Source organism: Taudactylus pleione, unplaced genomic scaffold, assembly GCF_031769625.1.
Source record: "Taudactylus pleione unplaced genomic scaffold, aTauple2 ptg000352l, whole genome shotgun sequence".
NCBI lineage: Eukaryota > Metazoa > Chordata > Amphibia > Anura > Myobatrachidae > Taudactylus > Taudactylus pleione.
The window spans coordinates 4113702-4185790 of NW_028284753.1; positions in this window are offsets into that span (position 1 = coordinate 4113702).

Here is a 72089-nt window from a genome sequence, read left to right on the forward strand (position 1 = left end):
ATTTTTTGGAGCACTTTGAGAGTTACACCACCCTTTAACAGACAGACGCACGCTTGTCGCTGCTGCTTTGAGGATGCAAGTGCGGCTACAGCCCACACAATTCACAAAGACAGAAAAAAGAAGAACATTTTTATTGTTTGTGTAGCACACTTTGAGGGTGTCACCACCCTTTAACAGACAGGCGCACGCTTGTCGCTGCTACTTTGAGGATGCAAGTGCGGCTACAGCCCACACAGTTCACAAAGACAGAAAAAAGAAGAATATTTTTATTGTTTGTGTAGCACACTTTGAGGGTGTCACCACCCTTTAACAGACAGACGCACGCTTGTCGCTGCTGCTTTGAGGATGCAAGTGCGGCTAGAGCCCACACAATTCACAAAGACAGAAAAAATAATAATATTTTTATTGTTTGTGTAGCACACTTTGAGGGTGTCACCACCCTTTAACAGACAGATGCACGCTTGTCGCTGCTGCTTTGAGGACAGTATCATATGCAGTGACAGTAGACTTGTCAGAAATTGTTGGCACGTCCTTCAGTCCGGACCAGATGTCCAAACCAGCCATTGACTTATGACACAGGCGCACGCTTGGCGCTGCTACTGTGTTGATGCACATGCGGCTACATCGCACACAAGTCACAAACACATTAAAAAAATATTTTTTATTTTTTGGAGCACTTTGAGAGTTACACCACCCTTTAACAGACAGACGCACGCTTGTCGCTGATGCTTTGAGGATGCAAGTGCGGCTACAGCCCACACAATTCACAAAGACAGAAAAAAGAAGAAAATTTTTATTGTTTGAGTAGCACACTTTGAGGGTGTCACCACCCTTTAACAGACAGGCACACGCTTGTCGCTGCTACTTTGAGGATGCAAGTGCGGCTACAGCCCACACAGTTCACAAAGACAGAAAAAAGAAGAATATTTTTATTGTTTGTGTAGCACACTTTGAGGGTGTCACCACCCTTTAACAGACAGGTACACGCTTGTCGCTGCTACTTTGAGGATGCAAGTGCGGCTACAGCCCACACAGTTCACAAAGACAGAAAAAAGAAGAATATTTTTATTGTTTGTGTAGCACACTTTGAGGGTGTCACCACCCTTTAACAGACAGACGCACGCTTGTCGCTGCTGCTTTGAGGATGCAAGTGCGGCTACATCGCACACAAGTCACAAACACATGAAAAAAATATTTTTTATTTTTTGGAGCACTTTGAGAGTTACACCACCCTTTAACAGACAGACGCACGCTTGTCGCTGCTGCTTTGAGGATGCAAGTGCGGCTACAGCCCACACAATTCACAAAGACAGAAAAAATAAGAATATTTTTATTGTTTGTGTAGCACACTTTGAGGGTGTCACCACCCTTTAAAAGTCAGACGCACGCTTGTCGCTGCTGCTTTGAGGATGCAAGTGCGGCTACAGCCCACACAATTCACAAAGACTGAAAAAAAAAGAACAATATTTTTATTGTTTGTGTAGCACACTTTGAGGGTGTCACCACCCTTTAACAGACAGATGCATGCTTGTCGCTGCTGCTTTGAGGATGCAAGTGCGGCTACAGCCCACACAATTCACAAAGACAGAAAAAAAAAGAACAATATTTTTATTGTTTGTGTAGCACATTTTGAGGGTGTCACCACCCTTTAACAGACAGACGCACGCTTGTCGCTGCTGCTTTAAGGATGCAGGTGCGGCTACAGCCCACACATTTCACAAAGACAGAAAAAAAAAGAACAATATTTTTATTGTTTGTGTAGCACACTTTGAGGGTGTCACCACCCTTTAACAGACAGACGCACGCTTGTCGCTGCTGCTTTAAGGATGCAGGTGCGGCTACAGCCCACACAATTCACAAAGACAGAAAAAAAAAGAACAATATTTTTATTGTTTGTGTAGCACACTTTGAGGGTGTCACCACCCTTTAACAGACAGATGCACACTTGTCGCTGCTGCTTTGAGGATGCAGGTGGAATCTAGACGGGATTTGGAACCGGGGACACACTACCTCCATCAATTGTCTAAATCCCACTGCACTAATGGCGGATACCGGACGCACGTCTAACACCAACATAGCAGTCAAGGCCTCAGTTATACGTTTTGCTTCAGGATGACTGCTGTCGTACTTCATCCTCATCGCTAGGGACTGTTGGAGGGTCAATTGTTTAGTAAAAGTAGTGGTGTTCCTACTTCCTCTCTGGGATGATGAACTACTCCCAGCAGCAGCAACAGCACTAGGAGGAAGTGGTTCTTGATCTTTCCCTATTTTATTTTTATCGGAGAAAGTTTGGTCCTCCATTTATGTTATATTGATATATACGTGCGGTTAAAGCGCACACAAACACAGAAAATATTTTTTTATTTTTGCTGGAGAGTAGTGCACTTTGTGGGTTACACCACCCTTTAAGAAATGAGCCAGCCGGCTCTTTACTTATGGGACACAGGCGCACGCTTGGCGCTGCTCCTTTGTTGATGCACGTGCAGCCACAGTGCACACAAGTCACAAACACAGAAAATATTTTTTTTTTGGTTTGGACTGGAGTGTACTTTGGGGGTTACAGCACCCTTTAACGGTCAAGCCAGCCGGCCCTTTACTTATGACACAGGCGCACGCTTGGCACTACTTTGTTGATGCACGTGCGGCTACTGCACACACAATTCACAAACACAGAAAAAATATTTTGTTATTTGGTTTGGAGTGTACTTTGGGGGTTACAGCACCCTTTAACGGTCAAGCCAGCCGGCCCTTTACTTATGACACAGGCGCACACTTGGCACTACTTTGTTGATGCACGTGCGGCTACTGCGCACACAATTCACAAACACAGAAAATATTTTTTTTGGGGGTTTGGACTGGAGTGTACTTTAGGGGTTACAGTACCCTTTAACGGTCAAGCCAGCCGGCCCTTTACTTATGACACAGGCGTTAGCTTGGCACTACTTTGTTCATGCACGTGCGGCTACTGCGCACACAATTCACAAACACAGAAAATATATTTTATTTTGGTTTGGACTGGAGTGTACTTTGGGGGTTACAGCACCCTTTAATAGTCAAGCCAGCCGGCCCTTTACTTATGACACAGGCGCACGCTTGGCACTACTTTGTTGATGCACGTGCGGCTACTGCGCACACAATTCACAAACACAGAAAATATTTTTTTTTTGGTTTGGACTGGAGTGTACTTTGGGGGTTACAGCACCCTTTAAAGGTCAAGCCAGCCGGCCCTTTACTTATGACACAGGCGCACGCTTGGCACTACTTTGTTGATGCACGTGCTGCTACTGCGCACACATTTCACAAACACAGAAAATAATTTTTTTTTTGGTTTGGACTGGAGTGTACTTTGGGAGTTACAGCACCCTTTAACGGTCAAGCCAGCCGGCCCTTTACTTATGACACAGGCGCACGCTTGGCACTACTTTGTTGATGCACGTGCGGCTACTGCGCACTCAATTCACAAACACACAAAAAATATTATTTTTTTAGCACTTGGGGGGAGCACCCCTGAAGGACAGAGCACCCCCTGGACAACACTAAATCACCCCTTTAGGACTGGGACACTGCACAGGACTTTGGAGTGGACACAGCCCCTATGGAGAACTGACTGCACAACACAGTCCAGCCAGCCCCTATGGACTTTGAAGTAGTGGACACAGCCCCTATTAACAACAGCAGCACAGCATAACACAGCCAGCCCCTATGGACTTTGAAGTAGTGGACAACAGCAGCACAGCGCAGCACAGCACTGTACAACACTACTCTGCACTACACTACACTACACTACACTACACAGCCCAGCCAGCCCTAACTCCCACCCTCCCTCTTCACTGTCCACAGCCGAGTGAGAAAATGGCGCCGACGCGTGTACCTTATATAGGATCCAAAACCCGCGAGACTCGGAAGGCGGGATGATGACGTTTTGCCTCGATTTCAGATCCGAGTCAGGCGGGAAAAGTCGAGCCTGTCTCGGATCTGCCTCGGATCGGGGGGGCTCGGGGGGGTTCGGATTTCAGAAATCCGAACCCGCTCACCCCTACTTCTAGACCATATGATCTTCTACATAAATTGTGAGTACTTACTCAAGACACTACCCAGGGAGGCTCAATTTGTTTGGAAGTTCCCTGTTGCAGAGAAACCACCATATACAGTAGGTAATAGAAGACTCTCAAGTACAGGGGACACAGTGGAGTTGCAAACAAAAAAAACATAGGGAAGCCAAGTGATAAAGACTTGATGGATGGTACCTCATGAAAAATAACTCCATGGGATGGGAGATAAATAACTAATGGAGCATACACACGGTCAGATTTTCTGTCAGATCTGAACGATAATGATTGTAAAAATCGTTCAATCGTTCATATCTGAAAGAAAATCTGACATTTGTGACTGTAACGATGTATGATGCGCGTTTCCGTTTGTCAGATAACGATATCTGACATCTGATGTGTTTGCAGTCAGATTTGGACGATTCCATTCATTTTAATACTGACTGAAATCCTTCAATTGTTCAAATTGTTGGTAAAATCGTTCAAATCATTCACATGTTCAATCGTTCATCTGACATGTCTGACCGTATGTGCGCCATTAGAGTGACATTGATGGATGAAACAAATTTTTATTTTTAAGTGACCTAACATGTGAGACTCATGTTGAGCATTCAGCACTGCCAGAGGAAGCAGCCCAGTGACATGAAACATGTTGCAATTTTAAGTGAGAATTTAATTTTTATTATATGCTTTATTATTTAAGCCTGATATTTAACTTGTGAAACTGTGTTTTAAAATTATATTTAAATTGTTTGTAATTTTTATTATTCCTCTAACTATTCCACGCTTACAGTGGCCCTAGAGAGGTGGTGGAACTCACCCCCAATTTTCCCTAACCCCCTGCCTACACTCTTAGCCACCCAAGTGTAGGGACATCACATAGAGTGCTGCCACGCAATAGTGGTCTTTACACATTTATGCCTCCAGTATTCCCGCAGTAATGCCCTTTACATATTTATGCCACACAGTAAGTCCCTTTACACATTTATGCTCATAGTAATGGCCTTTTACACATAATGCCACACTGTAGTGCCCTTTACACATTTATGCCACACAGTAATGCACTTTACACATTATGCTTCCCTCTTACATTATGTCACACAGTAATGTCCCTTATACATTATGCTTACCCCTCTCTACATTATGCCACACAGTAATGCCCGTTATACATTATGCTCCCCTCCCCAGCAACCTATTACCTTGCGCTGCTCTCTCAGCCTGGGCCTCCCAAACTTAATCTAAGTCTCTCTAAATCATGTCAGGTGTGAGTGTGTCGCCGCCAAGCAAGGTGGGTGGGCTAGCTGGGGAAGGTGGGCGGGCACACCAGGCAGGCTTAGCTTAGTAGTGGTGCAGCGTGGAGCTCCTTCAGAGTAACAGCCGTAAGCTCACAGTCCGCAGCTTCCAATTTCTGAGGCCAGGGAAGCTGGGCGGACAGAGGCGGAATGGGTTTCCGCCTCCAATTAGTACTGACGGCACATAGTTCCACCCCATTCCGGCCCAATTTAAGCCCTGTAACCATTGTTGTCTACAATAGTAAAAATTATTTTGTTATTTTTAAATTTTGATTATCCATAACAATAGTGAGTAGTATTATGCAATTAATCTAACTAATAAATTATTTGATTATTGATTGTCTATTTTTTGTTGGGTCATCCCTTATTTGCCAATTGCAGCCCATGTTTGGATAAGAGGTTGTTTGACCACTTATATCTTAAGTACTAGCACTACCATTATAAGTACTAACACTACCATTAACAGCCCTATATTGCCCTATATTGCTCAGTTCCCATTTATGGGGGGTAAGTGATTTGTTTTTTTTATATAGCGGAAGTGTCACAATGAAGTTTTGATTTATGAAGTATACTTCTCAGCGCCGAAGATACTCTTCTGTTTTCAATTCTAATCCCTTTGGGAAAAGTTGGGTAACCCAGTAGTTCACCTTAGGTTACAGAGATTGGGCACCCATTGGTGCCGCCCTTACATTATTTCTCACATTAGATTTAAAGCGGCAAATAATTTATAGGCAAAACCAAGTTGATATCTTTCTCTGTCTGGAGGGGAGGTAGGACTACTTTGTAGGAATTCCGCAAACTTTTGAATACCAATTATAAAAACATTAAACTTACCTTTGAAGTAAATGAGGAGATGAACCATCTACATAAAAGAGGGGAAGATAAATGCCAAGGGGTATATTTACTAAAGTACGGGTTTATAGAAGTGGAGGTGTTGCTCATAGCAACCAATCAGATTAATTTATCTAGCACCTTCTAGAAGATAATAGCTAGAATCTGATTGGTTGCTATGAGCAACACCTCCACTTCTATAAACCTGCACTTTAGTAAATATACCCTCATAATTTATGTTAAACCAACTGATTCAGGGATGTATATAGGAATTAACAGTTGCCACCACACCAACTGGCTCAATTCCATCCACAGTGGACAATTTAAATGGAATGTGAGGGACCGTTTATTGGGTTTATCCACCAAACATCCAATAGAGGTAGTACCCGTCTCTTACCACAAAAGGAAGGGGTTAAAGGCCAAGCCCCACTGGAAGTCTGGATTGCATTAGAGAGGGAGAAAAGCATATTATAAGCATTCAACACAGATTTATTAAGCAATGTGTGCCACACTCTGCATGTATTCCAAAGGAGGGTATCTCTTTTAACTGCAAAAGGATTTCTGCATTATGGAGATGGAGAAAAGAACACAAATTCCATTCATCCAATAAATTGGCTCCCAGTGCAGTATCTGGCCAGCATAAGTGGTTGCATAATTTCCTGAACTTAACAATTGACCAATTGCTCAAAGCCCTTGCTGACTCCTGTTGTCTTCTTCCCATGAGCTTTTATAGGGAGCTATTTTTAAATGTCTTTCATAGGTCATATATTCATGGCATATATGGACCATCAAACTCAGCATATGGACACCATCGGCCACCAAATGTGGAATTTAAACCGCGCCACCACGGTGGCCCATTAGACACGCACCTGGATGGCCATCGATATGAATTTGCGTATGTTAGAATGCACGCAGGCCATCCAGGAGCAAAAGCAGGCCATCCAGGAGCAGTCAGAAGCTTGTACCATCCTTAAAAAGGGAACTGGTGGCCCTCCACCTCAACAGCCAGCTCCCAAGCCACCAGTCCCCAAACGGCATCATCAGCGGCTCCCCCGGGAAGTAGAGCCCATACGCCTGGGAGATGCAGCTACAGGGGCAGGGAGGGCCAAAGGCACTTCCACCTCAGAGTGAATTTTTTTTACATAATCTATTTTGTTATTTTTCTGGATATTTTTTTTTTTATTTCTTAGTAAATTGTTAAAAAATTGGTGTCTGTCCTTATTTTTAAGTTGTTTCTACTATAGATGTAGGTACACTATTTTATAGGTAATGGGTTTTTAACACATACATGCACAGTAGGTACACTATTTTTAGGGCTTAAATAATTGTAAGTGGGTTTTTATTAGAGATGAGCGGGTTCGGATCTCAGAGATCCGAACTCACCTGAATTTCGGAGATCTAGGGCGATCCGAGCGCAGCCCGGATCTCCCTGCCTGCCCCGGATCCCTGACCCAAGGCAAGACCTCGCGACCCCTCTGTCGAGTCACGAGGTTTTGTTTTGAGCGGGCTTAACGCTGATCGGTTGAGAGAGCCGTCTGTCACGGCGCTAAGCCCATTGAAAACAGCACAAAGGATAAAAAGAAGATGGCACCTGCCATCTCCCGCCACCTGACACCGCCGGCACTCCCCGCTGCCAACACCGCAGGCACCCCCACTGGCAGCATCCCCAGCTGCCGACACCACCACTGCCGACACTCCTGAACTGCTGCCCAACATACTGAGGACACCGTCAGCGACCCTGACACTGCCGACACTGCCAACACTCCCACACCACACCACAAGCACCCCTGCACTTCCGACACAGCCAGCAAACTTGCACTGAGGACACCGCTGGCACCCTGCATTAAGAACACCCCTGCACTGCCGACACAGTCTGCAAACCTGCACTGAGGACACTGCTGGCACCCCTGCACTGCCGACACAGCCAGCAAACCTGGACTAAAGACAGCGCTGGCACCCCTGCACTGCCGACACAGCCAGAAAACCTGCACTAAAGACACCGCTGGCACCCCCGCACTGCCAACATCACCGGTACCCTTCACTGAGGACATTGCCAGCACCACAGCACTGCCATTCCATGTACTGAGGACACCGTCAGCAACCCCGCTCTGCTGACACTGCTGTCACTGTAAGTGCACTATTGGTGTATCCAACCCACACTGTATAACACACTGTATCCGTGTTGGAAGTTAGAAGCTGAACTGCCACATGTTAGAACTGCTGAACTGCCCACTGTGTCACTTAGCTTAGTCAGCCAGCTAGCTGGATGCAACCTTTTGGCCTAAAATAGATGAAGCAAATAATATTGTGAGGTGGTCAAAATTGATTGGAAATTACTGGAAATAAATGTTATTGAGGTTTATTATACTGTAGGAACAAAAACATGCCCATTTTATGTGATTTTAGCTGTTTTTATGGTTTTTAAGAAAACATCCAGATCCAAAACCAAAACACGAAAATAAAACACCAAGGAAAAAAAAATCCAAAACCAAAACACAAGGGTCGGCACACATGTCTAGTTTTTTTTACTTAAATATATATATATTTATATACATTTAACTATTATAAATTGGCTTTTACAGGGTTTTTTTTCCAAAGTGTCACATATAGTATTACTTGCCTATCTGAACCAGGTCAATTTTTAAAATCATTTCTAAAAGCACAACCATTACCAGGCTTTTTTGAGCCGGTCCTGGTCCTGGTAAAAATGCGGACCCACGGACCTAGTACCGGCTTTTAAGGATGGTACTTCTCGAATGATCTGACAGCATCTGAATTTCCCATAGGAACCGACCCACCCAACATTGCAATTCCGAGTCAGATCCAATACGACTCGGTGTTTCCCGCCTGACTCGGATCTGAAAACGAGGCAAAATGGCATCCTCCCACTGTCGGGTACTCATGGGTTTTGGATTCTATAACAGTCCCGGTGATCGGCAGTATTTTCACTCCAGCTGTAGAGTGTGCAGAACAGAGCCTTCACCTCTCCGAGTCAATGAGCAGTTCCCACCATTGACTTCAATATTGGGAACCACTAGGTTACTAGAGTGCATTCCCACCATTAAAATCAATGGTGGGAGCTGCTCAATGGCTGAGAGGTGGAGCCTCATACGCAAAGTACCATCCTTAGATGATGGTACTTATGTATTTTGTCTGCATTTTTTTATTTTAAGAAGACCAATGATGCCTACATGGAAGAAAGAGGACCGTTACCAAGGGGTAGGTGAGTATGTTTATATTATACAGGTTCCGATCTGGATTCTATTGGACAAGGGGACAGATCGGCGCTAGTGACAAGGTAAGTATGTAGTGTGAGTGCAAGAGAGTGTGAGTAAGTGAATCAGTGACTGCGGCATTTATGTACTGTGTTTTTTTTATATTTGTTTTGCAGGTGAACTAGACGTACCAGCAGGCTCTGAATGCCCCGCATGCATGGTTCTCCTAGTACCAGCATGCGGAGGAGGTTTACTGGGATCTCTAGTTCTCCTGTAAAGGACAAAATTATTTATTCTATTTTTCAACCAATCAACCTGGCTCACCACGCCAGCCGGGGATAGCCCATGGCTTTTAGAGCAGGCCTGGGGTGCCATGAAGATGGGAACCCCTTTATTGGGGATCTCCACCTCCCCATGAATCAGCCTGGGCTACTCCATGGGGAGTGTGGGGTGATAACTAGCGTGGGGTGATAATACTTTGGCTGGGGACCACGTGAAGCAGGCCCCATGACTGTGGCATTACACCCCCACTAGAAAGAGGCCAGTGCTGGTTGTGGCTGAGATGGAGGACCCCTGCTCATTTTGTCCCCTGTATTTCTGCAACCAGTACCAGCTCACTGAGTCTGGTGCTGGTTATTGATGATATGAGGGACTACTGCAACCTTCAACCAGGACCTTCAACAACTTCTTAAAGCAGGATTGGCTCAGGAAAGCCTAGATCTGGTTGTGCTTTTAGTGGGGACACCACTTAATTTTTTTTAACACTTTTCTAGGTTTTTTATACAGAAGCATGCACGGATCTCACTGATCTGTAACTCGAACCTGCTCAGGAGAGTTAAAAACTTGCATTCAATTACATTGGCTGAGTTGTATATTTTCTAGGGGAAAACATCTGGCTCCAAGTTTCAGCAGTACAAGTTGCGGGAGTGTGAGAAACATGCAAATATGCATGTTCTCACACCCAGTTACATAAGGTGAGTTCTACAAATGTGAGTGTATAAGGCTATACTCGCACATTTCCAAAACTTGGACCCTATTGCATCCCACCTTTTGAGCTCAATAGTTTTTTAAAAAATACTTACAAATGCTTTTATGTGTATCCAATCTCTATAGAGATGCTGTCAGGTTGTGACCTAGGATAGGCTGTCACTCACCCTAGCACCGGCTTTCCCTGACCTCTCGAGCGGTCAGACGTCAGGTGCGGTGGCGAGTGACGCGCTGTGTAGATCGGAAACTTCTCACCATTCCCCTTCTGAGAGTCAGAGACAGGGTGTGGCTATCATCTAAGAACATTCGTTTGAAGGTTCCAAGCATGAAATTTGCTTCACGCTTCATTGGACAATACTGCATTCTTAAAGTAATCAACCATGTGGTTTAGAAATTGGAACTCCCTCCGCAGCTGAGAATCTAAAACACATTTCATGTTTCTTTGTTACAACCGTTGGTTCTTAATCAATTTCAGTGTTCTCCACCCAAGACTCCTCAAGTTCAAACTCAACTGGGAGTCGAATTTGAGGTTGAGAAAATCCTTGACTCTCGGCATCGGTCTAATTGCCTTCAGTATCTTATTGATTGGAAAGGATGTGGACCAGAAGAACGAATATGGATTAAGGCCTCTGACATCCATCCTCCTCAACTTGTTCGAGCTTTTCACAAAAGATTTCCTGATAAGCCTTGAGGGTGTCCGGAGTCCACCCTGAAAGGACAGGGTACTATCAGGGTGTGGCCTAGGATCAGCCATTACTCACCCCAGCACCGGCTTCCCCTGACCTCTCAAGCGGTCAGACATCAGGTGCGGCAGTGAGTGATGCGCTGAATATTATGCCTAGGAACCATGTAGACATCCATGAGCTGCTCCGTGTCTTGGTTGCTGTGGTTCCAATCATGGACGCAGCCATGACATTCTTCATCACCTGATTACCCTTTACCCAATGGTAGGTGGTGGTTGTCAGCTGACGTTATCCTCCAATGCACTGCTACTTTAGGGTATATAACTTGGCTCCGAACAGCAGGAAGTTGCCTGTACAACGTCGTTACTACTAGTGTTTGCTTGCCATCACTTCATTCTAGGTTCCCTTACTGTTTACTCTTGAGTCATCTCTAGTTACTCTCCTGTGCCAGCAGTGCGACTGGATACCTTGCCCACGTGCTCTGTACATCCTCTGAGTTCAACCACAGTGTCACTCTCCTGTGCCTGCGGTGCGACTGGATACCTTGCCCGCGTGCTTTATACATCTTCTGAGTACAACCACAGTGTCACTGTCCTGTGCCAGTGATGTGACTGGATACCTTGCCCGCGTACTAAGTGCATCCTCCGAGTACAACAACAGTGTCACTCTCCTGTGCCAGCGGTGTGTCTGATACCTTGCCCGCGTACTCAGTAAAAAATCCAAAATCAAAATATTTGCTGGTGCCTCTTTCAGAGGTACATTCTCCTGGGCCTCATCAGTGTTATCTCCCTCCATTTCCCACCTGTATCGGATACCTGACCAAAGGGCCTCGACCTGCTAGCTGGGTGAAGCTTAAACCCATATCCCGCTTGGAGGGTTCTCTTGGTGAACATCTCCCAGTAGGTTAGACTCCGCGCCTTTGGTCAGGTTTCGCCAACATCCGATACTTGTGGATAAGGAGGACATACATCCAGGCCCCTCACCTCCGATTCCTTCCACAACCCGGGACCACAGCTTTCAGCTCCTAAGTAGGAGATTCTCCTGAGCTAGCCGTGACAGATGCGTTTTTAATCCTTTAATTTAAGAAGATCAGTTAATATTTCTGTTATCCTTTTTTAATTTTTAATTTATCATGCATTAAGTATTCGTGATTCATTATATATTTTGAAAAATAAGTCCTTTTCATTCACTAGATGTATATATTTTGGAGTTTGCATAGAAAAGTTGTACCAGTTTCCAACTTTCGGGTTTTCATGCAACAGAAACCCTATATCCAATCAAAGAATAGAACAAGGGTTCACCATGGGTACCTTCATAAATCAAAAATATCGCTGGACAGTACTAGCCATGTGATCAGAGGACGTGACCATATTGAGTCACATATTGGGTATAGCAACAAGTATAAAAAGCGAATATCTCTGATTGGTTATAAGAAGTCGTAAAATAAGTGATGACATTGAGTCACCATGATAACAGCGGGCAATATGACATTGGAAATTGGGACTTTACATTTACATTTTTAAACATAAATTAAGATTTTTTACATGATTTTTTTAGAATTAGTTCAAGTTAATTTAAAGAATTTATTATTTCTTGGGAATTGTTCTATTATGTGTCAGCTGAGATCCGAATGAGCTGACTGTCAGCTAATTTGGTGCTGGATGTTTAAATAACAAACATTGCAAACACCTCCCTACATCCCTACATTTTGATAAAGGTTCCAGAGAAGAGAAATGCGTTGGAGGGGAGGTGTGTGTCTATACACTGTATGCAATAGCTACTGTACTTCCTGAATTTTCCAACTACGTGGGGGGCATTCCTACATGATGGTGTCCTGGGTATTTATCACCAATTTTAAGATCATGTGCCATTTTTCATCAATCCACATGGGTACAGCTTAATATTTATTATTCTATGCGGTTCACAAACTTCTTTTTTATTTGTTTCCATTGTGCAAAATTTTTTTTTTACTTATCTGTTAAAGATATTTTTATTTTAATAACTCTGCTGCAAACATTATTTATATTTGTAATGGATACTACATTGGGATATTTTTCTGTTCCATTTTTCTATGAGGATAAATTGAAAAATTGGAATTAGGTTTGGCCAGATTTAAAGAAACCTTTACATGCACGATCCAAGAAATTCTCATGTAAGTGTTCCTTTTCAAGAGAGTGTTTGATGACGATTTCCAGTTTCCATGGTATGAGGTGGTATCTAAAGAAACCTTTATATGCAGGACCCAAGAGATATCTAATGTGAGTGCCATCACTTAGGCAGAGGTGGATCTAAAGTGAAACTAATGAAGCTTAAGCTTCAGGGCCCCTAACCCTGGAAGGGCTTTGAAGCAATTTTTATTAAATGAGTGAATTTTTGAACAAAATCAATGGAGTTTTTTAAGTGTATGTTATTAAAAGGTTATTTTAGTGATAAAATCATAAGCCAATGGTTTGAAGTACTTAATATTGACCTTAGAATATGCTCTACAGTAGTGCATGTAGGGGGGATTTCTGAGAACCCAGAAACCACCCCTGACAGGACTGGCCAGCAGACACACTATCTACAGCTATGACTAGAGGATGGCCAGGTGCAGAATAGAGAGCTGCTGTCAGTGTCACTGCTGAATGCAGCACTGCCAGGTGCCACTAGATCCCCCATCTTCATTTGTGCTGTCCCATGTGCCAGAAGTTGGCTCTGCAGTGCTGACCACAAACTGAAAGCTAAGCTGACTGAGGGATGGCATGCAGCTAAGAGACGGGAGCACGCAGCATGTGGGAGAGACCTGACTCAGGGGGAATCCAGATATCCCACTCAGGAGGATCAATAGCTGTGATCCTACAGAGGAACAGAGTAAGTTTTAGTTTTGTATGTGATCTGTCTACACTCTCTCTCTTTCTCTCTCTCTCTGGGGGGTTTCCACATCTATCTATTTATCTATCTACAGTCTCTAACTCTCTGGGGGGTTCTACATCTATCTTTCTATTGTCTCTCATTCTTTGGAGGGTTTCTACATCTATCTATCTATCTATCTATCTCTATCTATCTACAGTTTTTCACTTTCTGGTGCATTTCTCTATTTATCTATCTACAGTCTCTCACACTCTGGGGGGGGTTCTACATCTATCTATCTACCAACATACATCTCTTCACTCATTTCAAAATATCTCCCTACCCGACCTCTCCGTTCAGCACAAGATCTGCGTTTCTCATCCCCACGCATTACTTGCTCCCATTCACGGTTACAGGACTTTCTTCGGGCTGCACCCACTCTATGGAAAGCCTTAGCATGCACATTATGACTTTCATCTAGTCTCCAATCCTTCAAGCGATCCCTGAAAACTCACCTCTTATCAGATCTCAGAACCACCCACATAACCTTCATAGCCTCCATATGTAATTACATCCCCTTTCATAGTCCACACACAACCTCACACATCGTCTTTCTCTTACATCCTCATGACATTTAGCCGACATTCCAGTGTGAATGGATCATGCAGCCCACCAAGAAACTCTGCATTCTGGCTGGACCAAAATGCAATATATAGCACCTATCCTTGTGTATCAATTCCTATTTCCCTATAGATTGTAAGCTTGCGAGAAGGACCTTCCTACCTACATATCTGTCTGTTATTACCCAGTTTTGTTCTATTAATGTTTACAATTGTAAAGCGCAACGGAATATGCTGTGCTATATAAGACACTGTTAATAAATAAATAAATCTATCTATCTACAGTCTCTCACTCTCTGGGGGTTTCTATATCTATCTATTTATCTATCTTTTTAAAGTCTCTCATGATCTGGGGGGTTGTACAACTATCTAGCTACCTACGGTCTCTCACTCTCTGGGGATTTTCTACATCTATCTATCTTTCTATCTGACTATCTATCTACAGCGTCTAACTCTCTGGGGGGTTTCTACATCTATCTAGCTACCTACAGTCTCTCACTATCTGGGGGGTTTCTACATCTATCTATCTATCTATCTACAGTGCCTCACTCTTTGGGAGTTTTCTGCATCTATCTATCTATCGATTGATTGATTGATCGATCGATCTATCTATCTATCTATCTATCTATCTATCTATCTGTCTGTCTGTCTGTCTGTCTATCAACAGTCTCTCACCCTCTGGGATGTTTCTACATCTATCCATCTTTCTATCTATCTATCTATCTATCTATCTATCTATCTATCATACCAGGCCAGTCCTTTCCAACCCAAAAACCCTCCCTTTTCCGATCAATCTGGAGCAGGTTTGTGACTACTCAATAAAACAGTTTGGTCCCCATACTATTGTTTGTTTTTATTTCAAACACAGCAAGGTTCACCATCACCAATACATCTCCACCCACACACATATGAAGAGCGTACCCAACCACCAATATCATACTTACTAGAAACAGGACCAGGTACTACTGTAAGAAGGTGCAACACTTCCCACCTCATTCTACACACCCAGACTCTTAAACCACATGAACTCATCCCTGACCATGCTCCACCCTCCTCCTCCCACTCAATCTACTCCCACCACCCATTCCCTCCAGCCACCCCCATTTTCCCCCACCACCACCCCACATTGGATCAGCACAGCTCCCACCCACCATTTCCAAATCTATCTATCTATCTATCTATCTATCTATCTATCTATCTATCTATCTACCTACCTACAGTCTCTCACTATTTGGTTTTGTTTTACATATATCTATCTAGCTACAGACTCTCACTCTCTGAGGTTTTTCTACATCTATCTATCTATCTACCTACAGTGTCTCACTATCTGGGGGGTTTCTACATCTATCTATCTATCTATCTATCTACAGTCTCTCACTATCTGGGGGCTTTCTACATCTATCTATCTGTCTACAGACTCTCAATCTCTTGGGGTTTTCTACATATATCTATCTACAGTGTTTTACTCTCTGGTGGGTTTTTACATTTATCTATCTATCTATCTATCTACCTACAGTCTCTCACTATCTGGGGGGTTTCTACATCTATCTATCTATCTATCTATCTACAGTCTCTCATTCCCTGGGGGTTTCTACATCTATCTATCTATCTATCTATCTATCTATCTATCTATCTATCTACAGTGTCTCATTCTCTGGGGGGGTTCTACTTCTATCTATCTATCTATCTACCTACAGTCTCTCACTATCTGGGGGCTTTCTGCATATGTCTATCTATCTGTGTATCCATCTATCTATCTATCTACAGTGTCTCACTCTCTGGGAGATTTCTGCATCTATCTATATATCTCTATTTATCTATATATATCTGTCTATCTATCAACAGTCTCTCACTCTCTGGGGCATTTCTACATCTATCTATCTACAGTCTCTCAATCTCTGTGGGTTTTCTACTTCTCTATATCTATGGTATCTATCTATCTATCTATCTATCTAAATTGTCTCACTCTCTGGGGAGTTTCTACATCTATCTCTCTATCTATCTTTCTATTTATTTGTCTATCAAAAGTTTCTCACCCTCTGGGATGTTTCTACATGTATCTATCCATCTATCCATTTACAGTGTCTCACTCTCTGGGGGGGGGGTTCTACAGCTATCTATTTACCTACATTCAATCACTCTTTGGAGGGTTTCTACATCTATCTATCTATCTACAGTCTCTCACTCTCTGGGGGGTTTCTACATCTATCTATATATCTATCTATATATCTTCAGTGTCTCACTCTCTGTTTTTATTTTACATCTATCTATCTATCTATCTATCTATCTATCTACAGTCTCTCACTATCTGGGGGGTTTCTACATCTATCTGTCTGTCTACAGACTCTCAATCTCTCGGGGTTTTCTACATATATCTATCTGCAGGGTTTTTACATTTATCTATCTATCTATCTATTTATCTACCTACAGTTTCTCACTATCTGAGGGTTTTCTACATTTATCCCCATAACAGTTCAAGCTTCAGGGTCCCAAATATGTAGATCCACCACTGCATTTAGGGGAACACAGAGTGGGGTTTTCTTTTTGCAATGGAATATCATCGGGAATCTATGCCATTATTTTCCAGTGGAGTTTGGGAATAGACTGATTTTTGGATAGCATATACATGTTTTCGTGATATTAGGCATTGTATTCCTTCATGAATGTCACAAAGTTTTAAAGGTTTTGTTACTTTGGGATTTAGCTCTATTTATGGTTATGCCTCTGATGTAATTTTTCTTGTGTTTTTTTGAGTGAGGTGACACGCACTAAAGCTGGTGTTTTAGGTAACACCATAATTTGAGATCCTTCTACATCTATTTCATGATCAGGGTAGTACATTTATGTAATTTATCATAAGAGTTGTGCTGCATGTTTAAGTTTACTCATCTAATGACCTCAGTGTATCACCCTCAGACTGATGGTTTAGTGTAGAGGTTTAACAACATACTGTAAATAATAAAGAATATACTAAAGAAAGTGGTGGTTAAAGATTGTAAAGATTGGGATTATTTGTTACCCTATCTATTGCTGGCCACTAGAGAGGTTTCACAATTTTCCATTGGGCTCTCACCTTTTGGATTGCTGTGTGGAAGACACCCAAGGGGATTGCTGGATATTGAAAAAGAGGGGCAACCTTGTCCTTATAAGATTTTTATTGAGCATGTTTTCAGATGCAGTAAAGAATAGATGCAGTGGTGCCTACAGTGAGAGACCACTTGGCACAGGCCTAACAGGCACAACAAATAATGCCCAATTACACACCTTTGCTCCAAGGGGCAGAGTGCTTATTTTGGTTCCCACACTAAAAAATAAATTTTTGGCCAAGTGGCAAGTACCATTTGAAATCATTAAAAAAGTGTGTGAAGTTAATTACAAAATGTACCAGCCTCGGAAAAGAAATCCAGAACTGATCCACCTTATAAATCTCATAAAACATTGGAAGGATAGAGTAGCTCCATCAGTCACCCGGTCCCTTCGGTAACTGCAATACCTTTGGTTCCTGAAGTTACAATAGCCAGAACCCTCTCAGCTATTCTACAGCATGAGGCTAAATAAATTTTTGTAATAAATAGAGATTTGCTTTCTGACATCCCTAGTACAACAACAACCATTAAATATGACATAATCACTGAAACAGGGAGTCAGGTTAACCTAAAGCTTTAGAGAATACTAGAAGTCCAATGCGAATCGGTGTCTAAAGAAGTTATAAAAATGTTGGATTTAGATATAATTGAGAGTCACATAGTGAGTGGTCAAGTCCTGTTCTACTCACTCCGAAAACCTGAAGGGAGCTTACGCTTCTGCAATGATTTCCGTAGATTGAATAGTGAGTCTAGGTTTGATGTCTGCCCAATGCATCGTGTGGGAGAACTTATTGATAGGATGTGAACAGCATGGTCCTTAACCACTGTATAATAAAGAGATCAATGAGGAAATAACTAGATGCTTTTTGGCATTGCAAACATTAAAGTTTTCAGTACAGCATAGGGAAGGGAAGCCAACTTACCAATGCAGATACTTTGTCCCGTATCTTTTGCACAGGGGCTACAAGTGCTCTGACTCACAAGTCAAAACAGGAGGGTGGAATATGTGAAAAAAACACTGGAAAGGTTGACCAGGGAAGATTTATATGCCCTAGGTTTTTAGCTTATGTCTGGTAGTGGGTGTGTCAGTCTCTACAGTCAGTCTCTCAATGCCTGTGGACAGATCAGAGGCCTGTTGAGAGACACTGTGATTACTGAATGTAAGTGCTATGTTAAAGAGGGGGGACATTAGGTCCTTTCGTGATTTGCTCATTTGACGTCTTTAACACTTCTTTCTTTATTCCCTACAGTACTACATCTTGTAACCTGATAATGGCAAGCAGTTGTGTAAGTTCATCCCAGATGCCCGGAGGCAAGTTATAATTTAGTGACCCCCCCCCGTCACAGCCACTGACACTGTAATGTAGCAATTCACATGCAGACAGGCTATAGATAGACTAAGGAAGCAGCTGATGGTCTGACACGGAGATCTCCACTAGTGTATGGTGGCTTCTCCGGTGTCTGGAAGGGGTGTCATGTATTGGGCGGCCGGGCCAGTATACTCTGGGTACATAGTTACAACCCTAAGTGGTGTGAAAATGTTGTGGACATTGGAGGAGGTGCCCCTTTAAAACTGGAGCCCGGCGGCAGTCGCCTCCATTATCTCCTATAGTTCTGCCCCTGATTGCAAGTATACACCATTACTTTTTTCTCACTAAATACAGAACCTGTTTGTCCCCCCACCAAAAGTGATTTCTCATGGATCTTACCTGCTCACACACTTGTCCAAAATCTAACTAGGTTGAAGCAGACCTTTACCAGTATTTGTGGGAATGTCCTGTATATACAGATTGTGGTTATAAGTAAAACATGATACTGAAACAGTAAATATCACGCCAGAATGGGTGACACTGTGTACTTTTCCTCCAAGACAAGGGATTACTGTGCTATGGGAAACTTCTCCACTTGTCCACTTCTCCACTCTTTAGGTTTCTTACATTTTCTTCTTAATCATTTAGGTCATGGACTTTTGTAATCCTGAATAGTAGTTCAACAAGGAGTGGTGGGCAGTTGTTATTGGCAATATATATGCAGTGCTTCTGTAAGGACTGTTCTTATTGGATATTTAAGATGGATAATGGTTACTAGTATAGTGTCTAGGTTTGCCTAATAATTAGTCAAGTGTGAGGATAAATAAGAACACAGATTTTTGTATGTACAGTAATTGGTTGTATAAGGGGGGTATTTAGGGGTTAAGAAGGGTAATATGGTTGGTCTAATTTAATAGTATGACTGGCAATTTAGTTAGCCTATCAGGAGTTAGTGAGAGGGTTTGTTAGTTGGTCTATATATTGGCAGGAAATTCATCCATCTTCCATCTTCAAGTTTTGTGATAAGACTTTTGTATGTCTTTTTTTTTAATTTTCATTGGAATGTATTTCCTTGATTTCCTTCCAACAGGTAAAAGCAGTGCTCCTCAGCTGCCTCTTACTAGCACAAGAGCGATTGGGTGGCACTCCCCCTATTAGAATGACTTTATTGTCTCTATATCAGGGGAGGATCTGGTCTCCACCTCAGGGAGAAGCCAATGCTATGCCAGTTATGAGGGAGTGGTAGTTCCCAATCCTGGTTGTGCTGAGGGGGCTGTCACCCCAATTATTTAAATACATGTAGTTGGCTGTAGCAAAGGTTTGCGCTGTTTTTTCTTGCCACCTTTACATAATTACATTCTAATCTAATTTAATAAATTTGTCTGTGACCTCTTTAATCAGCATTTCAGTTGTCCGTGTATTTATTTCTACTTAGTGTATTAACTTATAATATGGAATAATAAATCCGTGGGAGACTTAAATTACTTGGGAATTGCAGCTGATTTCACGTAAAGATGCAAACAGACTACAAAGAGTTACAGAAAGCTGATTACTGCTTACTGTAATAAGGTAACAAGGTTGTTTTTTGTTACCTGTCACCTTTGTGTTACAGACAAGTTGTGCTGTTATCTTTATCCTATGACTATACCTCTGCTCCCATTCCCTAAACATGCTCATTTCTTCTCATTTCTAAAAGAAAACCCAACACTTTGAATGTGCACTTTTAAAACCCTTTCTTACTTTCTTCCTTTTCAAAATCAAACCTTGAAATCATGACTCCTGATGCTGCTGTACAAGAACAGCCTGAACTTTTGAAACTTTTATCTTGTATATTATTAAATGCAATTAGTCATTAAGTAGATACCAGGTCTAATCTAAAACTTTTGATAAATTTTAGAAGAGTTAGCAAAGTCTGTAATTATCTGGCAAGCAATTTTCCTGTAGACAGAAGGGTACTTGGTTAAAGGACCTTAAAACATCAGCTATTTTAGTTGTGGTTTTTATAATATGTACAGCTTTGTCAGATGTCACAGATTTTTTGCAGGAAAGTCCATTATTACCAATTATTATGTGGAATTATAAGACACAAGAATGTTCTTGCAGTTCTGGACAGTGAGGAGATCAATGCATGCATAAAACATGGATATAAATTTAAAACAAAAGAAATGCTGATGTGACTGTGAACACCTTCTCTTTATACTGTTGCTGACCATCCTGGTATTGCCTGCGTAGTCTTCATCTTCCGCCCACCATTAATTTTCTCCCCCCTACTGTACCTGCTCACCTACTATGACCCCCTGAAGTTAATTTTGGGCTGGCACCTAGCTCCTCTGCCACCCTTCTATGGTGTCCCTCTCGTTATACCCTCCAAGGATAAACAGAGCACACTGGACTCTCGTGAAATGTGATAAATTCATAGGACATCCTCAAGTCTCTCCTCCTGACTCCAGGGGCTCCCCAGATCTGGACTGTGATGAATCTGATGATGCCCCACTGGTGTTTGTAAATTGGTGACCTCCTTGGCCCAGGATATTAAAGTGACCTTCCAAGCTCAACTATGCCAGGCTATTCAGAACTTTCATGCTGACCTGAATGACTTGGGGGCGAGAACCTATGCTTTGGAGCACAAGATGGATGATATCTGTGAAACGCTGTCAGTTGCTGAATCTGAGTTGTCTTCTGTGTGCTCTGATTTAGCATCTTTGGCTGACAAACAAGAGAACCTGGACAACAGGGCGCACAGGAACAACATCAGGATCAAAGATATCCCTGAGGTTATTGATTCAACTACACTTTCTGCGTATCTCCTGGGCTGTTTTAAGGCCATACTGCCCAATACCTCTGAACACTCTTATATAGGGCCTCGGTCCTCTATCCGCCTCCACAAATCACCCCGTGATGTCATCCTCCACGTACACTATTATCATATTAAGGAGAGACTCAAGCTTTGTTGTGTTTTTGGTATGAGAACACAGTGGTCCTCTTTTTTCAGTTATCTACAGTAGCTCCTACGACGATCCAAAAGTGTTAAACTCGCTAAGATGTCCCCAAAGTTCTCCAAAGTTGTGGCTAATGCTACTGGTGGTGCTTCCAATTTCTTTTTCAGGTCTTCAGAGTCCAGACCTCTCTCTGCATAATCTCCTGAAAATGGTGTCCTCCTTCACAAGCTCAAGGATAGAGACTACATCAACATCTTCACCCCTGACCATTCCAAAGCCACAGCTATCTGTGGTCCTGTATGGGTTACTGTCCTGAGCAGCAAAAAATTTGATATTTGTGCATCATTTATTATGTCTTCCAGTTCATATTTTGCATGTTGCCTGTTGCCTCTCTGCCTGTGTCTGCCTCATCTGGCTACACAATTGCCCTTCTACACCCATTCCACCTTTCCCAATACCATCCCTGCTACACAGTGATGTCTAGGTCTCCTTGTTTACTGTTATTGTGCTCCAGTTCATATCATTCCTGGTTTTAGGCCATAGGCTCCGCTTCTGTACTAGATGCAAGCCCCCAGGCACTCCTTTTTTGGCTGTCCTCCCATTACATTCCTGCTCCCTCATGCTAATACTTTGGTACTTTTGCCATTGCTGAGGAGGTCCCCCCCATAGGCCTTTTCTGTTTTGTTTATAATGTTTGCAAATATTTATTTCTATGTTCTGCTCTTCTTTCTTTTTCCTTCTTTCTCTCTCTAACTTTTTGCCTCTTCACTGTCCCTCTTCCCCTTATGTGCCTTTGCTTTCCTCTCAGACCTGGGTTACTTGCATTATCTCCCTAGTGTATCTGAAAGACATGATCTGGTAACCCTCGACCCTGTCTCAAAGCCTCTAAAGCTTGTTTCCATTAATTGAACTCCCCCAAGAACCCCTACATCAAGAGCATGTTGATATAGATTTACTACAGCAGACTCATCACTTCACATACTGGGCCTAATTCAGATCAACTTGCTAGATGCGTTTGCACACAGCCATCAGCTGCCAAAGAATGCAAATCCTGCAATTGCATGGCAAGACATTAGCACGCCTACTATGTCTTGGTGTGCGATTGCGGTGTGTATTTAGATGCCCACCAGCCTATCTTAAGACGCCCACTTTCCCTTAATAATGCACGTCATCTCCAGGAAGTGTAGTCAACAATCACTAACATCGAGTAACATTGGACCCATACGCTGCACTTGTAGCTGACCATACCCTAACGCAAGCACGGCGAGTGCTTCTGTGTGTAATTCAGCCATGTAACGTGTATTATGAAGCTGCAACTTAATTATGCATGCCTCTGAAATGGCGTTAAGATGCACAGACACGCCTGATTTTGCACCACCACACCCCCGTTACCATTGACCATACCATCTCACCACCCACAAACGGCTCGTCCTGTCACTCATTCTGGTGAGGCTTCTATGTACAGGGTGTGAAAGCGTCCCGATTGCATGGACTAGTTCGCGCACATGCACTGCATCATACGCATGCATACATTGCAAACATTGGGAGGCTACATGCGAAAGCAGCCTAGCGAGTGGGCCTGAATTGGGCCCACTGCTCCAAACTAAAGCTTTTTCCCAGTCATTATTTTCTTCTGCCCCTACAAAGCATAGAGGTGTTGCTATATTTGTCCATTGTAAGGTTCACTTCACAATTTTCTCCTCTTACTCTGACCCCAAGGGTAGGTTTCTTATAGTTGTGGGTTCCCATAGTTGTGTTTCCTTGATCTGCTGCTACACTCCTAATACAGAGTAACTTTCCTTTCTTTCCTCTTTGTTTTGTCATCTTGGCTTGCATGCAAATAGTTATGTCGTCTTGGATGCAACTTTAATATGGAACTAGACCTGGCCCTGGATAAATCTGCCCATTCGGTCCCCTCTTTTAACCTCATCCCTGCTTCCAAACTTTGTTTTGCTGCATTGCTAAAGAATTGCTCTTTGCTTGATGGTTGGAGGATATAGGGAAGCTAGGCACTACACAATTTTCTCTCCCCTGCATACTGTAAATCATTTCCCCGTACTGACTGTTTTTGTAGATTCCTTGGTTTCAGATGCGCTGTCCTCTGGGATGACCATAAGGCCACTATTTGCAGTAAACTGATTAGTTTTACTGCTGCTAAAATAAAGCATGATTGGGTTTTCATTGCTGACCTGCAATCCCAGTTTCCCTCTTTCATCTGGCTTCACCGTCTACTGAGTCTTTTTCCCATCTGTGACATATTCTGGGCCAGCTCAATGCAATCCTTTCTGATAAAGCAGCTAAGACCTTTAAGTGACTAAACCAAAAGTTCTATGAGTTCTGTATAATTTCTATAATGTACCTGCCTCTTTGTCTCACCCCATTGACCCTGCCAGTCCTCTAGATATTTAGCAGAAAGCCATCTACCCTTTTGCCTTCTGAGGCTGTTACTGCCTTCAACCCTCCTCTGACCATGGAAAAGACGCTGGCCTTTATCACCTCTTTGAAGTTGGCCTCTGCCACTCACCCTGATGGTTTTACAGGTCATTACTATAAAAATGTCAGTGGTATCCTTGCTCCCTGCATTACTACCTTGCTTAATGTCATCCAGGATGGTGTTTCTTTTAGTTCGGCCACTTCTACTACTAGAATTATCGTTATCCATAAGGAGGGTAAAGACCCTTCTCTCTGTAACAGTTATAGACCTATCTCTTTACTCAATGTTTACCTAAAACTGTTTACTAAGCTCTTTTCTACTGGCATGATGATGGCTGCTCCATCCTGATTATGTCGGGTATGTGCCTGGCTGTCCAGCCCTGGAAAATACCAGTTGGGTGATTGATTTGATTCGCCATATCAACACTACTAATTTTCCCTAAATATGGCCTTAGATGTTGAGGAGGTATTTGGTCACGTTAACTGGTCCTTCATGTCCAGGGTCCTTATGTCCTTTGGTTTTAGTGGAAAGTTCCTGACTAGTGTCTCTGTACTCTATTGTAATCCCTCAACATTTGTATTGGTCAACGGCATCCTTTCAGAAACCTTTACCATATCCAACAGAACTCATCAGAGCTGACCCAACTCCACCCTAATCATTGCTTTTCTCATGGAGTGTTTTGCGGCCTGCCTGTAGTTTTATCCTAGTATCGCTGGGATTATGGTTGGCTCCTATGACCATAAGATTGCCCTCTATGCCTTTGATGTGTTTTTGGCTATTTTTAAGCCTCTGATGTATCTACCCCATATCTTTCATGAACTTCATCTCTATGGCTCCTTTTCTAATTTCAAAATAAATCCTGACAAGACAGATCATTGACTTCTTTCTTTCCTCTTTGACCAAGCATCTTCTATCCCTTACAATTCATTTTAGCTGGCAGTCCTCTTGCCTTAAATATTTGGGTATCATTATCATCAAACATCTTCCCTCTCTTTATAAAGTCAACTTTTCTCCACTTCTTTACACCATTAAGGCTAACATAGCCTCCTGAAGCAAACCATTTATCTCCTGGATAGGTCACATTGCAGCTGTGACAATGAATGTGTTTCTATGATTTTTAGATTTATTTCAAGCCCTACCTATCGCTATTCACACCCCTGTTTTTACCTCTCTTCAGCTGTTGATGTCTTCCTTTATATGGAAAGGCAGGAGGACTCTGGGCCTCTGTTCTTCAATGCCGCTCTCTTGGGGGTCGGCTGGGGTTTCTTATTTAAAAAAATATGATTGTGCTGCTAAAATAACACAATGCATTTATAGATGCTCCCTTCCGGGTCCTGTATCTGGGTGGACATTGAGTCATCTCGTCTCTTCTCTCTGGCAACCTCCTCTATTCTTTGGTCCACATGCTCCAATTGGCCAGCTTCTGCTCATGCTCATCCAGTTAGTAACCTTTCCCTGACCCATTGACTTTGTTGTAATAAAAAATTTTCTATAGCCCATGCCCTCTCCCCTCTTATGCTCCTTTGGCGTAATCCGGCTTTACCATCAGGTCTTAACCCCTCTTCCTTTTCCCCCTAGATCACCACTGGTATTCGTTTTCTTCATGATATTGCCCAAGGGAGGTGCTTCCCATATTTCCCTCTTTTCAAGATCATTACCCTTTGCCCAGCTTTTTTTATCATCAGTTTATTCAAATTAGGCATTTCTACCATTCCCATCTCTCCAGGCTCTCCTCTAGTTGCTTCTCTCGTTTTGAGTCCAGCTGCTGTTTGAGTCCAAAGGTCTTGTTTTCCTTCAGTATAATTCTTTCCTTTTTTTCAACCACCCCTTCCCCTATATGCCTCCAGAAGCAATATTGGGAGAGAGATCTAGGATGCTGAGGATTGTCCGGTGCTGCTAAGTCCTTGATATGTGCTGGCATCAAGGAGAATGCTTAGAAGTGATTATTTCATTGATACTTAGTGCCCACCTAGTTACAAAACATTTTTTTCCATTTATTTTAGGGGGTGATAAGACACAGAGTCCTTCATCCTCATTCTGTGGACATGTTCTGTCTTGCAGTGAATCTGGGCAGAGGTTCACTCTCTACTTCCCTCTTGGGTTACATACTATAGTCCCTTTCCTCCCCAAACATGTTTTGCTCCCACTATCATTCCCTGTTTTATCCAAACACCAAAACAGGCTTTCCAGACATGTCCTCAGTGCTGCCATCTGCCTTATCTCTATGGAAATCTAAACACTCACCCACTATGTCTGTCCTCTTCCAAAAGATCTGGTTTGTTTATAAAATGAAGCTCATGACCAGTATTATAAGAGGTTTGGCAGCACAAACTATGTAATAGTTAGCAATACTGTCTAACAGCACTGAAGTCCTGGGTTCAATTCGCACTATGGCCCTAACTGTTTGGAGTTTGTATATTCTCCCTGTGCTTGTGTGGGTTTCCTATGGGTGCTCGTTTTCCTCCCACACTCCAAAAATATACTTGTCGGTTAATTGGCTCCCAACAAAATTAACCCTAGTGTGTACTGTATGTGTGTGTACATGTGTTAGGGAATATAGATTGTAAGCTCCACTGGGGCAGGGACTGATGTGAATGGCCAAATATTCTCTTTAAAGCGCTGCGGAATATGTGTGCACTATATAAATAACTGGTAATAAATAATAATAAATAAGAGGTTCCACTGGTTCATTTATTAAAGTGTGGGCCCCTTGGTCTTCCCATGTTGGTGCCCCAGCTCTCTCCCTTTAACATGTATCTTCCTCCTCAGGTCCTCATTACTTACATCTGTCCCATTTCTTCCATGTATACCACTGTTATACCCAGGTTATACCCTCCTATCTCCTTTCCTCTTTCCTCTTCTCCCTTCTTTCCATCCTCTCTTCTATTACCTTTCTCTTTCTCTTTTCCATACTTCCCATTGAAAAATTGATTAACGAGTTGTTTCAATGCATTGCACATTTCTTGTTTTCTCCATAATTACATACCGCTGTTCCCCGTGTGGGTGGGCCTGATTATTTTTTTGTGTATGCTCTTCCTGTGCTGTTCATGCTTGGTAAATTCTATTTTAAAAATGCAGATGTGAAAATAAATGGCGGGAGGGCTTTGTTCCACAGAAAACTTACAATCTATTTAGAAAATGGCAGAGCTGAGACAAGGGGAAAGTGTGGCCAAGATTGGTGACTGGTAAAGTGGCAAAGCCTTATCCAAGTACAATAATGGTGTCTTCAGGTGTCTTCATATAATTGCGACACAAGTAGATGTTCTTCTTGTGGGGATTGGAGAGCCATAGTCTTCTTAATCACATTATTTATTTGACATTTTCATTTGGTCTTCTATAGAAAATAAGTTTCCCATCAGTTTTTATTTGCATTTACATTTTATGTCTTTGTATTTAATTCTATTTTATATGGAACATGTGATGGTCGTATTTACTACTAACACTGGGCCTGATTCAGATGTGGCACTATTTACATGTTCACACAGTTAAGTAATTATCTGTGGACTGCACATATGTCTTAGCCAAATGTGCTTGTGCAATGATTAAATTGCGATCCAATGAGACAATGGTTGTATTGAGGATTATTAGCAAGTGATTGACAGATAGGAAACACACACAGAAGAATAGGCGCTGGACTATGTCCAACCAATTAGCCGAGGAAAGTGGTGGGGAGTGTGCTACAAAACAAGGAATGGATCATTGAAATAATGAAAATTATAAAGCAGCCGTCAAAAAATGGAGGAAAGTGGACCCTCCCAACATAAGCCAGAAAATCGAATAAACATACTGACAGGCGCTAATATAATAATATTTAATAATAAAAATAGAGACCACCACATAAAATAATAAAAAATGAGTACAAAACTGAAATAGAGATAAGGAGCAAAAGATACTAAAAAAACATACTAAATAAATAAAAATTTAAGGAAGAGATGGAATTGATGTAATAATACAATATGATGTTTGAATATAAATAAATATATACGACAATAAGAAATAAAATCCTAATAGAAGTACATAAAATCCTTTCTAAGCATGGCAAAAAAGACCTGAATGATGAAATAAGTGATAATCAATATAACAGTATTTAACAGTATTTCAATGTCTTTCCATATGCACAATAAATACAAAATACAATATAAAATAAATTGCTGCTCTTGAATAGTCCGGATATGAAATGGTGTATATATATATCTCTCTCACATCTCATTAGACTCCAAGACAGTGCTGTTTAGTATGCTATGGTATAAAGTCTTTCAGCCTGTATTTAGCACAATCTTAATTATATATAGGGACTGCTTATGTCCAATACTATTCAGATAAAAATATGTTAATTCCCCTTGTAGCGGGGCTTAGTAATTGTTCGTCCTGGAGCATAGAGCTGTTTCTATTATTTCAGTCACTCTTAGTTACGTGTAGACCGCATAGCCGTAAATTGTCTATGATAAGTTGTATCAGAGAAAAAAGAAGAAAGTGTGCACATTTATGCATGCATGCTTAATGTATGGTCACTCACGATCCTGTTGTAACCATGTATCACACTGTGATCTTTACTTGACTCTCACATACAGTGTCCTCACACCGATCCAGGAAAGGGAGGAATTAGCTCTAATGCAATCACCCGTCGGTGAGCAGCATGCAGCGTGGTTTTTCCGTCCTCCATATAGAGCGGCCAGTAACCCACTTGCCCAGCTTGCAGTCTCACGTCCGGTGATTCACTGTACGCGTTTCTCCACCTTAAGGGTATCAGTGACTTCCTCTGTCTCCTGAGGAAGCCGCTGATACCCTTAAGGCGGAGAAATGCGTACAGTGAAGGACGGGACGTGAGACTGCAAGCTGGGCAAGTGGGTTACTGGCCACTCTATACGGAGGACGGAAAAACCACGCTGCATGCTGCTCACCGACGGGTGATTGCATTAGAGCTAATTCCTCCCTTTCCTGGATCGGTGTGAGGACACTGTATGTGAGAGCCAAGTAAAGATCACAGTGTGATACATGGTTACAACAGGATCATGAGTGACCATACATTAAGCATGTATGGATAAATGTGCACACTTTCTTCTTTTTTCTCTGATACAACTTATCATAGACAATTTACGGCTATGCGGTCTACACGTAACTAAGAGTGGCTGAAATAATAGAAACAGCTCTATGTTCCAGGACGAACAATTACTAAGCCCCGCTACAAGGGGAATTTACATATTTTTATCTGAATAGTATTGGACATAAGCAGTCCCTATATATAATTAAGATTGTGCTAAATACAGTCTGAAAGACTTTATACCATAGCATACTAAACAGCACTCTCTTGGAGTCTAATGAGATGTGAGAGAGATATATATATACACCATTTCCTATACGGACTATTCAAGAGCAGCAATTTATTTTATATTGTATTTTGTATTTATTGTGCATATGGAAAGACATTGAAATACTGTTAAATACTGTTATATTGATTACCACTTATTTCATCATTCAGGTCTTTTTTGCCATGCTTAGAAAGGATTTTATGTACTTCTATTAGGATTTTATTTTTATTGTCGTTTATATTTATTTATATTCAAACATCATATTGTATTATTACATCAATTACATCTTTTCCTTAAATTTTTATTTATTTAGTATGTTTTTTTAGTATCTTTTGCTCCTTATCTCTATTTAATTTTTGTACTAATTTTTTATTTATTTATGTGGTGGTCTCTATTTCTAATATTGACAGATAGGGGCCATTTTGTGGGAGGTAATGGAGTGGCTGCAAAAATGCTGGCATATCGTGACCGTTTTCGGAGCGTGTGTTTGCCTATATCTGCAATCCTGTAGGCAGAAAATATAGTGCCAGCGTCCCAGTTCCTGCGTCCATTCTGTACGACCATAGGGTTATTAAGATGGTCGATTATCCAAGGATTTGTGACCACCGCTGCGTATTTATACACACTTGCTTGGATCTTCAAGACCTCCGATGGGCGACTGTAGCATTAGCATATTTTTGCACGGCAGCTGCTAATGCATTAGCATATATCTCTGAATCAGGCCTACTGTCTCTTGTGATGCTTCAGTACATAATTATTTTATGTACAAATAGGGTAATATGACTTTATATTTTACTACAATCACACAGCATAAGTATACTCCGGATGTTTGCCTGGCATAAATGCATCTGACTTAGCATATGCATGTTTACCACCTCTAAATTAGTCCCTGTGTGTGCCAGAGGGGGGAGTATCATTTTAAAAATATTTTGATGGATATGTTAAGGATATGTTCTAATAATTTGGTGAAACAAGAAACACTTATTTTACCATAATTATTTCTCTGTCGCACCATCAGTATAGATTGATGTCTGATTTTTATATTGTGTTAAGTGCCATGGCCAAAATTTTGTTCTCATATTTTTAATTTGCTCATAAATGTGTTACAAATTTTAATAACGTTAATCAAGATAAGGTATGAACAGCAAAATTGTATGACCCCAACATATATCTTATTTTGTGAAATTATGAATATATTCTTGTGGAAATTAGCCCATTTTTATAGGAAATGCATGGATCTGTAAGAGAGGATGGTGTCCTTGTGTGGGTTATTCTTCAAGTTCTCTCTCTCTCTCTCTCTCTCTCTCTCTCTCTCTCTCTCGAGGAGCTGCAAAGATTGGGCCATGTCTAGATAAATAAGGCTTCAGTGCACTTAAACTATTAACACATAAAGGGTTTGATTCTGAGTTGGTGCAGTTGCCACCGTCCTTGTGTCTTTTGCCGCAGTCAAGTGTGAGACTTTATGTTAATGCATGTCCATGCATCCGAATTGTGTATATTGTGCAAGGACTGAGATGCCCACTGTCAGCATCCATAGATGCTGAAATACCGCTTGGTGCACAGTGGTGTAACTAAGGCAGGGCCGTCGGGGTTCATGCCCAGAGCGCCGCCGGCCACAGTCCTGGCCCGTCCTAGTTAGCCAGTGTAGTGCCGACCGCAGTGAGTGCGGTCAGCACTACACATTTACTCAGGACCAGCGCTAAGCTTCCCTGCGCCCAGCGATGTCCTGTGCTGCACAGCCGCACCCCGTCCCTCCCCCTGAGCACTTACCCAATAGTGCAAGGCAAAGGGTGGGAGGCGGGCTTAGGCTAGTCAGTGCATTTACACACACATCACCACTGACGCGGCGGCGATGTTTGTGTTTTAGCAGCCAATGAGAGTCAGACAGACTGCAAGAGCTGGGCTGGAGCTCACTCATGAGCTTCACCTTCCGGCTCCTGCAGTGGGTTATGAGAGAAATGTCATGACGTCTCTCCCATAATGCAGAGCGCACCAGCCTGGGAAGACCCGAGGTGCGGACGGCGGTGGGAGCAGGACCCGGAGCGGGGATTCAGGATAAGTATTTTATTTTTTTTTACTTGTGTGTCTGCACTACTGGGGGCACTGCATCAGGGGAGGACATCTACTGGGGACTACTACTGGGGGGGACTACTACTGGGGGCACTGCATCAGGGGGGACCTCTACTGGGGACTACTATTGGGGCACTACTTGGGGGGGACCTCTACTGGGGGCACTACTACTGGGGGCACTGCATCGGGGGGCCACTACTGGGGGCACTGCACAGGGGGACCACTACTGGGAGCACTATCTAAAGGGCACTGCATAGGGGGGACCACTACTGGGGGCACTGCATGGGGGGACTACTACTGGAGGCACTATATAAGGGGCACTGCATAGGAGGGCCACAACTGTGGACACTGAATAGGGAGGACCACTACAGGGGGCACTGTATAAGGGGCTCTGGATAGGGGTGATCTCTACTGGGGTCCTGCATAAGGGGGACCACTACTGGGGGCACTGTATAAGGGACACTACTGGGGGCACTGCATAAGTGGGATCACTACTGGGGGCCTGCATAAGAGGGGACCACTGCTGGGGGCACTGTGTAAGGGCCACTACTTGGAGCCTGTATAAAGAGGACCACTACTGGGGGTACTGTATAGGGGGCACTACTGGGAACATTGCATACTGAGGGTACTGTATAATGGCTACTACTGGGGGACCACTACCGGGGCCACTGTATAGGGGGGACTGTATAAGGGGCACTGCATTAAGGTGCATATGGAATGGAAAGGACTGTTCAGAGTTACGAGAAAGGGGTGTTTGTCATGTTGACATACACCATTTTTTAAGTGGCCACGCCCATTGTGACATGCCCATTTTTCACTGCACACGCACATGGGGGGGTTCCATTTTTCAATTTGCCCAGCTTGCAGTCTCACGTCCGGTGATTCACTGTACGCGTTTCTCCACCTTAAGGGTATCAGTGACTTCCTCTGTCTCCTGAGGAAGCCGCTGATACCCTTAAGGCGGAGAAATGCGTACAGTGAAGGACGGGACGTGAGACTGCAAGCTGGGCAAGTGGGTTACTGGCCACTCTATACGGAGGACGGAAAAACCACGCTGCATGCTGCTCACCGACGGGTGATTGCATTAGAGCTAATTCCTCCCTTTCCTGGATCGGTGTGAGGACACTGTATGTGAGAGCCAAGTAAAGATCACAGTGTGATACATGGTTACAACAGGATCATGAGTGACCATACATTAAGCATGCATGCATAAATGTGCACACTTTCTTCTTTTTTCTCTGATACAACTTATCATAGACAATTTACGGCTATGCGGTCTACACGTAACTAAGAGTGGCTGAAATAATAGAAACAGCTCTATGTTCCAGGACGAACAATTACTAAGCCCCGCTACAAGGGGAATTTACATATTTTTATCTGAATAGTATTGGACATAAGCAGTCCCTATATATAATTAAGATTGTGCTAAATACAGTCTGAAAGACTTTATACCATAGCATACTAAACAGCACTCTCTTGGAGTCTAATGAGATGTGAGAGAGATATATATATACACCATTTCCTATACGGACTATTCAAGAGCAGCAATTTATTTTATATTGTATTTTGTATTTATTGTGCATATGGAAAGACATTGAAATACTGTTAAATACTGTTATATTGATTACCACTTATTTCATCATTCAGGTCTTTTTTGCCATGCTTAGAAAGGATTTTATGTACTTCTATTAGGATTTTATTTTTATTGTCGTTTATATTTATTTATATTCAAACATCATATTGTATTATTACATCAATTACATCTTTTCCTTAAATTTTTATTTATTTAGTATGTTTTTTTAGTATCTTTTGCTCCTTATCTCTATTTAATTTTTGTACTAATTTTTTATTTATTTATGTGGTGGTCTCTATTTCTAATATTGACAGATAGGGGCCATTTTGTGGGAGGTAATGGAGTGGCTGCAAAAATGCTGGCATATCGTGACCGTTTTCGGAGCGTGTGTTTGCCTATATCTGCAATCCTGTAGGCAGAAAATATAGTGCCAGCGTCCCAGTTCCTGCGTCCATTCTGTACGACCATAGGGTTATTAAGATGGTCGATTATCCAAGGATTTGTGACCACCGCTGCGTATTTATACACACTTGCTTGGATCTTCAAGACCTCCGATGGGCGACTGTAGCATTAGCATATTTTTGCACGGCAGCTGCTAATGCATTAGCATATATCTCTGAATCAGGCCTACTGTCTCTTGTGATGCTTCAGTACATAATTATTTTATGTACAAATAGGGTAATATGACTTTATATTTTACTACAATCACACAGCATAAGTATACTCCGGATGTTTGCCTGGCATAAATGCATCTGACTTAGCATATGCATGTTTACCACCTCTAAATTAGTCCCTGTGTGTGCCAGAGGGGGGAGTATCATTTTAAAAATATTTTGATGGATATGTTAAGGATATGTTCTAATAATTTGGTGAAACAAGAAACACTTATTTTACCATAATTATTTCTCTGTCGCACCATCAGTATAGATTGATGTCTGATTTTTATATTGTGTTAAGTGCCATGGCCAAAATTTTGTTCTCATATTTTTAATTTGCTCATAAATGTGTTACAAATTTTAATAACGTTAATCAAGATAAGGTATGAACAGCAAAATTGTATGACCCCAACATATATCTTATTTTGTGAAATTATGAATATATTCTTGTGGAAATTAGCCCATTTTTATAGGAAATGCATGGATCTGTAAGAGAGGATGGTGTCCTTGTGTGGGTTATTCTTCAAGTTCTCTCTCTCTCTCTCTCTCTCTCTCTCTCTCTCTCTCTCTCTCTCTCTCTCTCTCTCTCTCTCGAGGAGCTGCAAAGATTGGGCCATGTCTAGATAAATAAGGCTTCAGTGCACTTAAACTATTAACACATAAAGGGTTTGATTCTGAGTTGGTGCAGTTGCCACCGTCCTTGTGTCTTTTGCCGCAGTCAAGTGTGAGACTTTATGTTAATGCATGTCCATGCATCCGAATTGTGTATATTGTGCAAGGACTGAGATGCCCACTGTCAGCATCCATAGATGCTGAAATACCGCTTGGTGCACAGTGGTGTAACTAAGGCAGGGCCGTCGGGGTTCATGCCCAGAGCGCCGCCGGCCACAGTCCCGGCCCGTCCTAGTTAGCCAGTGTAGTGCCGACCGCAGTGAGTGCGGTCAGCACTACACATTTACTCAGGACCAGCGCTAAGCTTCCCTGCGCCCAGCGATGTCCTGTGCTGCACAGCCGCACCCCGTCCCTCCCCCTGAGCACTTACCCAATAGTGCAAGGCAAAGGGTGGGAGGCGGGCTTAGGCTAGTCAGTGCATTTACACACACATCACCACTGACGCGGCGGCGATGTTTGTGTTTTAGCAGCCAATGAGAGTCAGACAGACTGCAAGAGCTGGGCTGGAGCTCACTCATGAGCTTCACCTTCCGGCTCCTGCAGTGGGTTATGAGAGAAATGTCATGACGTCTCTCCCATAATGCAGAGCGCACCAGCCTGGGAAGACCCGAGGTGCGGACGGCGGTGGGAGCAGGACCCGGAGCGGGGATTCAGGATAAGTATTTTATTTTTTTTTACTTGTGTGTCTGCACTACTGGGGGCACTGCATCAGGGGAGGACATCTACTGGGGACTACTACTGGGGGGGACTACTACTGGGGGCACTGCATCAGGGGGGACCTCTACTGGGGACTACTATTGGGGCACTACTTGGGGGGGACCTCTACTGGGGGCACTACTACTGGGGGCACTGCATCGGGGGGCCACTACTGGGGGCACTGCACAGGGGGACCACTACTGGGAGCACTATCTAAAGGGCACTGCATAGGGGGGACCACTACTGGGGGCACTGCATGGGGGGACTACTACTGGAGGCACTATATAAGGGGCACTGCATAGGAGGGCCACAACTGTGGACACTGAATAGGGAGGACCACTACAGGGGGCACTGTATAAGGGGCTCTGGATAGGGGTGATCTCTACTGGGGTCCTGCATAAGGGGGACCACTACTGGGGGCACTGTATAAGGGACACTACTGGGGGCACTGCATAAGTGGGATCACTACTGGGGGCCTGCATAAGAGGGGACCACTGCTGGGGGCACTGTGTAAGGGCCACTACTTGGAGCCTGTATAAAGAGGACCACTACTGGGGGTACTGTATAGGGGGCACTACTGGGAACATTGCATACTGAGGGTACTGTATAATGGCTACTACTGGGGGACCACTACCGGGGCCACTGTATAGGGGGGACTGTATAAGGGGCACTGCATTAAGGTGCATATGGAATGGAAAGGACTGTTCAGAGTTACGAGAAAGGGGTGTTTGTCATGTTGACACACACCATTTTTAAGTGGCCACGCCCATTGTGACATGCCCATTTTTCACTGCACACGCACATGGGGGGGTTCCATTTTTCAATTTGCCCTGGGCTCCAAATACCCTATTTATGCCACTGTTGGTGCATCATTAATTGCACTATTGAAATTTCCATCACCCTATAGCAGGTGCAGTTTCTCCATCTGAGTATGGCCTCCTATGTGAGCAGTTCAGCACCTTTGTACGAAACTGCTTTCAGTGACAGGCCTGCCACGCAGGACTGTCACTGTAAGAAGCAACATTCCAGTGAGGCTTTTTAGTCACCCCTCAGCTCAGTTACCTCCCAGTCACTGTCCAGGAACGTCTCTTACATTTATGTTGCCATGCGTCCAAATATGTACTCATGCGTGGTGTGACCTAGGCGCATGATCAGATGACATACATTGCCACTACATCTGTATCAGAATCAGGGCCAAAGTCCTATGTATAGATATTGCCGATGTTCTTCCACTCTAAGGGGTACATTTACTAAAGGTCGATTTTAATTGATTTCAAATCAATGAAAATCGATGTTGTGTTTCTGGAGCAAAATCGCACATTTACTAATACTTAAAAAAAACAAATCAAAAACTGTCTATTAGTAAATGTGTGATGTAGCCCCAGAAACACAACATCAATGTTGATTTTTAATCGAATAAAACAACCTTTAGTAAATATACTCCTAAAGGCATCAGAATACTTGCATAAGTTTCAGGAAAGATAAGCACCCTATTTTTATTATGGAATATTGCTATTTTTTTCAGTTAAAGGGTTAAGGGTGTAAAGGGGCATAGCCGGGAGGTTGTCCATCAAAACAGTAGCCTATAGTTGTCTAGTAAGGGGCTAGGCCTCTACTAGTCTTATAAATAGCCTGGGAGAGGAGCCATCGTCCTCTTTCCAGTTTTTTTAACAAGGCTGGCTAAGTACCTCATTTTTTGTTGTCAAATCGTTTACTATCCTTCTGCCTTCCTTTCCTATAATCTGCTCCTCCCGCTGTCCCCTTCTTTTTCACCTTACCTATAGGCTCCATTTATTGTGTACTCACCACCCCCCTCCTCACCTCACTACCCTCATTCCGTGTATAGCCCCTACCTTATCCTCCCATCCCTTGTCGCCCCCCTCACTGCGCCACTTAATGGAGGCAGACAGACTGCTCACCTCCATGGTGGCGGCTTCCTCCAGATGCAGCTCGCGGCACACAGCAACCCACGTTGCCGCGGCCCTGGCTACATGCAGGGCACGCGCCTGAGGCTCTGGTGCTAGCACTCCCCCTGCATCCCCCCTTACTGCCTGGCTTTTAGTGGCCATGGTTGGGAACCTGGGCACTCCCCATCAGGGCAATCATTCCCCGCCCGCACAGGCCACCACACATGCAACACCGCGGGCACCCCCTGTAGTTCTCCCCATCCACTCTGCACCAGTGGCCATTTTAGACCCTGTGCAGCAGGCAAATATCAGGCTGCTTTTGGCTGCAGTCACACTGCCTGCCCCCACAACTTTAGGAGCAGAGGGGCAACATGGCAGCCTTTGTTTGTCCCCATTGTTATTTAGCCCTAGGGGCCCACTTAGCGCCCTTTCTCCTGGGATTTCTGAAGATTCAAAGGCCCTCAGTGCATCCCCAGCATCTCAATACCAGACTTCCCCTTCACCTGCAGATAGTGGTATTGCCCCCGTTCAGAGAGGTTTGGCGCCAACGTGCTAGACGTACGTATGCAGGGAATTCCCAGCCCTTCCCAGCTATTATCATTCCGGGTGGTCCCCTTATTTCCCGGGTGCAGCCCAGCAGCAGCCTTCCCACCTTTCATTTTCTCCCCAGATCAGGGCCGCCCACCCTTTTTTGCAACAGACTACAATGCCCTACTTCATGGTATCAAGCTTTCCCGTTCTTGACCCAGTTTAGCAAGGTGCAGCAAATTTTTACCAGGCTTACCAGCTTCCCCTAACACGCCCCCCCCAATGCATCCGGGATCTTTTACGCAACCCCCTTCAGTGCCACCGGCACTACCAACCCCCCCTCCGCCACCCCTTCTTGCTGTCCCTGCAATCACTGCTCCTTCAGTGGCAGCCCATCCTGCTCCGCCAGCTCTAACTACTCATTCCGCCACCTCACATATTGTTCTTTTGAGTGCTCAGGTTCCCATCTCTGAGCCTTCCAGGGTCACACAGGAGGTGTCGCTGCCCGTCCAGGTTGGTCCGGCATTGAGTCAAGTCGTGGTGGGCGCACCACGTGATGAGGGACAAGGAGCAAGCGCTCAGCCGGTCATAGCCATGCCGTCTTCTGTAGGATCTGATGAGCTTATCCTTCCCCCCTTGCACAGCGTTTCCCCCTTTTCCTCTGATGATTCCAATAATTCTTCCATCTCCACAGATAGGTCTCATAAGTTCATGAGGTATTTGGTGCAAAAGATTAAAAGGAAGCGTAAGAGTCCAAAGAGATCTAGTACTGTATCGGCAGATAAAGTCCCGGATGCAGCATGGGGCATGGTCCATTGTGCAAACACAGCTATACTTAGGGGATAGAGATACAAAGTTAGGGAGCGGATTAGGGCAAGTTCATAGACATGTTTGCCATTATGGCTGATGCTAAAAAGGCGTTAGACAAGGCAAAGGCTTCTGGAGTAGCTGCAGGAGATGCCCGTCGTTCATACCAAAATTAATTAACCGGCATGTACAGTATGTATTTGCAATGAGTTAATTAGAAACTTGGGGGAGTACATGAATGTGCTAAAATACATGCAGTTGGGCCACAGCATGTATGCATCTGTTAACACATGGCCTCAGTACGAAGAGACTTAGAAGTTTGGCTAGAGGTTAACCAGCAGTCCAAGATATCCATAGATTCCACGGCAGCCCTTTCCGACCCTTACCGGCAAAGCAGGTGCCTTCATTTTTAACAATGCCCAATGTAACAGAGGATCGGGATGTAGGTACAGGCATAGCTTCATGCTGTGTGGTAGTGTGCACCCAGCCAAAGAGTGCAGCCACGTCGGGGGGTCAGGAGCGGGTCACAGAGAGCACCAAAACGAGCAACAGGGGGTATTAATTAAGGCATCCTCACCAATCAATGTGGTTGAACTACGGAAATGGTTTGGTCACTCTCCTCTCAGGGAGGAAGCGGCCTTTTTGTTTGGTTTTCAAATTGATTTTCATTTGCCCTTGACGAGCGATATATATAGTTTCCAAATGGAATCTCAAGTCTATAAGGGAACCCCCTGAAGTCGTTAGTAGTAAGTTGGAGGCAGAGGTTATGTTGGGGCGCATGTGTGGCCCTTTCTCGTCTCCCCCTCTGAGGGGTTTATGCATTTCACCATTGGGGATTGCTCCTAAGAAAGACCTGGGCAAGTTTAGATTTATCCTACATCTGTCTTACCCGGATGGGGGGATGGTCAATGACACGTTAGACCCAGCGGATTGCAGAGTGGTTTACCAGTCCTTCAAACGGGCCCTAGAGATAGTGCAAAATTTTGGCAGATGAGCGCTGCTGGCTAAAGTGGATATCGAGTCTGCTTTCCGATTCCTGCCTTTTCACCCTGAAACTTTCAGGTATATGGGTTTTAAGGTAGCAGATGCCTATTATGTAGATAAATGCTTTCCACTGTGGGGTTGTTCTATTTCATGTTCCTTTTTCAAATGATTCAGCTCCTTTTTGCAGTGGTACATGCTGGTGGGTACTGGTCAAGGTGGGGTGGCCCATTATCTAGATGACTTCTTGTTATTGGGGCTAGCCGGTACTTCAGTTTCTGAGGATTTGCTTTTTTCATTATAAGCATTTTTCATGGTTCTATGCATGCCGATTGCTTGCGACAAAACCTATTATGCATTTGTCCTATCTCAGGATAGAAATAGATACTGTGCTAGGTCTTTGCATACTGCCCTTGGATAAAGTTCGTAAGTTAGGGGAATAGTTGGAGTCCTTCTTTTTGGCAAAAAAGGTGTCATTAAAGCAATTGCAGTCGCTACTAGGCTTTTTAAATTTTTGCGTGTAGAGTCATACCTATGGGTAAGATTTTCTGTCGTCGGTTGGAACGCACCACAGCAGGGGTTAAATAAGCTCACCATTTATTCACATATCTCTGGACTTGAGGGAGGATCTGTATGCATGGTTATTATTTTTGCGGGAGTTCAACGGGGTTCGTATATGGCTGCCAGCACTAGTAGATTATGGTGAACTTCAGTTGTTTACAGACTCATCTAGCTCATTAGGTTTCGGGGCAATCTTGGAGGGTGAATGGTGTGCGCAAGTGTGGCCAGGTCTTGGAAGACACAAGTTCTAACTAAAAGTATACTGCTTTTGGAGCTTTTTCCAATTGTGGTTGCAGTCGAGCTATGGGCTCAAAAACTTAGCAACAGGAGAATCATGTTCTGGTGTGATAATTTGGGCATACTCCGGCTTTATGGTTGTTGAGGCATTTAACCCTTTTATGTTTATGCAGGAACATAGAGTTTAGGGCTCATCACGTTCCATGAGTAGAGAACGAGATAGCGGATGTCTTGTCTCATTTTCAGTGGGATAGATTTCGGGTGCTGGCTCCTTTTGCTAATTCACACGGCTTACCCTCTCCTGTACATGTCTGGCAGATTATCGCGCCAGCATTGAAGGACTTGCATTGACGTCATTGGCTCCAAGTATGCTGAGGACATATTCGGTGGCCTGGAACGATTGGGTAGGTTTCTTAGCTTCAAGGACAGAGGAAGGTAAGCCATTACACGAGTGCATGCTGGAATTTGGTTGGAACTGGCACAAGCTGGGTCGTTCCAAAGTGGCTATGTCGGCAGCTCTGTCTGGCATTTCGTATTTCTCAAGGTTACATATCGTGACAGACCAAACCAAATTGTTTTTATTAACCAAAGCAATGAGGGGCTGGGTAAAGGAATGCCCTTTTCCAGGGGATTCACGGAGGCCTATTGATCTGACACTTTTGAGGGAGTTGATAGTTGCGGTGTCAGGAGTCGCAAGGGACAATTACAAGGCAGCAGTCTTTAATTTAGCATTCTCATTAGCTTATTTCGGGGCATTTAGAATTGTCAAGTTGGTGTCAGTAAATAAAAATTCAACCTCATCTGGCTTATTGTTCAGTAATGTAGTTGTTAAGCCGGACCTTATTTTATGCCGTATACATAGATAAAAAACTGCTCAGGTTTTGCTAGGTGGCGGTAGATTTCTATCCTGGCGCATGCAGACAATATCATTAATCTGGTGGGTTTGGCTGAATGCTTTAATATGGTTAGGCCCTCTGCTGATGAGCAATGGCTCATCCACGCTGACAGGAAACCCTTTCCAAGTTTCAGTTTACAAAAGTGTTTCCAGACAGTTTGATTGCTTTAGATTTGCCTTTGGATCAGTTTGGAACTCATTCATTCAGGATTGGTGCGGCAACTTGCGCAGTAGCTGCGGGCGCTTCCTTGATGCCTTAAAACAGTTATTTCGATGGTAGTAATCGTCTTACAGGATTTAATTGCGGGGAGATAAGATACATAGTTAGCAGCGCTTCTTGAAAGTTTGTTGGGAAACCGAGGTGCCTTATGCCCACTGCCGCTTTGGAGGTTGAAGGGCTTTTCAGTTTTGCCCTCAAAGAGGTTTTGTGTTTTTCACCATCATCTGGGTCACCCAACTATTGTTTCCCTTCCCTTGGCTAGGCTCTTCACAAATTTTACCAATTCTGACATGATTAACCATTTTTGCAGGTATTCCCGGAAATGTTAACTCTGTGGTTCGTGGGACACTCATATATTTACTGGGCAATTAAGCATCCTTTTGCTTTTCAGGCCCACCAATTGTTAGGAACTAACAATATTCGTTGGTTTGGTTTCAGGGGCATGCGCTGGGGTGGGCTTCTGGAAGCTTTATGGGCAGCAGAGGCAAGGTTTGGGACCCCTGACTAGTTAGGCATACATTTAGGGGGCAACAATCTGGGCACTTGCAAAGGTGTCAATCTTATAATTGCCATTAAAAGGGACCTGCAATGAGTTTCCGAGAAATGGCCGACAGTAAGGCTAGTCTGGTCAGGAATAGTGCTAAGATTTTGGAGGGGCTCACAAGGTGGCGCAACCTTAGACTGGGTGTGTAGAAAAGTAAACGCTGCAGTCTCCAGACTAGTCACCTGTTATGAGGAGGAGAGTTTGATAGGCCCAATGTGGTACACCTCACGGGTGTAGGTCTAAAGTGGTTTATTAGAGACTTTGCAGATTCATTTGTAGTTCACATGGTTCCTGATGGGTGGTGGGGCTCATTGTGAGCCAAACTTTGGTGGGAAGCAATGCTCCTGGGCAGCCAATTATTGGTGTAAAAGTGCCTGGGTAGCATTTTCCTTTTGATAGCGGCAAGTTGGTCATCTACCTTAGGGGAGACCTGGCCTTCATCTTAGGGAGGGGTCAAGGCTGTGCCAAATAAAGTTAGAGTGGTACTGCTTCAGGCCAGGCAACATTGGGTGAGGATCCGCCCTTTTCTTATTTAGTCATATACAATTGCTGAGCTGTGGCCCCAGAGCACTGCTTTCTTAATACCACCATCTTAAAATACAATTACAATCTGATCAATAAACTTCGGCTGTGTCCTCTTTTAATTCCACATAAGTATTTGAGTGTTTATTTCTAGTTAGTGGTTAAGTTATTTAGCATAATGTAAGGATTAAAAACATTGGGTGTCTTATGGTATCCAAATACTTGCATAAGTTTGAAATAAAGATAAGCACCCTGTTTTTATTATGGTATATTGCTAGTTTTTTCAGTTAAAGGGTTAAGGGTGTAAAGGGGACGTAGCCGGGAGGTTGTCCAACAAAATAGTAGCCTATAGTTGTCTAGTAAGGGGCTAGGCCTCTACTAGTCTTATGAATGGCCTCAGTTTTTTCTACCCCACCAACCCGACAAAGCTGGTTTGTATGCAAATTTTTTATTTTCGTTGGACTGTGCAAGTTTTATGTTTTTTCCTTCCAACAGGTAGAGGTGCAGCCTCGCGTGAAGCAGTGCTGCTGGGCCACCTATTATTGGCGTAAGAATGTCTGGGTAGCATTTTCCTAATGATAGCGGAAAGTTGGTCATCTACCTTAGGGGGACCTGGCCTTCATCTGTGCCAATTAAGGGAGAGTGGTACTGCCTCAGGCCAGTTTATGTTGGGCGGGGATCCACCCCTTTCTTATTTAGTCATATACAATTGCTGAACTGTGGCCCTGGAGCACTGCTTTCTTAATGCCGTCTTCTTACAATACAATTCCATTTTGATCAATACATTTTGGCTGCATCCTCTTTTAATTCCACATAAGTGTTCGAGTGTTTATTTCTAGTTAGTGGTTAAGTTATTTAGCATAATGTAAAGATTAAAAACAATGGGTATCCTATAGTTCATGTAAGAATTAAATCTGGATTGAATCTTGACCTTGCAAAATTTTATGTGAAAAATAAAAAAAAGTTTAAATTAATGGAGAGAATCTTTTGAAGTGGTACAAATTGTAGTTTGTTAAATTTGTTTGTTAAACTTTTACATTTTTATGGGCAATCCCGTGAAATTTGTCCCAAGCCCATTTACCAAGTAGGTATTAGCATTGATTGGAATACTTATATTTCTTCTTCAGGGTCCATAGGGATACCATGGGGGATATTATGGTTGGAGACAAGGCACCAAACAGTTAAAGCTTCAGCTGCCGGGATGCCTCGGGGTGGGGCCAGACCCACACGGTAGGCGTTCCCATGGGAATGCCTGCATCTGTCAGCCACGCCCCCGGCACACCCACCAAAGGGGGAGTGCTGTCACTCACCATCTGCAGCATGCCCCCTTTGGTGCGAGACCCCGAGCGACGGCTTCCCCGTCGCTCGCCGGGTCTCGCGCATGCGCACGACGGAGCTCCCTCCATCGTGCGCATGCGCACTTGGGCACCATCGACCCGCTTGCGAGCGGACAGTGCTCGCGAGCGGGTCTGAATGAGACCCTCAGTACGATTTACCGCCAGCCGCAAATCCCGACAACGGCAGCCCAGCAGGGGTGAAAATCCCGATCGTCCAAAGGTAAGTTACGAACCCTATTCTACCCCCTAACTCTAACCCTCCCTTAGGGTTGCCTAACCCTAACCTCCCCCCCAAGGGAAGAGGGTAAAAGCCAGAAACGTAGAAAATGCATTGAAAAAGCCGGAACTACATAGAAAGTGTATTAGAAAAGCCAGAAATCATATTACATGTATTGAAAAAGCCGGAAATCCAAAGTAAATGTATTAGAAAAGCCAGAAATCATAGTAAATGTATTAAAAAGCCGGAAATCCATAGTAAATGTATTGGAAAAGCCGGAAATCATAGTAAATGTGTGATTGCCGGTTTTTTTCAGTGCAATTACTATAATTTCCAGATTTTTTAATGCACTTTACTATGATTTCCAGCTTTTTCAATACATGTAATATGATTTCCGGCTTTTCTCATACATTTTCTATGATTTCCGGCTTTTTCAATACATGTAATATGATTTCCGGCTTTTTCAATACTTACTATGATTTCCGGCTTTTTCAATACACTTTACATTGTTTCCGACTTTTTCAATGCAGTTACTATGTTTCCAGCTTTTACCCACAACCCCCCCCCCAAGTGCTTAACCCTAATCCCCCCTCTAAGTGGCTAAACCTAACCCTCCCTACCCTGCCAACTAAACCTAAGTCCCCCGCGGGGGAGCCTAACCCTAACCTCCCCCTGGTGGTGCCTAACCCGCCCTTCCCCTAGCCTAACCCTAACCTCCCGGGGCGTGCCTAACCCTAAATCCCCCTGGGAGCCCCTAACTTAACCCCCCACATTACCTTCGATCAGTAAGTCGGGTGTCGGGCTCCTGGAGCAGGTCTAATGACAGGCTTCAGGACTTCAAAGCCTGTCATTAGACCCATGCTGGCGATTAGACAGTCAGAAAGCCGGTGGTCGGGATTATGGCCGTCGGCTTCCCGACTGCTACCCCTCCATATATACCCCACCCCTAGCCGTAGGACTTCATTTGTTCGTTTGGTGCGGCAGAATCAAGACGCATCTTTGTAACAGGGGACTGCTCTGGCAGTCCTAAGCTTTTATTTTATGTTTTTGCGTTGGCAGTACTAAGCGTCTGAATTAAGATGCGTATACTGCGACATCTACCTTCGCCAAGCCGCAACACCAGTAACTGGGCTGATGATTTCGCCAGGTTGTGGCTAAGCTTGCTAGCCGCAATGCTGCAACCTGGACTGCAACCGTACGCACTGAGATGTCAGGTAAGGCAATTCCTCACTTACGGGGAGTCACGCACGGTAGTCCTTGCTTCTGTGTCAAAGACGCACCAGAAGCCGCTGCTGCCAGAGCCCTGGATTGTCCACGTCCTCACTACACCACCGGGGCCTTATTGTCTGACATCAGGGATCAGCAGCAGACACTTCTGCTGCCTCAAAGCCAGCGTACCAGGCTGGTTAACGAAGCTTGGGGAAGGTAGGCGCTCCCCCGGCAGCTCCTCCCCCGACTCAGATGCAGTCCCTATGATGGGTTTGCGCATCTGGGTTGCTCCACCTACCCTCCATGTGTATATGAGATGCTCACGGACCACGCTCAGTGTGCCCTGTAGCTGTTGGTCTCAGGAAGGTTTGGGTCAGTCTCCTGTATACCTCTCCCTTGTTAAGGTATATAGGGCTCTATTTACTACAATCTGCATATTGAATGCAGATTGTAGTGTGATATTATCGACTGAATTCGCATTGCGAATTCAGGCAATATCACGGGGATTTACTACAAATCCCTTGCAGGGACAGAGCTTGCGATAAAGCTCTGTCCCTGCGAATCCTCTCCGCACACTAGTCACAGTATTTTCGCAAAAAATACTGTGACAAAGTGCACGTGCATGCGCCAACCGTCCGCTGCTGCTACCCCCCTGGCGCTAAGCCCTGCCCCTGGCACTCAGCCCCGCCCCCCATGATTGCAGACACCCCGCAACCCCCCCTCCCTTTATAGCACTTAACCTGCATGATGCGGGCCTCCGGTGATGTCCTCCATGCGTCCAGTCAGGTGATATCCCATCCTGCACTGGGACCCGATCACCTGATGACCGCGCCACAGTGCAATATGGGAGACCAGCTGACTGGAGGGGAGACATCACCGGAGGCCCGATCACCGGTCCCTGGAGTCAAGTAAGTAAAAAAAAATGTTGACAATTTTTTTTTCTTTTTTTATAGTAATCAACTTGCGGGCTGTTTAGACCACACAGCTGATTACTGAGACCTGCTCCAGGCTCTGCTCTGCCCGTTAGAGTGGAGCAGGAGTCCGGTAACTGGGGGAGACCCTGGATAACTTCACTTCCAGGTGGCGTTATTATCACAGGGCCTCCCTAGGTATTTTTTTCACATTTTATTTTTAGTAACTCTGGTCAGATCACATTTCCCATTACAATTATGGGAAATGCGATCTGATTACTAAAAATAAGTGTTACTTAGGGGTTGGAGTAGAATTTTATGAATTCTACTCCAATTGCCCTGAAATAACTATAGGTGATACTAAAATAATGTGAAAAGGGTGTGAAAACACCCTTTTTCACTTTATTTTAGTAAAAATAATGTTAATAAATAGAGCCCATAGTGCTCTATAATTCTACCATTCCTTTGTGTTTGTGTAGTTGATTTAGAGTTGATTGTAATGTTATTACATATGCATTGTATGTGACTGTATGCTAGCTGCTGTATTGACACTGGCCCTGATTCAGACCCGGACGCAAGTGGGCGTTCGCTCGTCCACTGTGCGAGCGGAAATATTTAAATTCAAGCGCTCGCTCGTATGTTCGCTCGTAGCTAATCTTCCGTCCGCCCCATAGTCTCCCAACCCCTCCTCTAGCTAGCGAACGTTCAAAATAGCGACCGTCCATCTCCTCTTTGGTTGCAGGGAAAGCTCGCAAAAGTCAATTCCGGAAGTGGCCCTGTCAGTTTTCGATTGCCTGCTATTTCATTCTGCAAACATACTAGAATCGATTACTGGCAATCACTATATTAATTACCTTAGTTGTTATTCACATGTTTGCAATCCTGTTTTGTTTTCAATGTCAATAAACTTTATTCTTGTATGTGTGTGTCATTTGTACAGCAGAATACGTACGGTTTTACCAAGGGGATGGTTTTTCGAAAATAAAAGTTTATTTGAATGCTACTATTGTTTTGGGGGTTTTTTATAGGCAGATTGTAATACTTTAGTTTTTATATTTAAATTAGCTTACGCATGTCACTGCATCAAGCCTATCATAACTCACATTATATTTGTGAGGGTGTAGGTCACATGACTCATACAATAACCAATAGAATGGTTCCTGTTAATTTACAAAGTACATTAGCCAATCAAATTTTTTCTAGGTCCTTTATTAAAACTGTTTTGTGTAAAAAAAATCATTGCCATCATGAGAGCCTCCGCGTTTTGTAGGCGTGAGCTACTGGTCCTCACTGAGGTGATGGACCAGCGAATAACTGACCATCCGCCCCCCATCACCAACCTCCGCAAGCGGATGGCCTACGCGGAGGTGCGCCGCCGCCTGCGTTCCATCGGCTGTCGCCAAAATATCGGCCAACTGGAACGCAGGTGGTCAGATTTGCGATGCAGATCCCCACGCCTGCTGGCCCTTTTGCGTCACCAGATATTGCAAAGTAAGTGTTTATCTGTTTTGTTTTGTTTTTTATTAGTTTGATTTATTTTTTTTAGCATACCTGCATTTGCATGTTTACAGTATAGCCCTGTTTGTTTATTTTGGACCTACCTGCATGTGCATGTTTACAGTATAGGCCTGTTTGTTTATTTTGGACCTACCTGCGTGTGCATGTTTACAGTATAGCCCTTTTTTTTGTATTTTGGATAAAAATAATTCAAAAACAAAATAAATTAAGTAAAAATGTTTCTATTCATCATTTAGGGGCCGAGCGGAGAATGAGACGTTGGAGACGTGTGTCTCGTCCCCTATCCCCCACTCCCACCCAAACATCCTCTGCCCATTCTTCCCCAAATTCCCCTTCCATCCCAGACCTTGCCGACCATCAGTCCCCTCCCTCTCCTCACCTTACCATCCCTCCAACTTCCCCCTCCCCTCAAACCCCCCGTCTCTTTTCCTCACCCTCCACTTCATCCCAAATTACCCCTCCTCCTTCCCTGAGCCACTGGCCCACCTTGGATGGGGAGGAATTCTGGGCTCCAGGCCCAGTCACCAGTTTGACCGGTATGTTTACATTTTAAACTATGGCTTTTTTTGGGGATTTGTAATTTTTGGTTTATGTTGTCCTTTTGCCTGTGCAGTTCAAAATAGTAAAGTAGTTCAAATGTTTTTTATATATATATCTTTGTGAAACAATGTCAAGGATGTTTTCCCCTTACACATATGACACATGTCCAAACACTCACACTTGTGTCTTTCTTGTTTACGCTACCAACAAATGCCTTATTTTTGCTTAGTTTGTTTTTTGTTTTTTTTTATTTATATTTCTTCTTTTTGGGCCCTTATTTGTTTTAAATCTGCTCGTTTTGCATTCCTTTTGTTTTGGACATGTTTTGGTACCTGATGTTTTCTTTTGGTATAGTCTGAATTTTTTGTTGGTTTTTTAAATCTAAATGAAGGTGTCATTTTAGTAATCTGCACATTTTTTTAACCCACAGAGGATCAGAGGCGTAACAAGGCAATTGCTACCGGATTGGTGGATATTCGTGGGCATGTCCTTGCCATGCTGGTGGCATTGGACCACCTTTTGGCGATCCTGCGCCACTAACTTTGTTAATTTTTTGTAAAAAATTTTACTAAATTTAATGTTTATTTTGATTTATTTACGTCTCATTCCTTGTCTGTAAATCTTAGATTGTTGAACATTACATAAGTCTACTATTTGTCCATGAGTTTTTAAGTAATGTAAATTTGTTTTTTGAAAACTCAAGTAAGTATGTAAGCTTGCACATTAAACACATAACAATACCAATAGGTTTGTACAATTAATGTTAAAAAATAAAAAAAAATTTAAGGGGGTAATCTAAAAATTAAAGATACCTGCTTAGGGCTCGAATTGAAAACAAACTGATTCACCATAATACCTTTGGTTGTTTTTTAGCAACTAAGCAGGGTGCTAAAGTTTACAAATTAAGAAATTACAGTATTAGGCATTAAGCAACTTTGCATTGTTTAGAACAGGTTACACTTGGTTGTAATTTACGAAGGAAATGGTTGGGTAACGTCACAAATAAATTTAATGCACACAAATAATAAACACTAAGTGTATTGACACAATAAATTCACACATTGTAAACACACACAAAAGTCAAAACAACACCAAAATCTCCACAAAAAAAACAAAAGCAGGAACTGTTTGAAGAAGTAACATGCCAACATGAATCCACAAATGAGGAGAAGAAATCATTGTTCATGAAGTTATATCCAATGTGTCCACATAAAGTCATTTGTGTTGATCAGGTAGTATGCATGGTTTTGTATGGTCATTTTAGGGGAAAAAAAAAAGTACAAAATTAAAAGTGCACATTAAAATATTACATGTCTACATTGTGTCAATTAAATTAATTTGTGGAAATACTTACCTAAAAAATCTAGCAACAACTTTATCGCGTATGGCCCCCCTACATACTGACCTCCGACCAATGTCGGGGGGGCCGTCCTCAGGCAAGGCATCCTCTGGCTGCATTGGGACACCACTCCTTATGGCAATGTTGTGAAATATCCCACACAGGACCACAATTTTTGAAACCATAGCCGGCAAATACATGAGGTCACCACCAGAGCGGTGGAGACATCTGAATCGGCCTTTTAAAAGGCCGATACCGTGCTCCACCACTTGCCTGGTGGCTGTAAGTGCTGAATTATACTGACTTTGTGGCCCTGGTGTGGGAACCAAATAAGGAGTGAGCAGTCAGGGCGTGCAAGGGTAACCACTGTCTCCTGTGAAAATATAAAAAACAACATCAGGACCATTGGGTAGCAAGCTTTGCATTGGTTTCAACAGAAGAGATCAACTTACCCAGAAGCCACGCATCACCAGCTTGTAGGTTGTTTAATTTGTGCCAAATCCCTGATTGCCGGATGACGAAGGAATCATGTGCACTGCCTGGAAATTTGGCATTCAGGGACAGGATCTGGAGGGAGGCATCACATACCACCATTACATTCATCGAATGAAAGTGCTTGCTGTTCCTACATATTGCCTCCAGACTTGCTGGAGGCTGAAGTGGTATGTAAGTACCATCCACAACCCCTATGATGTGTGGGAAGCCAGCAATTTGGTAAAAATTAGCCTTCACCACATTAAGGGAACCCATATCCAATGGCATTTTAATAAAATGATGGAGGTGTTTAAAAAGTGCATCCATCACTGCCCTCATGATCCTTGAAAAGGAGGATTGGGATATTCCTGCCACTATTCCCACGGTGGTTTGAAAGGATCCTGAGGCACAAAAATGTAACACCGACATTAATTGCATAAATGGTGGTATTGCTGTAGGACTGTCAATTTGCCGTTCAAGATCACTCTCTATTAATGAGATAGTGTCTATGATGATTTGTGGCGGAAGACAGTAGCGTCTTAACACCTCATCATCTGGCATTCCAAAAAGGGTGACACGTGTTCTATATATCTGGGGCCTTGCACGCCTACGAGGCCTACTCCTGGGACGAAGTTGAGGTTGGTCGGGTTCTGGAACCATGGCCAATATAATACAACCAACATCAACCTGAAATGTTAAGCCAGATAGTTATTGTTTTAGACAAATGTGTTAAGACAAATATACTTATCTTTTCCAAGATAATCAAAAATTCTTACAGGCCTGGGTCGTGTCATGTGAAATTCCACCTACATTGCAAAAGTAGAAAATATTTTTAAGATTAATTTAATAAACTAGGAATTAAACCAAATATAGTTTTCGAAAATTTAGAGAAGGGAGCAAAATAGTACGCTACATTTAGAGTTAACACATGATTTTACACAGAAGAAGCACATATTACTTCGCAAAATAGTACGCTACATTTAGAGGTAACACATGATTTTGCACAGAAGAAGCACATATTACTTCGCAAAATAGTACGATACATTTAGAGTTAACACATGATTTTACACAGAAGAAGCACATATTACTTCGCAAAATAGTACGCTACATTTAGAGTTAACACATGATTTTACACAGAAGAAGCACATATTACTTCACAAATTAGTACGCTACATTTAGAGTTAACACATGATTTTACACAGAAGAAGCACGTATTACTTTGCAAAATAGTACACTACATTTAGAGTTAACACATGATTTTACACAGAAGAAGCACATATTACTTCGCAAATTAGTACGCTACATTTAGAGTTAACACATGATTTTACACAGAAGAAGCACATATTACTTAGAGAAACATATGCTAAGACCAACACATCTAATTTGTTAATTAATAAAACCAAAAACACTTACCAAAAACAGACAAATATCCCAAAGTATGAAAAGGTCACTTGGGTTCCAGCCAAAATAACTGTTTAAAAAAAATAAATAATAATGATAAAAATTTAAAAAAAATTAATAAATGTTTATGAGAATTATTGAAATACTTACTCAAAAATATAAATCAAAATAGGGAAAAAAAATGCAAAAATGCTAACTTAAACAAAGAAAGTAATAAAAAAACGCTCCTTCAAAAAAATACAAACAACTCCTTCACGATCCACCAACCAAAGAACAAACCACTACACCGAACTACCTCCAACAATCCAAAAATGCCACCTCGAATGTCGTCACACCAAGCCATAAATAGTCTTTATTTTCCTGCTCAAATTAAGGACGGACAATAGGAGCGCACAATCAATGATGCGGCCAAATAATGCTGACGCATGTATAAAAACGTCACTGAAATCCCAAATCGGTCTGCTGTAGTGAGAACTGAGAAGTCCAAAATGACTACAGAGCAGCAAAGCACTGGCCAAGAGGCGCCAGGTAAGTATTTGTCTTTTTTGTGGAAAATGATTATGTTTAACAATAATTTTTGAAACATTTTACATTATAAATTTTATTATCATTTTAAAAAAAGGTGTTGAGGATGTCATGGAAGAGGCTGCTGGGCCTAGTAGGCCAACTAAGCAAAAAAAAAAGCCACAATTCACAAGGAAGGAGATGGAGGTTTTGGTGCAAATGTGCAATGACAACCTGCCACTGGCACCAAGGAATATGGGTGCAACCCAGAGATGGAAAATGTGGGATGACATAGCCAGTGCTGTCAATGGGGTGGTTGAGTTTGAACCCGGGAGGTCAAACGCCGGTACGTAAAAACTACATTTGACTAAAAAGTGTTTCCAAATCAAAATACTGCAGTAATAATGCCAACTTTTTAACCAACAGATGGAGCGACTTCAAATATCGGCTGAAACAAAAACTTGCTGATAGGGCTAGGCATGCAAGGGGGACAGGTGGGGGTCCCACCCCTGTGTCACTTGAGCTCACGGATTTGGAGGAGCTGGCACAGGGGTGTGTGCAGGAGGAGGAGGTGTTTGGCGTGTAGAACATGGATACCGACATGCCAGACTTTGCGGCTCCTCGTGTTGACCCAGGTAAATGTTGTAATGTTAACAACTCGGAAATGTGTTTTGGAAAATATCTAGATTTTAATTTTACTCTGTTCTCTTTTTTCTTACAGAGACACAGGCGGATGAGTCTGCTCCAGAGGTGAGCTTTGGCCGCAGAATTTCTTCTGGCTCTGCAGGGGAGGAAGCAGTAGATCTGGCTGGGACCCTGTGGAAGACAGTCCAAGGTCTTCCCCCTCACAGGCAGTGGCCCTCCTCACTGATCTCAATGTTAAAACGGATCAGCACACTGAGATTCTGCTGAGGATGGACGCCAATCTGCTACGGGTGGCGGACGCCCTGGAGGAAAATACTGCTGCCAACGTAAGAATTGCAAATGCCCTGGAGCAGCTCGTTCGCCAGCACATATTGGAGCCGGCCTCCCTTCCTGCCGAAACATCAGGACCCTCCATCTCTGGCACAACAACAGCCATCCCTCCAAATGTGCCTAGCCCTATGCCTAGTCCAGAGGCCACAACATCTGCCTCTGGACACGCCAGCCGAAGGCCATCCCGGACCCATTCAGGCTCACTCCAACCCCCGGCCAAACGGCCGAAAAGGCGATGACAGCACTGGCTAATTTCCCCACAATCCATCTCTGTGTTTGCCCCATATTCCTTAATGCCCAAAACCTCCCTCTCCTTTCTTGTGAATTGTTTTTAATTTTGTATATTATTTTGATTGCAAGTGCCATTTATTTTGTTTTTGTGTGGCCCAAATCATTTATTTGTATTTACCTTTCCAAACATTATTTTCTGGAAAAAAAAAATATATCATTTAATAAAATTATGTTGCAAATATGCAAAATTCGATTGTTGATTTATTCAAAAACTGGTTAAAAGGTAATCCCTCAAACAAAATTAAAAACAATACAACGGAAATATAAACATTACATTTTTAAGAAAAAAAACAAGGGTTAAAAACAATTTCTGAGTTTTAATTAACACTTATCAAACAAAAAAAAGGACGATTGGTTTCTTGGGCCAAAAAAAATTAGCAAAATATACAAAACATGCGTACAATATTGTTTCCCTAAAAAAAAAATACTTACAAATATTTCAAAAGCCCACAAAATAAACCAAAAAATGTTAGCTAATTGATTGTATTACCCAGAAATTAGCAGCAGAGTAGTTCACCTGCGTACGGTTTTTAGCTACAAAAAAAGGTCTATTTGCGAAACACATTACAAGCTGTTTAGCAATTAAAAGATGATTGGTTTTGTGGCCACAATTGATAAATCGAAACACCATCGATGAGCTCAGGTTAGGACGAAGAGACCATCGTCATTGCGGTAGACTATACCAGACCACAAGCTGAACGAGTAGTCTTAAGGGAAATTGGATCAGACAGTGATGTATCACTTGGTCCGTTCACATTTGGCGCTTGCATAAGCTAATTTATGTACGCCCAAAAAACGCCTTGACACGCCTGTGTTTTTCCATCTCCACCCCCGTCACCGCCCCAACACGGACAGTTCTGTCAATCACATTTGACATGTCACTTCCTGTTCGCTGTTCTACGATCGACTGAAAAATGACAGCAATCAGACGTACACACATGCGCACTGTTACACCGACACATGCGTGGTTGTACAACATCGGCTGACTACGAACGAGCGGCCGCTTACGATCGGCTCTGAATGAGGGCCGCTGTCTTTTATTTATGTCTGTCAATTACAATTATCACTGTTTTTTTCTCTCCATCCTTTTGGGGTGGAGTTATTTCTCTGAGTACTTCACATTCATTAAGATTTTGTGATGGCTGATATTGCAAATATTGCCTTTACTGAACATGTCAAAAGATAAAAGGATACAGGAGGGGGAGCCCTCTGTGTTAGTTTGTGTGGTGTCTGTCATAAAGAGCCAACTAACCAGTCCAGTGTACATGTTTCGGGAAAAGAGCCTTCTTGGGTAGCCTCTTTGTCCCAGGTAATGAAGCAGTTTGTGGATCGTATGACTGCTCCCACTATGCCTTCTTGGATGGTGTGTCCACAGCATGCTATATTTGCACCTCCTATGCATTATTCCTGGAAGGATGTTGATGGCCATTCTAGGCAGAGTATGGCACCATCTAATGTTGATAGCAGACCGGGAGTTACTAAGGCACCTAAGCTCAAGTTAGCTTTTTATCAGTCTGTTCAACATATGGATTCAGATGCATCATTAGAGGATTCAGATGATGCGCATAGTTCCTCTCCAGGGTCTAGCTCGGGGGAGGACCATCGTCTACAATTTTTTATTTATTTATTAACTGTTTCTTATATAGCGCACCATATTCCGTTGCGCTTTACAATTGGAATCATTAATAGAACAAAACTTGGAAATAATAGACATATATATAGGTAGGAAGACCCTGCTCACAAGCTTACAATCTATAGAGAAATAGGCATTGATACACAAGGATAGGTGCTATATATTGCAATTTGGTCCAGCCAGACTGCAGAGTTTCTTGGTGGGCTGCATGATCCAGTCATACAGGAATGTTGGCCAAATGTCAGGATGATGTGAAAGACAGGCAATGTGTGAGGTTATGTGTGGACTGTGAAAGGGGATGTAATTAGACATGGAAGCTTTGAAGGTTATGTGGGCGGTTCTGGAATCTGATAAGCTTGCCTGAGGAGGTGAGTTTTCAGGGAACGCTTGAAGGATTGGAGACTAGATGTAAGTGTTATTGTGCGTGGTAAGGCATTCCATAAATTGGGTGATGCCAGAAGAAAGTCCTGTAACCGTAAATGGGACCAAGAAATGCGTGGGAATGAGAGACGCAGATCTTGTGTTGAGCGGAGTGGTCTGGTTGGGAGATATTTTGAGATGAGTGAAGAGATGTATGTTGGTGTGGTTTGGTTAATGGCCTTATGTGTAAGTAAAAGTATTTTGTATTGGATATGGTAGAAAACCGGCAACCAATGGAGGGACTGACAGAGCGGGGCAGCAGATGATGAACATTGGATGGATATTCCTTCTTTACAATGGATGTTCCTTCTTTAGTGAAGGCAGTTAAATCAAACCTAGACATTCAGGATGATGAATCAACTCATAGTAAGAAGGCTCCAGTGTTTAATCACCACTGGAAGGTGGTCAAAACGGAGTTCCCTGTATCTGAACAGCTCACTGAGCTTATGGATGAGGCATGGGGTAATTCTGACAAACGTTTTTACGTGAATAAGAGAATAATATTGTGTCACTTCCGTCACACTGACTGATGGTCCATCCATGTCACTTCCGCCTCGGAGACCTCCGTTCCCCGGATGTCTAGCCTGGTTTAGTGTTAGTAGTCTAGATGTGTGGACTTTCAATAGTCTCTTCCCAAAACCGCTGTGGTAGTGCTAAAGTGCCAAGTGCTTCTTTTCAGCCCATTCTGCCAAATGGAACCCATGGCAGCCATTTTGCGTATGCCGGTGAAACTCATGGCGGCCATTTCCTGGGACATTCTATGATAACGATGGCCTTTTTAGAGAATTCCATTCATCAACTTAAATAGACCTTCAAGTAAAACAGAGTCTAGAGATAGAAATAAACAGCGAGAAATACAGTTTCTAGAGAAAGCTACCTGGGCAACGTTGTGCACCAACCAAGTGATCACACTGATTTGACTAATTGAACTTGTTTAATAGTTAGTAGTTAACTGGCCAGTAGGATTTAGTTGTGGCTGGGCCGAAAAATTGCTAATTGCTCAGTGAAGTGAAAATTGTTGTAAAAGTAATATTGCATGCTTGTTTTATTTGCCTTTCACCTTACAGCAGGTAGGTGGAATCCGACGGTCCTCGTGTATCCAGTGTTCCTGTAGAATAAAAATTTTAATATTATTTCTGTCATATACTGTATGTGTAAACAGGCTAAGCAATTTTAAATTGTATACTGTTAAGCCAAAATATAATTGTTGGGGTTAACAAAGGTGAAAGTTCCTTAAAATAAATGTGCTGTCTGTGGAAGTGCAATTACATGCCATTATTGCTTCATCCTTGCCTCTCTACAAACAGAACAAGAGGCTAGTTCAGTTACTCGAGTAATCCTGGTTATAAGTATGTGGGTACTACATACAGTATAGTACTTATGAATCTAGCGTTTTTTGCATTTCTACCTTTCATTTTTTCAATGAACTGTGTTGGTTTTATAGCTATTAGCGTTACAGGAACAGGATGTGAGGACACGGATCTGGGCCACAGGTGTCATCCATCTTGTTTACTATTTTACTATAAATATGAGCAGCTCACTCAGCATGTTTATCCCCATGATGAAGTCATATGTCAAGGACGAAATGCATTGGGACTGATGCTGTAACTTGATTTTCCTATATGGACAGATAATTTTATTCTTGTACGTGTGATACCAACTATTCGTGTTTTTCGCTGTAATAAATTGTTTGTGGATATTCAATTGTGGGACTGGCTGGTTCCTTATTATTTAAAAAATATATTTTTTTACTGTTGATATCCTAAATATGCAGCATATGAACGGTGCACACTATGTTATATTTCTTCTTTCATTTTATATATACCCAATACTGTATTTGATGGTCATTCGACCAAAGAAATCTCTCTAAAAAGATGTGTTGGATCTATATCCTAAATCATCACTCATATAATTGTTACACTATTAGGTGCCAGTTGTCACTCTCTACTGGTTTATTACACATTTCATATATATGTGTGTGTGTGTATATATATATATATATATATATATATATATATATATATATTAGAACCCATCAGAATGCCCTTTGGAGCTGGCGCACGTGACTTCATGGCATCCTGCCATGCCACTGAAAGGAAGACATGGGGAACAGTGCCAGCCAGTCCTGGAGGAGAATAAGCCAGAAGGAAGGAGCATTAATAAGGTGATAAGGTAAGTCCTGACTCATGAGAATTAGCAGTAGCGGGGAGAGGGGGGCCCTGCCTATTTTGTCAGTCCCGCGGGCCCCACAATTTCTGATGGCAGCCCTAGTCATACCTCACTTCCACCACTAACAGTGTAATTATGCGGTAGTAACAGTCCTCTTTTTCTGGAGTTATTATCAAGAACAAAATGATGTGGAAAAGGCAACTTTAAAATATCAACATCACTTCAGTTTCACACTTCTGCAGCACAGTGTGTAACTGGAATGGCAGACAGGCTAATTGCTGTAGGACATCAATTAATTTAATGGCATCAATTAATTTAATGAAGATTAATATTTCTAAAATTAGCTCCTCTATTCATTAGGCATACAAATAATTAAGTGATAAACTGGATGTTTTGAAATGTTTAAGTAACAAGCTGGAATTAAAAATATAGCTTGGGGTCACAACTACTGCTTTTAAAATATCAAGGTACTATTGGATATAGGAAAGTGATATCTGGGAGAGTGAGCACTTATGAGACGGGATAATAAGGCCAGCTTTTCACAGGCACAATAACAAATATCAAAGGGTGAAAAATAAAGCATCACAGCATTGTGGATGGTTTCAACAATGATGCAATTACAAGCACTAACATGTAATAAGTAGCAGTGATTGGTTCGGTTTTACATGGTTATGTATAGATCTCAAAAACTGCATCATATTGGCTATCCAGCTCTCACATGTTTCGAATAGCCATTAAGATAAATCCAAACTAATCCGAACATGCGCTAATTTGGCAACAATAATTAAATCAAAACTGAACCGCTCATCTCTAGTAATAAGTAACATATATTTATGTACTGTTTGATTAAAAATGGTATTTTCACTGTATATAATGTCCTTGGTTGGGTTTAGGAATAGACAAATAGTGACCAACCTCAGCCATTAGTGATTCATATTGTGTATGACAATACAGCAATTGCAAAGCATTTTATCATTTTCATCTCTAGCTGTGAAAGAAGACTGACAGCTTTAAAGTAACTGAGATTAAGGCTAAAGTGATCCAATCTTCAATGATGTCTGGTATACTTAATTAGCCAGTATCCACATTTGGGCACAGAACTTTTTATGTCTCAACAGCAGAATTAACTATACCACAACCATACCATAATCCCAGATTCAATAATTAATTATTTCATTTATTCACTATGGGCTTCCGTGCATATGTACAGAAAAGATCCAGCTCCTGGAAGTGCCATGGGCTTGGAACTGGACTTCTGTGCTTGACTGAGGTGTACGGATGGAGAAGGAACTCCTGTTGCAGATGGATCTTTTTCATCCTGTTTGGGGAAGGTGTAAATTCCAATACTAACTATGTTGATTGCGGCTGTGGATGTGACCATATGCATGAAGACAGATGGATACCTGCTATCATGTGGATACAAAATGGTTTATTTTATGGTACAGTTAGAGTTAAATGCTTATATACCACAAGCTGATTTAAATGTGTGTTTTGAAAGAAAAGTGTACTTCACAAGAAAGAATAAAAGGCCTGATTCAGCAAGGATTGCAACTATGATTGCAATAGATGCAGTCTCACTGTGAAAATCTGCTAATCCATTGTGATCACTATGCCGTTGGAGCACTACATAAGGATGCCCGGTCTACCCACCCAACAAACACATCTGTAATGTTTAGCTAGACTGCAAAACCATCGGTACCATTGAGTACCATGGCAGCCTCACACACACTTGCACAAGCTCTGACCTTACTCAGAAATTGCTAAGTGAGAGCTCAGGCTGCATTTGGCATCTCAACAGCATTCAAACGCAATGGCATGCCTGTGTTTCGCCAACCACACCTCCGTCACAATATCTAAATGGTACTTCCTGTCAATCACTCTGTGATTGGTCTGCGTAGCCACTGCAATTGCAGTCCCAATCTCAGTGGCTGGTTCATGCATGCGCACTGCAATGCATGCACAGTATGCAACAATCAGCCAATTGCTGCATATTAGCAGTTGCGATCCTTGCTGAATCAGTCCCAAAGTTTGCTGTCTGGTTTGTACGTGACCAGACAGGCAAGTGTTTAAGTTGCAAGGATAGTCAATATTGGATAACCCTATAACTTCTTAAGTAAATAATTGTAAATTATGTCATTGCTTATGCCTATAATTAAGCCAACACTGCCCCCTACTGTTTATTAGTATTTTAACTTTGTTCCATTTTAAATGCTTATTCAGGAGTTATTCCAGAGAGCAGGGTATATAATCTAGCTCATTGCAAATAATAACATCTTCATTGTTGGGATGATAGCATGCAGCAGGCCCACATTAATAAGACCAAGCTTATTTCAGACACTGAAGCAAGTGGCAGGAGTTCTCTGGAATAACAGGCTGAATATTATGCTATCGCTCATTCCAAGCTAAGTATTTTAATTGAAAAATGTTCTCAATAAACTGTATTTGTTGGAACTACTGCCTCCTTGTTTCTCTCATTAATACCATCCAAATAACCTGGTTCCACAGGGAACACTTGCATAGACAGACAGTCGCATTAGCAAAAGGTAGCAAATCCAGCTTCCACAAATGTCTGCACTTGCAGCCACTTTGAATCTGACTCAGAAACAGGCACGATAGGCCAAATGTAATAGGGTGAGAGTTTAGAAAATGTGAAAGTTTAGCAGATAACTGTCGCATTGGTTGAGTTTTATCTTCAAAATGGGAAAACATCTGGATGAGAGTTTAAATTGTGATAGTTTATTTGAGACTAAACACATGTGAGTTTGTATGTTCCTGGACTCTATTACATTGGCCGAGTTTAAAAAGTTTGAGCGTTAACTGCTAAACTCTCACATTTTTTAAACTCACACCCTATTACATTTGGCCCCATTTGTTCATGAGGCATGTATTTACATTGGGGAATAGCAAAGCTTAATCAGAGTTCAAAAATTGTATTGTAAGAGGTGACCAGAGTGATCAATGTCCATTAGAAAGATACCCTTTGTGTGCATGTTTTACCAGACATTGTACCATTGGATCTTTCTACCTCTTGATTTTGTGTGAAAATATGAAGTGATGATGTCCATCCATAGTGCCCACACATGCTATAATTTAACGGCCAATATCAGGCAATTTAACAAATCTATATGATTAGAATTAGGCATGGCAGAAAACTGCGATCAGAGGAAAGTCACCTATGGCCTCTGTTAGGGTCCAATGACACCAGAAGTGATCCGATAACTCATCCAGGCTGGATCTCATCAAATTTAACCACCTAATTGAAACTGTGGAGCAACATGATCATTTTGTGCATGGACAATCTAAGTTTTGGATGAAGTGTCTACTTATGGAGTCGCTAATGCACATCTCTGATCGCGGGAGCACGTCTCCATTCTAACCTATGTAGATGCGAATTCGCGTCTCCAGTCGTGGGAGTCCATCTCGCACCAAGCATTTGGAGTTGTGCACCTGAGATTTGTCTGTTTCCGTGTCTGCAATTAGTCTCATCAGGTAACACCTCCCATTATATATATTTAGGGTGTGCAGTCCAGGAACCTTTCATATATTCTCCATTTAATGTGCTTTATTGCACACCCGAGGAAAAGTAGAAGCCCTCAGTCTGAATTAGCTCACCTTCCTTATTGGTTTAAAAGCATGGAGTCTGGTAATGTATATGCACACTAGTATTAGGCACAATTCTAGGTAAGTCCTACAAGTTATAAACTGTAGTGCAACTTTGGTTCATATTTGGGGCGTGGGTCCCCCTGGATTGCTCTGGTTGATCTGTTTCAGGGCACCACATTATAACACATTTTTCTTTTATAACACATTTTAACCCTTCACTGTTTGTTTATTATACATGTGCTTCACTTTTTTATTTTCATTCTTTATATGCAGCTGTGGCTGCTCTTAACTATCTTTTACACTGCACTTTTCTTACTATGGCGGTGCCCTGGGGCGGCTTAGCTGGGCTAGTCTGGATTTGAAACCTAGTATGTTAGGGACCTACCCTAAAGAGGTTACCTGAATATGGTGGGTAGGCCCATACCCTTGGCCATGATTATGCTAAAAACCTCTATTGATTGCAAAATTTTATTGAATTTATATATTATCAGTATTTTTGGAGTTGTGCATCTGAGATTTGTATGTTTCTGTGATAGCTATAATATGTAAACCATGGCATGCTTACCTCTCTAGAATGACTCCAAAGAGACCAAACAGTCGGCCCATGCTGCAACCGGAAGTCACATGCATACTCTGAAACATAATAGTTTCAATTGGTCTATTGACCATTATAAACAGAGATTGATGAATATTTTGCAGCGGGCGGTATGATTAATAAACCAAGTATTTTTAAGTTACCGAGCCTTTTTGATCCACAGACTATGAATCCAAGTATCAAAACATTTTTGAGATTAGTTGACCAGGATATGATGTCAACCCCAGTAAGTGCTAACAATCATAATTCATCAAGTACACAACGTCAGGCACTTAAGAGATTGTTGGTAGTTTTTTTGCAGCCCCATGTAGCCAGGATGAACAGTTATATCTGGGACACAGCTGAATTTTTGGATAAAGTCTTATCCCTGGGAGGGATCACTGATTAGATGTGGCTGGCAACTATGGATGTATCCTCGCTATATACTGTGATACCCCATGATGAAGGTTTGGATGCCATTTGGAGGTCTATGTGTAATGGCCCACCAATTTAATTCCTGTTAGAATTGGTATTGAGTAAGATCCATTTCGTTTATGGTACTCAATTCTATATCCAAATCGCAGTGGGTCAAATTTGACACCTACATATGCCAATCTATATATGCATCACTACGAACATCAACATATTTTGCAATCATTTTGGTGGAAAATAGTCTGTTATAAGTGGTATATTGATGATTTGTTTTTAATTTGGTGTGGTACGGGGTCTGAGTTCCATGCAATGGTTAGCTCACTCAATGCATTAGATACCCCAGTACCTTTTGCAGCACAAATAGAAAAATAATCCATACATTTTTTGGATGTCACCATTATACAAAGTGGTAGCAGACTACATTCTACACTTTTCCATAAGGAAACCAATCGGAATACCCTCCTCTATTCTTTGAGCCATCAACCAACTAGTTTGAAGGAGAGCTTTCAGATTTTGCAATTCTTGAATGTCCTCTGGAACAATATTTCTCTGAAAGCTACTGAGAGACAACTGACCAAGATATGTGGCAGATTCCTGGAACATGGCTACTGCCGCAGGACGGTGGACATATGTCTAACTAAAGACAGACAAGGGTTCTCACAAGTGACCATTAAGAAACCTGAAGACCCCAACAGGATGATATATACAACCACCTATGATCCTACTGCAAATTGTATGCAGAAGACATTAAAGCATTGGCCAATTATTGCTTTCAATCCTTGTTTTAAAGGGGTAAGCAGGAATCCTCCTATGTGTGCCTTTCGTAAGGGACCCAGCCTCAAACAGTTATTATAATGTCCCACAAGGCAACCTCTTGAACAGCAGACACATTGGTTAGCTGGTAGCAAAAATGTATGTTTTCAATGCAAAGACTGCACGACCTGCAGGTCTATGCTGGTTGGACAGAATTTTGCGCATCTACACAATGGAAACAAGATTGCAATCCAGCATAAATTACATTGTACAATGGATTTTGTAGTGTACATACTAATATTCCCAGTTGGGCTCTATTATGTGGGCATGACCACACAATCTTTCAGGGACCAGTTGGCAAAACATCGTTCATCTATTCATTTAGCTCTAGAAACCAAGTCATCTGATAAACAAGTGGCTAAACATTTTGCTCTACTGGGACATTCAGTTTCAAACCTGAAATGTATGCAAATTCATCACATCCCTATATCCCTATAAGGGGGTGATAGGGAAATAATGTTGACAAAATGCGAGACTAAATGGATTATTGACCTTGGCACAATATCTTCATGTGGCTTGAATGAGAATAATGCCTATAATAATATTTTTATGCTATGGGCTACAGTGTTGGTAATTGCATATGATTTTTTAACTTGTCATTTAAAAAAAATATTTATTTATTGTTTGATGTTGGTTTTTGGGTATGGTTTTTAGTGTCTACCTTTATTTTTCTTGATCGGAGCCTGCCTATATAGTATTCTAGGTTTATAGTTCGATATGCTGGCAGAAATAGATGTCGATTTGTCACTTCCGAATCCCATGCGTTTCACATGGTGACATGCATGTGACTTCCGGTCGCAGCATGAGCTTTTTCTGCTGCTGTTTCCAACTGATTATACTAGGTAAGCTGACAGCAGGGTGCTTGCCCTTCGGTATGCATGGCAACTCCAATCACTTCCAGGTTCCATGCATTTCACGTGTAGAACAGAACCTTGGGGAACACCTACTGTGAGAGGATGTGGAGGGGAAGATAATCCATGAGAGAAGACAGAGAAGGATCAGTCAGAGAGGTAGGAGGATAGCCAGGAGAGGGCAGTGTCATGTAGCCCAAGGGAGTGAAGGATTTGAAGCAGGAGAGGTTGGTCCAAAGTGTCATAAGCAGCAGAAAGGTCAAGGAGAATGAGCAGAGAGTAGTTGCCTTTGGATTTGGCAGCAAGGAGGTCATTGCTGACTTTAGTGAGGGCAGTTTCAGTGGAGTGGAGAGAACAGAATCCAGACTGAAAAGGGTCAAGAAGGGAGTGGGAGGAAAGAAAGGTAGTAAAGCGGTTGTAAACAATACGCTCAAGGAGTTTGGATGAAAAAGGAGGAGAGAGATGGGTCAGTAGTTGGCGAGAGTGTTAGGATCAAGGGTAGGTTTTTTAAGAATGGGGAGATAAGGGCATGTTTGAATGCAAAAGGGACAGTACCAGATGAGAGGGAGAGATTGATGAGGTGGGCAAGATTGGAATAGGCACAAGGAGAGAGGTAGCAGTGGAGACGTGAAGGGATAGGGTCAAGGGGGAGGTGGTAGGGGGGGAGGACTGGATAAGGACCATGACAACTTAAGGTGGTTGTGCCATCCTTGATTGTCACAGTGTCTTGATAAAGGTCTTAAGGGACAGAAACGTCGACATGACATCTTAACTACGGTCTGTGAGTAAAATAAACCTTTGATGGTTTTTCTTGAAATATTTGGAGAGAATCCCATCTTTGGAGTTATATAACTATCTCTATATATACAGTGTATATATATATATATATATATATATATATACTGTCCAAAGCAATCCGGCACTCTCCTACAATAAACTCAACAACCTGCGTGCTCGTGCTGTATGCAATAGAGATCCTGTTAGGTGTATGTGAAAACAAACACACCATGCCCGGCACTGCAGAAAATTTCAATGAAACTTGTATTCAAATATAGAACATCATGTATACAGCAGTCAGCCAACTGCTGTATACATGTTGTTCTATATTTGAATACAAGTTTCATTGAAATTTTCTGCAGTGCCGGGCATGGTGTGTTTGTTTTCACATACACCTAACAGGATCTCTCTCTCTCTCTCTCTCTCTCTCTCTCTCTCTCTCTCTCTCCCTCTCTCTCTTTCTCTCTCTCTCTCAAACGATGTCATTAACCACAGACGCCTGATACCCTAACTTCCGGCTATTGACACGCAAGCTCCGTTGGGCTGCTCGCATCACTTCCGGGTCCCCATTGGATGCGGCGGACAGTACGGCCATGGATAATTTATCTATCTGATACTAAGGTGAGTTATACAGGTGTATTAGGTTATCTGACTGACCAGGTGCGACGCATTAATAATGGTTTATATGGGACATATGTTCAGTGTGCTGGATATGCCCCAGGAGGAAGGTGCTGGAGGGTGCCAAAACAGCTGTCGGGCCTCATTCCATTATGCTGCTATATCAGTTCACGATGCACAGTCACCGATAAGTATTTCCTTTGCTGATATGCACTTTTTAGCACTTTTGCACTTTAGTGAAGTGATATTATGTTTATCTATTATAATTTTTTCTGAAATGGAATTATAAAACTTTTCTTGCATTGAATATTGATGTGCTGGTGTACCAGTTTGTTCTGGTCTTTTATGGCTATATATATATAATGGTAGATGACCGGCACTCCATATAAAATATACCTTAAACCTGGGTGCCCTCCCGGGAATCATTCAGACTCCAATAGTACAAAACTTCCAACATAGGGCAGCACTCCCCAGATTTGAAAAAGTTCAGACAAACACCAACTGTATCATCAACGTTTCAGATGTAGTGTCACATCTATCATCAGGAAGCGACCATAATTTCTTCAAAATAATCTTTATTATTATTTTTACTATAATTTTTTCAATCTAATATTGATTCAGACTTTGGGCCTGATTCAGAGCCGGTCACTATTTGCGGTCGTTCGTTCAAAAAAAAGGGGTGGTTATTCAAATGAACCGTTCGCTCTTTGCGGTCTGTTCACGCCTCTAGGTCTGAACGAGCGAACAAAACTTGCGGTCGTTTTTTGGGAAACTACGCCCCCTGGCCGCTCGCATCCTACGTCATGTCCGCTATTTATTAGATTAATCGAGTACATCGACCAGGGTATGAGCTGCTCGCTATTCTTGTGGTTGGTTTTTGCTACCACAATTTTGCGAGCAGTTCTGGCTATAAAATAACCCAGTGACGTTCACAATGATGCTGCTGTTTTAATTATGCACACCCATAAAACGCCCGTTTTGACCTTTAAGCACGCCTGCGATCGGATCTCCACTCCCCGTTTTCAAGCACCTTCCCCTGTTACCACCCACATACGCCTCTTTCTGTCACTCAAATTATCAGGCATTCGCTATTTTGCGAGCACATGAATTTTGACCGCACTGACTGGTTCGCGCATGCGTATAACGATCCGTACGCATGCGCAGTTGGGCAAACATCGCTCGGAGCGAACGAGCGGCCGCTTACGAGCAGCTCTGAATCAGGCCCTTTGCCTCTAAAGAAATTATTGTATGTGGAGAAATACTGTGCCAACAATGTTGATCCTATTACACATACTCAGCATGTTTCATTATCTATTATTTTATCATACCTTCCTATGTGATTTGAAACCCAACGACAGAATACAGGAGTGTCTATGTATAATTATAAATGTAATACATTTATTGATGCTATTCCTTCTCTACCTTAGTAAAACTTATCTCATCAAACATGGCAGCTGTTAAAGAAATCCAATAGATGAGACCGTGGAGCTATAATGGACTACATTGTAATGGCAAGCATGTAGCCATGACAACTGTGGAACGCAAGCGCTATGGGAGGAAAACATGGAGGTGATCTGGAATCCATTCACACATGCGCGAGTTGATGATCCTTACATTGAGAGAGGATGCCGCAGTACGAGAGGGGAAGTGGTGCCTAGAACCGTGACCGGATATGACGACAAACCTAGGGCGGAAGTCACATTAGGATGGGCGGAAGTTGTAAGACGCAGTCGGATGGAAATGCCATTAAGACTTGTTATCAAAATCTGGGGACTCTCTCCAACACAACTGCTGAGTTTATCTAACCTTATGGTTTCAGACTTTTATGGGAAACACTGTGAAATAAGGTTCACAGTGGAATTAAGGACAAAACTACGGATTGCAAAACCGGAAGTGAGGTCACGAGTGGGCGTAGCAAGGCAGAATCCAGTCCTGATTGAATGGGGTATAAAGAGTAGTCACCCCATGCTAGCAGCACCCCTTGAAGAAGTCCCTTGTGGATGAAACGCATTGTGAAGCTGCCTCTTGCCTTTGAACTATTTAGATAAACACCTGATGATTTATTGCTCTTGGAACCTTTGTTTTTTAATCTTTTTAGAGTGTTATTAGAACATTTTAAATATTATTGTTTCTCCTGTGCGTATTTTTTATCAATTCCTTCTATTGCATTATATGTTTTACCTTATATTTATTTTATGTGTATAAGGGACATATACCATAGTATTATTTATAAACTTTGCACTTTACTGTATGCATCATTTGCACAGGGGACTAGTCAGACCTGAGGGTCATTGATAGAGTCCTTCAGAGCACTCAGAGGCTCATTATTTGTTACATGTATTTGTTTTGCTTTATTACATATTATTTGTATTGATTAAAAAGATACTTTTACAATGATGCATCTTTATGGTATATTTTTGCGCAGCACTTTATTGTATATATGAATCCTAATTTATCTTAATTCCACAACACAACTACGCTAGTCGTTAAGACCTTATACATTCACATATATATGTATATATATATATATATATATATATATATTAGAGATGTGCGGTTCGGTTCTCCAGAAATCCGAATCCACCCGAATTTCGTGAATCCAGGTAAATCCGAGTCACAGTTCTAATCTCCGGGACATCCGGGTAAATTGGGTCGCCGTTCTATTTTTTTTGCAGTTCGGAATTCGGATTTTAAATCTGAATTTCGGGTTTTGTATTGCATAAATTACATGGTTTAAGCTGTTTTTAAAAATTTTGATCTGTTTTCTATTTAAAAAAATCCAGATCCAAAACCAAAACCAAACTCCTTGAGGGTGGGTTGCAAAACCAAATCCAGATCCAAAACCTTGAAGGAGATATAGATCCAAAATCAAAACACGGGGGTCGGTGCACATCCCTACATATATATATATTAGGCTAATATATATATATATATTTATATATATTCAGGGCCGTGATCAGGGGGAGACTGCCGGAACTATAGTCCCAGGCCCGAACAGAAAGGGGGCCCAGGTAGCAGGTGAGTGAACAAGTGCCAGCGGTATTTTCAATTTGGAGCCGGCCACAAGCTGATCAGAGCTTACGGACCGGCAGCCAATCAGGAGCGGCTGCAGCTGTAGCTGCTGATTGGCTGTTGGTTTGCAAGCTCTGATTGGCTTGTGGCCAGTGCTATATTCAAAATGCCATTGCCTGCCCCGGGTCCCTGTTACTCTCACTCTGTCTGGGCAAATGTGAGCGGCATGGCTGGAGCAGGAGCAGGGAGAGGTTGTGTAAGGAAGACAGCAGCAGCTGAGGGTGGAAAAGCTATTTACAGCCACCACATGTGGTGCAGAGCAAGGACGGGCAGGAGCAACAGACGATGGAGACAGACCAGGTACATAGACTCCAGCTCTCACACCCTCACCCTGCTCTCACAACCTCACCCTGCTCTCACAACCTCACCCTGCTCTCACACCCTCACCCTGCTCTCACACCCTCGACCTGCTCTCACACCCACACCCTGCTCTCACACTCATGCTCTCACACCTTCACCATGCTCTCACACCCACACCCTGCTCTCACAGTCACACCCTCACCCTGCTCTCACACCCTCACCCTGTTCTCACACCTTCACCCTGTTTTCACACCCTCACCCCGCTCTCACACCCACACTGTGCTCTCACACCCTCAGGCTGCTCTCACATCCTCACTCTGCTCTCACATCCTCACCCTTCCCTCACACCTTTACCCTCCCACAGCTCACACCCTCACCATCATGCTGTTCACCCACATTATTCACAGCGATGCCCACCTCTGACAAACTGCCCCCCCACCTAAGGGGAGGGGCCCTGCCTATTTTGTCAGTCCTGGGCCCCATCTTTTCTGATGGCAGACCATGTATATACTATATATATAAGGTATGTGCGCCGACCCCCGTGTTTTAGTTTTGGTTTGGATATGTATCTCCTTTATGTTTTGGATCTGGATTTGGTTTTGCCAAAACCGCCCTTGTGTGTTTTGGTTTTGGTATTGGTTTTGGATCTGTATTTTTTTTCAAAAATTTATAAAAACTGCTAAAATCACATAGTTTGGGCTTTATTTGTTTCTAGAGTATTATTAATATCAATAACATTAATTTCCACTCATTTGCAGTCAATTTTGACCACAATATTGTTTTCATCTGGTTGAGGCCCAAAATGTGCACCAAGCTAGCTGGTTGACTAAACTAAGCGGCAGCAGTGGCCAGCGCAAAAATGTTCAACTTCCAACATGGCACATAAGGAAATATATGTTTTCATTAATTAAGAGGCCTGAGGAAGATGGAGTGTGTATGTAGTTGAAGGCAGTGAAACAAAGGGTTGATTGTTAGTAAATTTAATTAAATCTTTTGATTCTAAAGCAAATTTATGAGGGAGGAGGGAAGAGCATGGGTGAACAATATGCTCCATGTTTTGCCCACAAAATCAACTTGGTGGTTCAGAATATTTTTTTTAAATTAAAGGGTCATGCAGGAGATGCTGTCTGTGGCCATAAACATTTCTGGACATTTTTGGCATTCAGCAACTGCATGTCAAAGATTGCAGCAGCTGTGGCAGTTCAACTTCCAACATGGCACATCAGGAAACAAATGTTTTTATTATTCAAGAGGCCTGAGGGAGTTGGAGTATGTATGTAGTTGAAGGCGGGGAAAGGAAGATTTGATTAGTAGTACATTTAATTTAATTTTTTGATTCTGAAGCAAATTTATGAGGGAGGAGGGGAATGGAGGAGGGGAGGCATTTACAAAAAATATTTAAATCATTCACATCAGTCCTAGCACCAGAAGAATGACAGCAGTCACCCAGCTGCACAGCGGATCACTGACGCCATAACATCTATGCTGGTATAATATGTGCGTCCAATATCCGCCAATAATGCTGTCGGTTTTAGACAGTTAAGTTAGGTCCTGTGTCCCCACTACCAAATCCCGTCTAGATTCCACTTCACTAGAAAAGAAGTTCCCAACCTGGCAGCAGCCCCTTGATGAACAACACAGCACCCCTTTATTAACAACAAAGCTCCCCTGCAGAGCAGCAGAGTGCGGATGAACCACTTGCAGAGTCTCAAATACGTGGATGATAAACTGCAGTTTGGCCGGCAGTGTCACCGAACAATAATAGTGTAGCTACAGTACTAGCTACAGTAGCACACACGAAAATAAAAAATAAAAACAGATCTTTTTTTGTGGAATGATAATGTTATTTAACTTTTATTTTTTAACAGTGGGGAAGAGCACCCCTGGATGACACAGCACCCCTTAATGTACTGCAGCCCTAACCCCTTTATGGACAGGACAACACAGCAGCACCCCTTTATGTACTGCAGCCCCAGCCCCTTTATAGACAACACAGCAGCTCCCCTTTATAAACTGCATCCCCAGCTTGATAACACTGCACCCTTGAACAACAGCAGCACAGACTTCCAGCCCGACAACACTGCACCCTTGAACAACAGCAGCACAGACCCCCAGCCCGACAACACTGCACCCTTGAACAACAGCAGCACAGACAGAGCATGTCTGTTCTGCACACTCTCTACAGCCAGAGTGGAAATGGCACAGAACTAGCTGACGGACTCTCGCAGGTTTTGGATTCTATAAAAGGTCCTGCAATCGCCGCCATTTTTCATTCTGGCTGTGGAGCGTGCACAGGGAAGGAGCTGGGATCTGTTGCTGATGCTGACCATAGGGGCTGGCTACTGTTGTCCATATAGGGGCTGGCTGGCTACTGTTGTCTATATAGGGGCTGGCTGGCTACTGTTGTCTATATAGGGGCTGGCTGGCTACTGTTGTTGTCCATATAGGGGCTGGCTGGCTACTGTTGTCATATATAGGTGCTGGCAGCTACTGTTGTCCATATAGGGGCTAGCTAGCTACTGTTTTCCATATAGGGGCTGGCTGGCTACTGTTGTCCATATAGGGGCTGGCTGTTGTGCTGTGCTGTCCAGGGGGTGCTCTGTCCTTCAGAGGTGCTCTTCAACCACCCCCATTGTGAAAAAAAGTAAAAAGAATTGCCACACTTGTCATCAGTGCAGGGGTGCTGTGCTGCTGTCTGTAAAGCAGGCTGCTGCCTCTTTTCAGGGGTTCACCCAAGTGTTAAAAAAAAATAAACAATTTTTTTTGTGTGGTGTGTTAGCCACACCTGTCATCAGCCTAGGTGCGCAGGAGTGCTGTGCTGCTGTCTGTCAAGGGGCTGCTGGCTCAAAAATAAAAAAATGTTTGTGTGCATGTTAGTCACACCTGGCTGTCACTGTCATCGGCGTAGCTGCACAGGGGTGCTGTGCTGCTGTCTGTCAAGAGCTGCTGCCCAAAAAATAAATAAACATTTTTTTTTGTGTGCGTGTTAGCCACACCTGGCTGTCACTGTCATAGCTGCGCAGGGGTGCTGTGCTGCTGTCTATCAAAGGCTGCTGCCCAAAAAATAAATAAATAATTTTTCATGTGTGCATGTTAGCCACACCTGGCTGTCACTATCATCGGCATAACTGCGCAGGGGTGCTGTGTTGCTGACTGTCAAGGGCTGCTGCCCCCCCCCCAAAAAATAAACAATTTTTCTTGTGTGCATGTTAGCCACACCTGGCTGTAACTGTCATTGGCATAGCTGTGCAGGGGTGCTGTGCTGCTGTCTGTCAAGGGCTGCTGCCCAAAAAATAAATAAACATTTTTTTTGTGTGCGTGTTAGCCACACCTGGCTGTCACTGTCATCGGCATAACTGTGCAGAGGTGCTGTGCTCCTGTCTGTCAAGGGCTGCTGCCCAAAAAATAAATAAACAATTTTTTTTGTGTGCATGTTAGCCACACCTGGCTGTCACTGTCATTGGTGTAGCTGCACAGGGGTGCTGTGCTCCTGTCTGTTAAGGTCTGCTGCCCAAAAAATAAAAAAAAATTTGAGTGTGTGTTAGCCACACCTGGCTGTCATTCTCATTGGCGTAGCTGCGCAGGGGTGCTGTGCTGCTGTCTGTCAAGGGCTGCTGCCCAAAAAATAAATAATTTTTTTTTTGTGTGCGTGTTAGCC